Source organism: Dermacentor variabilis, chromosome 3 (assembly GCF_050947875.1).
Source record: "Dermacentor variabilis isolate Ectoservices chromosome 3, ASM5094787v1, whole genome shotgun sequence".
Lineage (NCBI taxonomy): Eukaryota > Metazoa > Arthropoda > Arachnida > Ixodida > Ixodidae > Dermacentor > Dermacentor variabilis.
In genome coordinates this window covers 176625042-176697130 of record NC_134570.1, presented here as the reverse complement: position 1 = coordinate 176697130, position 72089 = coordinate 176625042, and the positions used below count along the sequence as shown (strand labels likewise).

Sequence of the window (72089 nt, the reverse complement as noted above, 5' to 3'; positions counted from 1 at the left end):
AGCTCGCTGCGTCGTCCTCAATTTAAGTAGAGCCCTTTTCATAAGCTTCCAGGTTTCTGCCCCGTACGTGAGTACTGCTAAGACACAGCTGTTATATGCTTTTCTCTTGAGGAATAATGGCAACCTGCTGTTCATGATCTCAGAATGCCTGCCAAACACCCCCCCCCCCACAGCCCATTCTTATTATTCTGATTATTTCAGTCTCATGATTCGGATCTGCGGTCACTACCTGCCCTAAGTAGATGTATTCCCTTACCACTTCCAGTGCCTCGCTAACTATCATAAACTGCTGTTCTCTTTCGAGACTGTTAAACATTAGTTAATTTTTTTTGCAGATAAATTTTTACACCCACCCTTCTGCTTTGTCTCCCCAGGTCAGTGAGCATACATTGCAATGGGTCCCCTGCGTTACTAAGCATGGGCGTATCATCAGCGAATCGGAAGGTATTAAGGTATTCTCCATTAACTCTTATCTTCAATTCTTTCCAATAAAGGTCTCTAAATATATCCTGTAAACAGGCTGTGAATAGCATTGGAGAGATCGTATCTCCCTGCCTGACACATTTCTTGATTGCGATTTTGTTGCTTTCTTTATGGAGGACTACGGTGGCTGTGGAGCCGATATATATCTTTCAGTAATTTTACATACGGCTCGTCTACGCCCTCATTCCGTAATGTCTGCATGACGGCTGAGGTTTCGACTCAATCAAACGCTTTCTCGTAATCAATGAAAGCTATATATAAGGGTTGGCTATATTCCGCCCATTTCACTATCACCTGAGTGATAGTGTGAATACGGTCTATTGTTGAGTAGCCTTTACGAAATCCTGCCTGGTCTTTGGTTGACAAAAGTCTAAGGTGTTCCTGATTCTACTTGCGACTACCTTAGTAAATATTTTGTAGACAACGGACAGTAAGCTGATCGGTCTATAATTTTTTAAGTCTGGCGTCCCCTTTCTTATAGATTGTGTTAGCATTCTTCCAAGATTCAAGTACGCTCGAAGTGATGAGGCATTGCGTATACAGGGTGGCCAGTTTTTCTAGGACAATCTAACCCCCATCCTTCAACAAATCTGCTGTTACCTGATCCTCCCCAGCTGCCTTACCCCTTTGCAAAGCTTCCAAGGCTTTCTTTAATTCTTCCGGCGTTACTAGTGGGATTTCAAGTTCATCTAGACCATTATCGTCGTGGGTGCCCCTGGTACTGTATCAAATCAATCTCTATAGAGCTCCTCAGCCACTTGAACTATCTCATTCGTATTAGTGATGATAATGCCGGTTTTGTCTCTTAACACATAGATCTGATTCTTGACTATTCCTAGTCTCTCCTTTACTGCTTTTAGGCTTCCTCCATTCCTGAGACCATGTTCAATTCTATCAATATTATACTTCCTTATGTTAGCTGTCTTACGCTTTTTGATTAACTTCGAAAGTTCTGCCGGTTCTATTCTAGCTGTAGGGTTAGAGGCTTTCATACATTGGCGTTTCTTGATCAGATCTTTCATCTGCTGCGATAGCTTACTGCTATCTTGTCTAAAGGAGTTACCACCGACTTCTGTTGCCCAATCCTTAATGATGCCCATAAAATTGCCGTTCATTGCTTCAAAACTGGGGTCCTCTTCCTGAGTTAGAGCCGAGTACCTGTTCTGTAGCTTGATCCGGAATTCCTCTATTTTCCCTCTTACCGCTAACTCATTGATCGGCTTCTTATGTAATAGTTCCTTCCGTTCCCTCCTCGAGTCTAGGCTACTTCCAGTTCTTACCACTATGGTCGCTGCAGCGCACCTTGCCGAGTACGTTCACATCTTGTATGATGCCAGGGTTAGCGCAGAGTATAAAGTCTATTTCATTTCTAGTCTCGCCAATCGGGCTCCTCCGCGTCCACTTTCGGCTATCCCGCTTGCGGAAGAAGGTATTCATTATCCGCATAATATTCTGTTCTGCAAAGTCTACTAATAACTCTCCCCTGCTATTCCTCCAGACTATGCCATATTCCCCCACTGACTTGTCTCCAGCCTGCTTCTTTCCTACCGTGGCATTGAAGTCGCCCATCAGTATAGTGTATTTTGTTTTGACTTTACCCATCGCCGATTCCTCGTCTTCGTAGAAGCTTTCGACTTCCTGGTCATCATGACTGGATGTAGTGTGTACACCTGTACGACCTTAAATTTGTGTCTCTTATTAAGTTTCACAACAAGACCGGGCACCCTCTCGTTAATGCTATAGAATCCCTGTATGTTACCAGCTATTTCCTTATTAATCAGGAATCCGACTCCTAGTTCTCGTCTCTCCGCTAAGCCCCGCTAGCACAGGACGTGCCCGCTTTTTAGCACTGTATATGCTTCTTTTGTCCTCCTAGCTTTACTGAGCGCTATTATATCCCATTTGCTGCCCTCTAATTCCTCCAATAGGAATGCTAGACTTTCCTCACTAGATAAGGTTTTAGCGTTAAAGGTTGGCAGAATCAGATTCCAATGGCGGCCTGTCCGGAAAAAATTGTTTATCACTCGGAAAAAATTACTACGCATTTAGTACGTCACTGAAACTACCGCAGTTAGATGTCCCTTGGCTATGCCTACAAATGCCTCATCTACAGTTTGACCATTGCGGTAGTACGTCTCGAGTTCATGACAATTACCTATAATTACATCTCAGTAACGAAAAAACTACTGGCAACTACTCCACTGTAATGGACACAATAGCACTAGGTTTTATTCGAGTAACGCATTGTTTTTTTAATCTTTATGTATGATAGCTAATTAGGACACCCTGTATAGATTGATGACCTCTGTATGCAAGTGACGATGCTTCCATCCCTAATAAATGTTGTATCTTATTAGAAGGGCTCATTAATGAGTCGTTCACTTTGCTTACTGGAAAGAGAAGTGATACTGAGACAGATATCATTCACGTGCATTTTACACGCCGTTGATAAATACTCTGCCGAAGAGGTCACTTAAATCTACAGGTTTTTTTTTTTTCGGGGTCAAAAAAGCACGCACAGCATTTTGAAGCAAGGTGAATATGCAGCAACATATTCATTATCTAGGCATAAGCTACCCATACCTTTAAAATAATTGTTAATTGGCTACCTTTTTCTCTGAAAATATTATAAACTTTGTCTTGAGTATATATTTAAATATATTGTATATGTGCGCGGTGTTTACAGAGGAAATTTAAAACAATGTTGAAGGGAGAAAATATGGATGAGGCAGCCGCCGCTGGTACTTGTAATGTGCTTGTTCTCCTACTGGTCAGGATTCGCAGAAATGAAACAAAGAATGAATTAAAATCTGTGCACGTCCTCGCCAATAATGGTGCAATAAGCTATTATCCACATTAAAATTGTAAGTGAAAAGGTCGAGGCAAGTTAAAAGAAACCTCCAATCATGTGGGTGATAAAACTCTGACAATGAAACGTTAAGTGCGGGCATGGGGGGGGGGGAGGAGGTGTAGGCTTCGGCATCGCCGGGGGTGGGGGGGCTCAGCCACCAACCCCCAAAGAAAACCCCGGTGAGGGCTTGGGCCCCGGAGCCCCCCCGCCTAAGTTATGGTGCCTACGAAGCACTAAACGCGGGCGTCTCCATCGAGCCGCAGTACTCTCAGCCAGTGGACTTGTCGCGGCATCCCGCGGCGGCCGCGGTGTCTACGCTGCGTGTCAGACCGCATGAAGCTACATGCGACTGTAGGGCACAAGCACAGCGTTTGCTTTGTGCACGACAGGGCTAGAGTGCGAGCTAGCGCTCATATGCTCCAGTCTCGCCACGGCTACGTCAGCTGGTACACCCCTAAGGTAAACGGGAATTGCGTCACGAACGCCAGTTTTCCTCCTGGTGCTTGTAGCGGAAAGTAGGCTTCAGCGGAAAATAAAATTTGAATATTTAAGCCTGCTACTGAGGCAAAGGTTTTGTTGATGCACGAGGGCGAGACGGCTTTCCCGCTTGTCGTCTGCAATGCGTTCGACGAGTGCGTGGTTTCTCTCGGCAGACGCAAGAGGAACCTAGCACGAGTTGCGTTTGCTGTGACAGTCTGCTTTGTTCTGACCGTCGTCATTTTCATCGTCTTTTTTTCTTTTTGTAATGCAAATTTCATTTCGCCGGAGTGGTTTTTATGTACCGAATAAATTCCAGGGGCGCAACTGTCTTTTGTAAAATTTTGCTCCATTCCGTTGTCATATATGAGCCACAATGCCATATCGCCTGGCTATTGCGTTTCGGCAAGACAACAGGCAGAGAAATGTTCTTTATTTCCCAATTTAATTAGCGACTACTGTGGAGCAAGCGATGCATTACAGAAAAGAATGTTGCAGACCAGAGTATCTCGTGTCTTCAGTACAAACTTCATATTGACACGTGTGCTTGTCTTAACCGGGCGACAGGTTTCACCGCCTAACAAATGTTATCGTACAGCGCACGACGCGCCTGCATGTATCGGAAATTTCTGGAATGTTATCGATGCTTCCATCCGCTGTCTGTGACCGAGCCTTGTGTAATCTGATCGCATGCGCGCGCGACGCGAATAATGTAGAACTTTGTAGAAGGCACGCGGGTCCCAGCGATTACTCTGGAACATTCGACGACTGATGTATAAAAGCGGACGCGCTTGACCCGCTGATCAGATTTTCGACGATCGCCGACCGTGTTCGCCGCTATCGTTGTGCTATAAGTGTAGCCTGTTTTTGTGGGCACAGGTTCGCCCAATAAAAGTTAGTTTTGTCCTTCACAGTATTGCTACTGTTTTCTTCAACGTCACCACCACGTGACAATATTCTGTAGGCGCATATTCATATCAAAGCTTCTTGCAATCTCTGAATAGCAAAAAATTATGGATTCTTGCTTTGCATGTGACACTCCTACCAGCGAAAATAGTTAGTCATCTGGTCTCGCTTATTTATCACTAAGCGAGACCAGTTGAAAGGCTGAAGACCGCACATTTCGCATACCCATACACAGACGATACAGACATTCTGGGGTGGTGGAGTTGTCCGTGCTAGGGCTGTCGTCTGAAAGAAAGTGGAGTTAATAAATTATACGCTTAAGCACAACTCAACTGCTGGAGAAAATATCAGCACTGTGTCCACAGGGCAGAGGTTTCTTTTCAAATTGTTCAACTCTGATATTTTGTTGTGAGATTTATGATGAAAATATGCCACATAAATTTGACAATCCAAATTGGTATTTTACCTGCTACTATCTTTAAGCAACAGGTTAGGTAATGCTGCTTTCTCAACAGCTATGTAAAATATTGATCAGTTTCTCACAGCTAAATTATCTTGATCCATGAATTCATTATTCACTTGTCAATAAGGCACTGACGGATTCGTTTGTTCAATCTTTTTGTTTACGCTCTATCTTCCTCGTTCGGCAGAATCAATATTCAAAAAGTTAGAAGCCGTTGGTCAACTGCCTATGAGCCTTTCCTACTAAAAACTTATTTCCAACACGGGGAACATAACACTGCGGGGACACCAGAGTGCGTGACTCACTATAAGCAGTGACGTAACCACCCCTTCGTACGCATTGCGCGGCAGCGCGACTTGGCACGAAGTTAAATTCGCTCGTTTTGGGCGAAATCTTCTCGTCTGCTTAATTCACAATTAATAATATCGAACATCGCAAACTTCAGATGCATATCCGATGAGAAAGAACAGATAAGCAGGCGTTTCCTTTTTCTTCTTTTGCGACACAAAACAGTTCGCTACGTAACCTAAAATCCGCCCGGCGCCGTAGCAGCCAATGCGAATAAAAGAGCGCTTGCGGCGTTTTTTGCACCAGCGCGGGGCTCCTTCAATTAGTTTCCGCGCCTTGTGAAGCTGTAGGCGACTTGCAATGTCTAATCAAGAACAAGCAAGGCTAAATGCTTCCATACCACCTCGCCCACTCTTCACTTTCGAAGAACAGGCAAGAACAACGCTCTCTAACCTCGTCTTTTGCAGTAAGCATTCAAACATCTTCAGCAAAATTTAATTATGAATTTCTTTTTATTCTCCCATGATGTAAACAGCAGTCGCCGAGATAAAACGAAACGCAGTTTCCTTCAGCGGGCCACCTAGCACTCATTCGGCTCAGAAGCTGCTGTCGATGGGTTGCTTCAATGGAATTGCACGCGAGAGACAAATGTACCGCGTACGGATGACCCTTCCTTTCGTCTTCTAGCCGTTTCGATAAGGTTAGTGGCCATTCTCTACGCAACAAGTACATTATAAACGTGTCTTTCATTCTCTTGGAAGGGGAAAAACGTGGCCCTGCTGTCCCTCCCCGTGTTGGACCACCATATTGCCGCGTGGAAGGTCTTGTGGCCTTTCTTCCATTTTTCATACATTACCGGAACTACTGGACGATACAGAAACGAAATATCGCAGGACACAGTCGAAGGCAAACGCGTGAACGTGTACAGAGAGCGCCAGGAGCAGACGAACAGAATGGCAGCCGAAGCGATGACCGCGACAGCACCGCCTGTCGGCGCAACGAGTGAAACGATCAAATGAAGAAACCACGCCACAAAGAGAACCTAGAAGGAAACACTTTTTTTTCTACACAAAATGCCGTAATTTTACTTCAACTATTCGTAAATTCCAAGGATAGAGGCAAGTATGAAAAATATATGTTAGTTTTCCGTTGGCCACCAAAACATGGCGATGCTAATTGCCATCTACGGAAACTAGCCCAGCTGTCCACCCAATGGTCCAGGCCGTGCTACCTGGTATGGACCGGCTTGGTCCTGCACCAGCTTGAGCAACGTATAGTAGCCACATCCAGTATGTGCATTTTGAAGCGCTATCAATAGCTCAATGCGAAGTGATGTCGGCCAAGGCGTCCAACCTGGAGCGGCCTAGAGGGAGCACATGCTGGAAAGCATGCGTGTGGTCTATCCTTAAGTTTCGCGTAGTTGTCGGCTTGTTAAGTGTTCAAAACTAGTATAAATTAGCAAGACGTGGCAGCTAAGACACCGATAGGTAGGATAGCCAAGTTTAATTCGTACGCTGGTGGTCGCGGCCAAACGTGAACGGACGACAGTCGGCTGCTACCGGAAGTACTTCATTATTATCGAAAGTCGAAAACAGATTTTACTTCAGCCTATTTATTAAATTGGGTCAATAAACATTCACACTAACAGCCGGAAAAAAGTGCACTGATCCAAACATCATTCTTGATTGATTTCCGCTATTCGCTAATAGCAACCTCGTATGCAGTCCGCTTTATTACGAAAAAGAGCATCCCGAAAAGAGTGATGAGCAGGCTTCCACTGAAAAGAAATCCGCCTCCATTCCAAACTAGCCGAGGAAGCCGCTTTGAGACACTGACTCGGAACTCCGTCCGGGGCGGGTTCCCAGACTCACTAAAAGGACGTCGGACTCGAATGTGTTGATTTGGGATAAACTTTGCGTTCTTCTTCCATTACACCCTGTGGAAGCAGATGTACAGCGAAGCTGTTGGCGACGTTAGACGACGTTAGCCAAGCACCACCATCACAAGCAGCGTACACGCTCAGTCCTCTAGGCTAAGCGCCAAGTGCTTTGTTCAAGTAATACAATTTTTTTAAGTAAATTGCGACAGTGAAATCGCAAAGTACGACTTAGACACAAGGCGCGAACATGATGATTTCGGATTCGAATCCAAATAGATGAGACATGAGAAAACGCATTTCTTTAAGGGCAACCTGAAAGACAAAAGCATTTTCCAGCTGCCGTTTGAGGTATGTCTGAGTTGCCGCGACAGCTAGGTGTAGGTACGGTTTTTGGACAGTGTTTGCCAAAATGTCGATTACGGTCGCAGCACACGCTGTGCGACAGATGCAATGGGCAGAGTGCCCACTCATCAAGGACAAATGCGTTGTGTGCCCACGTAGCTCACGCGCGCACGCGCGGAAGCGCAGCCCACATCCTTATTCTCCTAGCCCCACCACCAAGCGGGAATGCTTTATTGAACTGAATTTCTCAACATAAGTTGTGTCACAAAATTCGCAAAGTGCGACTACACCCAAGCTGCGCGCATGATAGCCTCGAATTTTAATTCGAATATACGAGAATAACGCATTCGTCGCATGACGATTTCACCTGACCGCGTAATCTGATGACGTCATGACGTCACACGTGACGTCACGTGATGACGCTTTCGTCAGGTAATGATGTCACCTGAAGACGTCATGTAGTGCCTCCTGGAGACGGAGCATACTGTGCGCTTCTTTGCACTGTCTCCGGGATCGGCCTCCATTTTTGTGTGAGCAGCGCGCGCGCACGCTCGAGAAATCGCGACCAACTAGAGGCTATAACAGCTTCGCTGTAAAAGAGCGCTTGCGAAAAAAGTGACTTCGCGCTCCGCTTGAGGGCTCCACGCGCCGCGAATGACTGCAGAATTCGGCTCAGATGTTCGCAGTAGCGTATGCTATGTGCGGGTTGTGCTTTTCCACCCAGCCCGAGGGGTAGGTAGTTCAGGACCCCTTTAAACGCTGTAATCGCTGTTCACGGCAATAACTTGTGTCGCTGTTCTGTCGGGCTACGTGCTGTTGCACAAGTGTCTCGCTTTTGCTTTCTTCGGTATCTCCCTTTACCCGTATCAGTTCTTTATCAGCAGGATTTCTCTTTTTGAGACATGGTGAATGGCCTCAAAAGAGGGCGATATTGTGTACTCGATGGTCAGGGGCGACCGAGATAACATGGTGTTACGTGTGCTGTGACATTTCTAAGCAAGCATTGTGCTGAATTTAGTCCCAGACTGAAAGGATACCATCACATCAGAATTCTTTCCACACACGGTTTTTCTTAGGGAAAGAAGAAGTTAAAAATAAATGTGGGTGCGTTTAATTTAGCTGCATAAAATTTGTAATTCGTTGATATCAGTTGGCAGTTAGGGGCAGAAACGCACCATATATTCAATTACCAGGGATTCTAACACATTAAAAAAACTATCAGGCGCAGGTTCCTCATTGTCTATACGCAAGAAGAAATATTAAGCAAGGGTTAGCAAACAAGCGCCATTTCTGTTTCCTGGCCTATAGCAATGTACCTTCTGTCACGAAATATCACCTTATACGTACAAAACAAGCGCTAAACATCCACAGATGCAAACGGCGCGTGCTCGTACATTGGAACTTTGGGCATTGTTTACATCATTCCCGGTCCAGGAATGTTGGGCACTGAGTAATTATGACACTTGTGTGACTGCAGATTACTTGGCGTTCTTTTCCAATATTGACTGAAGCTTTCTGAAAATCTTTATAGTACCAGTTTTTTCCATAGGACGGCGAGTCGTTCTTCTACTGCCACAATGAGACCGACAATCTCAGTCAGGGTTCCGCCAGAAGCTTCGGTCTTCTCAGTCGTGTCAGTCAAGGCTGTGAAGTGAGCGCACAGATACGCCAAGCTTCTCTCCATGGCGCTTCGCCCACTACAGTGTGAGCCTTTCTCCCAGCTGCTCTTTCGCCTGCTGCAAAACCATTGATTACCGCCGTCACGCGCACGAAATGCCTGTGATAATATTCCACTGCACTTAGCCACGCCTTCAAGCATTTGATTACTGGCTCAGGTGGAAGAGGCACTCCCACTCACTGTTCCATGAGGGCACGAGCACGACGAAGCGCCTTTCGAAGCCCAGCTTTTCCAGCGGCGATGAGCTCGTTCACATTATTGAAGGTGTTTTAACTTTCCTCGAAAACACGATACAGAGGGAGAGCGAGAGAAAACATTTATTTCTTATCAGGTAAATGTTTTCTCTCTCTCGCTTAATGCATCGTGTTTGCACGATGCAGCCCATAAAACTGGCATGGTATGTGCAGAATTCGTAGATAGGAAACTTTAGAAAGTAAATGGAAAACTAGAAAGGAGGGGTGCTAATACAGTGCTGGACTGACGTACAATAGCTAAACCTTTTCGTCGTCAATTTCAGATCGAGAAAGCAACTCAAACAAAGAGCTGACAAACTGGCGCATCGACTCACTATACCTAGTTAGCTCACTAAAACAGTTGTTATTCTTTCGCCATAAAACCTTAAAACTCCGGAAAAGACATTTTCATGCGCTTCAAACAAAAATAGGCGCTAATAGGTGAAACTTAACCACGCTTAAGGAGTTTCTAGTGAACTAATTCGGGGTTATATATCGAATAGGCGCGATCGAAGCATCTTCCGAAAATAGGCAATTTGCCAGAAAGGTCTCTAGTGTTGAACCGACATCTCATGATAAAGTTCTATAAAATAATTTGTTAACTTTATTACAGAACAGAGGTGTGCCTTGTCGCACAGTTTATCCGTTAGCCTATAAGGGTTTCAAAAAATTCGACGGAGCCCATCTCACGACGACTGTCGACAGTAATAAGTTCACATTGAATCAATATAGCGACACCGTGTATTGCCACCACCGAAAATAGTTGCGCATAAGGCGTGTACTGCAGTGTGATTCCTGTGCACGGAATCGCGACGCCATTGAAACTCGATTCCATGTAGCCCTGCCTCCGCGAAGCCTGTGCATGGCTTCCGAAATGCACTGCGCGCGTGAGAGCGCAGAGAAACGCGTGAAGCCTGTTTCATATTATGCAATTTTCGTCGCACCGGAATTGCGATTTCCATCGCATGCAACAAAAATCGCAGTCGCAGTGCCGGCCCCCCCGCCCCCCAATTTTTCGGCTGCGACTAACCAGTTGGTCGCAGCGATCGCTGCGATTTCCCGTCGAAATTGCGCCAGATTTAACTGAGAAATATTATGCGGTTTGTTTTAGGAAATAGCTTCTCGCTGAACAAGTGGAATGCGCGGAGACGTGGACTGTCGCATCTGGTACGTGCCTGAAGGTAGAATAAAAACCTTCTACCACAGATTCTATTCTCCCATTTCTCTGCGTTCGTTGACACGCTACGTGGCAAATGAAGTGCATTTTCATGTTTCCGAGTTGTCAAAACTACGGGGTGCTCAACCCCCAAGAGACGGGGCCTTTTGGGATCGTCACAATTTTCTTTTGTTGAGTAGCATAGAAAAATTGTGCGTACGAAACAGTTTAAATAATTGCAAGCTCGGCAAGGCCAAATCACAAGACATCAAAGTACTCAAAGTTTCAATGTCGCGCTGATCAAGGGTACCGTATAGTTGCATTCTTTTCTTGTCGGTTTTCACGCGTACATTTCTGGATGCATGTTGAAAGGTTGTCTTACCTCACGTAATTATTAAATTTGACATGCCAAACGTACATGCTATACAAATTTTCTACCATAGAAATAACTCTGTGTCTTGAATAAAAAGCGTCGTCAATTTGTTTTCCAATGATTCATAATCTTTCAGTTCTATCTCCTCTCTGATAGAGAATCTTTCTTTTTTTTTCTTTCGCAGAGACCAATAAATCTTGAACATGTTGCGGACTTTGTATTGTTACGGCACCTGTATTAATCCTCGCTTTGAATGGCAATTAACTATACAACTACATAACATTATTGGCTTGCTATAGTGCCGTCGTACAAAACTTAAGCAAAAATGGGAAAAGTTGGCAAACAGCCAGTTCTTATGTGGATTAAACAGTAGAAGAGGACAAAAATAAATCAAAACTGTGCAGTTAAGTCAGCTACGTGCATCCCTTCCTGTGAATATTTGAATCCTTTAAGTATAAACGGTTCTCGCACGGCCAAACCTAATCAAGTGTGCAGAAACATCTATGCCTTACATGTTTCTAGTAACAGTTTCTATTAAGTTTGTGACCACATTTATTACTTTGAGAACCCATATAACAACATCCTCTGTGATTGCTACCTTTATAAGAAATCAAGCGCCATGCTACTTGCAAGAATAATTCACCCTGGGGTTTTAAAAAAAACTTCTGCATTTCAACTATAGAAAATGTGTGGTTTATTGAATAAAATGCCAAAAACTACTTTTTTGCAATGACAAAATAACTTATTGCATTTCTTACCTAAACATAGCCAAGAAAAAGCACAAATAACCCGCCATGGTTGTTTAGTGGCTATGATGTTGGGCTGCTAAGCACGAGGTCGCGGGATCGAATCCCGGCCACGGCGGCCACATTTCGATGGGCACGAAATGCGAAAACATCCGTCTAGTTAGATTTCGGCGCACGTTAAGGAAGCCCAGGTTATACAAACTTACGCAGGCCTCCACTACGGCGTGCCTCATAATCAGATGGTGGTTTTGGCACGTAAAACTTTATAATTTTATTTTAATAAAACACAGATATGTTGACAATAAAATTGTCCTTCAATTCATTCACCAGTTGCTGTCGCTATGGCATTGTGCTGCTAACACAAGGTGAGGGGTTGAATTGCCAGCCGTGCCAGTCGCATCAATAAGTTAAGGAAAATTTTTTGCACTGACATTTAGTTCATCATTTATTGAACCCTTGAACTTCCTATGGCTATTTCATAAGAAGGGCATGCATAGGCAAAATCTAACAAGCAATACTAACACCAATCGAAAGCAAAGGGCATAATTTTAAAACAGGGATCTTTCCTGATACTTCGAATGGGGTGAGTGAGTGAGTGAGTGAAACAACTTTATTTGGTCCACTATAGACGTAAGCAAAGTCAACGTCACCTGGCTAGGCCTACTCGGGGACCATCAGGTGAAACCTGATGGCCCTCTCGCGAGCCCTCTGGACTGCCAGGATTTTGGAGGTCTGATCCTGGGCCCTAATTAGCTTCATCATTTTATCGTGGGTGAACGGGAGACCGGCAGAGGCGCGGCCCCACAGGACATGTTCGAAGTCCACTTAATCACCACACAAAGGGCAGTTCGGGCTTGGAAACCTTTCGGGGTGCATTGTGTGCAGCGCCGCGGGGCTCGGGTAAGTGCTTCGAGTGGGGAAAACATTCATTGCCTCAATGTGTATTGTTCAACAGTAATGCACAAATAAAATTATCAAGCATAGCAAGTACTCTATCAGGCAACTGGTCCTACATATGAGGTAATAGTTCTGCGGAATCCTGCAAGGTGGAGAGAAGTAATTAATAAAGGGAAAATGAGACATCCACCCAAAAATAGCAAATTGATACAAGGGATACCCATACGGGTTCCTTGAAAGAATAGTCTCGCAGTTCAAGAAAAATTCGTCTTGGTCCGAGACTCAAACCCGAGACGACCGCCTTTCCGGGACAACCGCTATACCATCTGAGCTGACCAGGCGGCTAGCAGATGGCAGGGCGAAGTCGAATTTGTCATCAAGTGGAAGCAAAGGCAAGAGTTTGCCGTAATAGTTCTGGGGAAGCCCACAAGGTGGAGAGAAGTAATAAATAAAGGGAAAATGAGACATCCACCCAAGCATAGCATATATGCCAACGTCCTACATATACATATGTCAAAATACATGAATGTTTGTAATACATTATGCACACAGAAGAAAGAGAACCTTTTTCAAGAGTTGTCCCTTTGGCATATATGAGGGGGCCATAAGCAGCAGAAACTATTAGATGACATTGTGTAATATTGCTTATGAAAGAATGAAGAGTGCGAAGAGGCTTTTAAAACAGTACCTCATGCTACACTAATAGGAAGAACGATCAGCAAGAAAATTCGTGGTAGAGCATTTAAGTTCAACCGTAACTTTTTGACAAACAGAAAGTTCCAGGTGATAGTTTGAGTTACAATTGGGAGTTCGAGGCCCACCCACACCAATAACTATCACTTCGGTTTGATGGGGGAACAAACCTCTTGTAATAAGACTTCCATTAAGGATAACAGCAGTTGTGATGGATAGTCACATGCCTTAAGCCTGTGGACTCGTTTGGTGAAGCTGGTTGACATCAAGTGGGGCAAAGGCAAACTACATCATTTCTGAGAGCCTCTAGCACTATGGAGCCTTTCACCACTTTTGAATGATTGCAAGTGTTTCATGGAACGTAGGGCCTACATCCAACAGGTGTGCTTCTTCTGGAGGTGCATGGCAAGGTCAGAGAAGAGGATTTCGTCTTTTTCAGGCAATTTCATTGTGAAAGTCAACATGAATGCTCTTGAATTTTTCATAAACATGACCGAACAGAGATGTGGCTCCATTTGGGCGCACGGAAGGATCATAAAAATATTGTCAACGTGACGAAACACATTCAAAGAATCTGCTGCGCTGAGGTGATCTTGGAGATACTATCGTTGTGCGCCAACAATAAAGTACTCATTATGGGCGCAATGCAAAAACCATACATATCTCGTTTTTATGCACGTATAACTCTTCACTGGGCAAGGCAGCGGTAGATCGTAGGTAGACCTGCAGCAGATCCGAGAAATTGGTGACGTTGGTGCCAACTGCGTTCTGAAACGGGACCTCGCTTATCGCCGGAACGCCCTCTTGTACAACGGCGAAGAGGCGATCTTTAGGTAGGGAACAAAAAAATCCTTGATGTCTACCGAGAAAGCCTGTGCTCTTTTGAAGCTTGACTCCTTCAGGAACCGGACTACCTTTGTGGACTTGCACCCAGAGAACGGGACCGTGATCGGCAGCTGCCTCAGACCTTTGAGGAGGTAGGACCCTAGGGACTTCTGCCAAGAGCGCAGTTCAGAGACAATTAGCCTGAAGGGGTCGCCCATCTTGCGAATTTTAACGGTAAAAACTCGGAAAGGCACATTTTCTTGGAGCGCTTCATCGCACAAGAAAACTTCTCTAGACCGGCTTTCTCAAACTTTCCTACAGCCAACTTCTTATCTTAGATGGGTTGAACTCATTAGGATCGATAGATGGATGAAAAACTTTATTAGGGTCCTTTAGGGCGCGCCCTAGCGCGCAGCGGGCCGCTCCCACGTCGGGACAGAGAGGCAGAGCCTCTCCGCTGCGTCGCGGGCGCGTTGGACAGCCCATAACTTTTCTTCGAGGTTGGGGCTGTGTAGGACAGCATCCCAGCGTGAAGAAGTGTTACTTTCATCGCCGCGTAACGCGGGGCATCGCCAGAGCATGTGAGGTAAGTTCGCTAAGTCATTGCATAGTGCACATGCATTTGTCGTCTGAATTTCGGGGTGCATCTTGTGAAGAAGTAGGGGGTTTGGGTATGCCCCCGTCTGTAGAAGCCTTAGTGTCAAAGCCTGAGGTCTATTGAACTTGCAATGTGGGAGGGGGTAGATCCTCCGAGCCAAGTAAAAGTGCTTAGTAATTTCGGTGTACGAGGAGGGAGAGTCCCGATTGTCAGTGCCCCCGGCGTCACGCTGCCCGGTAGCTACGCGGTTGATGATCCCTCGCGCAGCTCCGTGTGATTAGGAGCCTTAAAATTTTCTTTGAATGCGCAATCTGCCGAAAGGTGAAATTGTCAGGAGCGGTATACAAAAAAGATGCCCTTTTTCTCTGACACAAACAACTTGAAGTCGCTACTCTGCAGCGATTCGACCATGCTTGATACCTTGGGTCGACAGAGACCAGGGGTTCCCACTGTAGGTTCTTCAACACATTCAAGAACCACTCGTTCGCAGTCAGGAATGCAGCTCTACTGCCAGCGGTTATGACAAGGGACAACGCCTTGACTTTGTCAACCGCGGGGAAAACGCAGAACTTAGATTTCAACCTGAAAACTTTAACTACTTCGTGCGGTATAAATACGTCTCCCAGTTTGGCAACTGACTTGCATGGTTGAGGCCCACGTGGCTCACCGGAAACTCTGGCACGATTGGGACGCCCAAGAGCCTCAGTTAGAAGACTCCACCTTCAACTGGTGGCAGAAGTCTTGAGCGAGCCTGCTAGGAGACGACTTCCTTGAACAATCCAGCAGAAGCAGGTCCTTTGGCAGCCGGATCTGCCTCTAGGTCTCCAACCTTAAGAGGCGGCACAACCTGACCATTGAGTCCTTGGCGGATAGGAATGGGGCCACCAACGACTTACTGAGGCAGAAATGAGCGTTTCAAGCCGAACGTAAGAAGGCGGGCATTGCAGAAGTCCTGCACAAGAACAGCTTAACAAACTGATGGCTCAGAGAAAACACAAAACAGGAACACTGCTCGCAGACGATAAATAATGACTTAGAAAGGTTTAGGCGCGTGCTAGTTGGTACGGCCCATTCGTTTTAAACAGCGCCAAAAACACACGAACAAAGAGCAGCACAGGACGAGCGCTGACTGCCAACAACATCTTATTGAAACTTACGGAAATATATGCTTTTCGCAACGGGCTCAAAACAGAAAGCAAGAGAGGGACGGCCAGTCGTCCTCAATCAATTACTACTGCGCATGTGTAACTAATGTATTATAGTCATTTTGTACACAATCGAAACTGATTAACTGCTAAGGAACTTAAGTTACTTATCGCAGAGAGCTGTAAAGGGGTGCTTATGGAAGCCACCTATTGAAAAGGCCTCAAAGTTCTTCCTGGCCACATGATCGCTGTACCTTCTCAGCATACGTTTATCTTCTAGGCGGGTTGAGCAGCCAAACCTTGCACAATGAACAGCTAGAAAGCTACCAGTATTAATCTTGACACTGTGCGCATGTTCACGTAAACGTTCATTAGGGCAGTGTCGCGTTTGCCCTATGTAAGTGCAGGCATAACAGCTGGGAATGGCATAAACTATATTGGTTTTGCAATCTGCAGGCTTCGCGGTATGTCGCTTACTACACCTTCCTGGCGTTTGCCGATTATAGTTGGCTTTATTGCACAACCTTCTTTTTCCGCCTTCTAAAGCGTCACATACGCACTGCATCTGTGGCACAACCTTCTTGTGCAACGGGTTGCTGTCCTTGAGGAACCCTTGTGACGTGGATTCCATAAAGACAGAGAGAGAATGAAACCTTTATTTGAAGGAGTGACTTGTTAGTCGAGGTGGGAGGATCCCTAATTCTAGGAACCCTCTGGCTTGGATCGCCCTCCGGGCCTGGGCGGCGAGTTCGCGCTGGTCGACTAGGTCCGGCTTGGGGATCGCAGCCTCCCACGTTTCAACGAGGAGCTTTGGGTCAGCGTCAGCGTCTGCGTCTACTGCTACTAGTTGTGCCGTTATGATGGTTTCTCGGGCTTCCTTGCATTGCAGTAGGAAGTGCACCAGGCTGTCTGGCACGTTGCAGTGTGGACAGGTCTAGCTGTATAGCGTCGAGTGGAAATGATGCAGTAATTTTCCATGGGTAAAGGCATTGCTCTGGAGTCGCCTGCAGTCGGTGCCTTCGTTTCTCGTCAGTTTTGAACGTGGTGGAGGGCATAGCCTGAGCCCAAGCCGATAGTATTGCAGTAGTGCCTGATAAGTTAGCGGTATTGTTTCCGTTTCCTCCGCTGATTTGGGTGGGTGGGACATGCCTCGAATCTCGTGCGAGGAGGCCCTGTTGACGCTTGCGCGGGCCGCGGTGTGTGCCGCTTCATTCCCCTCGAGTACCTCGTGTCCGAAACCACATGATGCAGGTGTAGGAGGGAGGAGTGTCCTTGAGGAACCCCTGTGACGTGGGTTCGATTCCACACAGAAACAGGAAGAATTTAAGCGTTCTTTTTGGTCCTTCTAGAGCGGCACATACCCAGTGCATTTGTGGCGCAGCCTGCTTATGCGACGGGTTGCTGTCCTATAGGAACCCTCTGACGTGGTTCGATTCTACTAAGCAAAACGAAAAATTTAAGGACTCTTTTTTGTCCTTCCAGATCGGCGCAAACCCTTTGCATATGTGGCGCAGCCTGCTTATTTGAAAGTTTGCTTTCCTTGAGGAACCCTTGTGACGTGGGTTCAATGGACCATTTCGGAAATCGCAGCGCCGCGAGAAAACATAGCGGGCGCGCGACGCATTATTGGAAAAGTGAGCGAGCGCCGACCAACCGCCCGTCTTGGCTGCCTCCTGCGTTCGCATAGCTGTGGTGTGTGTGTGTACGCGTGCTTCGTTTGGTTTGAGATTTCGTGCACTTTTTGGTGGTGGGCGGTTGCAGGTGCGTTATATTAACTGTTACGTGCCTCTGGGTTACTTAGTGACCTCAGCCACTACTGCCCGCGATGTCGTCGAAGTGCCGAGGCGGCGGCAAGACTTGTTGTGTGCCTGGTTGCGACAACAATACGCTGAAACACAAGAATGTTTCATTTCACGCGTTCCCTGCAAATGAAAAAGAAAAAAAAGGAGTGGGTGAGAAGAATCAACCGCCAAGGAAGTGCTGGTCGCTTCTCTTTGTGGCAAAATTCTAAGCACCACCGAATATGCGGAGCTCACTTCAACGCAAGTGGACGCCGTGGTTATCTCGACCGGCTGCCAACAATTTCTCCCATAAAGTCATCAATCAACTTTCTCCTTCCTTTAATACCGGTAAGTATATATATTCAGATGGTTATTGCATGTTGTCATACCTTCCAATTCTTTTCCAGTCGCGAAACGCAAGAAGACGAGCTCCCAAACTGCCTCTGCCAGCCCGGTGCTCCTTCTGAACGAGTTGGATATCGGCGGCGTAGTTGACGTGCCCCACTGCGATCAACGTAAGAGACGCTTTAACTGTGTCATCTTTTTTTCTGAGGCTTCGGCTTTGTGTGTACGCATTTTCACGAAAGTGTATTGTACGCAGAAAGCGACGTTGTTTCCCAGGAGCCCACCCAGCTGACCTTCGGTGCACCGGCTTCGCCTCGCACGGAAACGGAAGGTTAGTGAGAATTCAAAATTCTCGCTTTCTCCATTCCACTATGAAAACTTATTTTGTGCATTTAACGGACCTCTATCGCGGCCCCGGCTGCCAGGGTCCACGGGTGCTGTGGCAACCGATATATTAATAGCGAGCGACTTCCTTATCCAGTGAAAACTGACGAAACTTTCTCCCGCGAAGCCAGTTTTTCGCAAGCTTTTGCAGCTAGCCATGGAAGTCTGCATGTTAGGAGTGGCAGAACCTCATGTGTTCTGTGACATAAATGTCATCAGTGATTTGCACCGTCCATGTGTTATTACTTCAGCGAGTTTTCTGATAAACGTGGAACCTCTTCCACCAGAACACGCATTGTGAAACTTACCCATTTGATTTCTTTCACCTCGATATTATTCCTTTTACCCCAGCTTGGAAAAATGACTCAAAAGTCAGGCTATCCAAATGTAGTGCAAATTTGGCGGAACAATACACTGGTAGCACAAGCTGCAATGTCGTCGAACTGCATGCTCAGGAGGGGCACAGACAGCTCATGAGGTTTACGAGTATAACTGGATAGTATTAATCTGGGCTTGCTTGTTGGTAAGCTGCTTGCACTGGTGGATCAGTGGAGTGAAAGATTGTTGGGCTCTATGGCTTTGGCATCCTGGTTCTTTGTTGCCTGTATATCAATGCAAACCGAGAGCAAAGGTTCAGAACACACATTGTGAGCTGAAGTGACTATTTCAAACCCTGAAATCTGCATTAAAGCAGGGCCTAACCGTTCGCAAATCAATAAGCAGTTCATGTTTTTTTTAGGTGCCGACCACTCGTACTCCATGGGGCCTCCAGACGCAGCCATCTGCTGCCACACTAAGAAAAGTCAACCGCCTTCTCGAAGTCTGTGGAAAACTCTAGCATGAAAATAGCTTGCTCCGCAAAGACAAATATGTGCTCCAGAAAGAGGTCGAGGATCTGAAGGCTCAGTTGCACGATGTGAAAGTTGGGGCGCTCAAAGAGAAACTGAAACTGAAAGATCCTGCCTCCAAAGTTGAAGATTTTGTTTCAGATGAGAAACGACTCGTGTTTTATACGGGATTTAACTCCTTCAAAAAATTTGATGCGTTTGTGGAACATGTTCAAGGCATGTACGAGGCCCTGAAAACGGGTGCTGGCAGGCCACCAGCACTGACAATGAAAGAACAGCTCATTGCAGTGCTTTGCAGGCTCAGGGTTGGGTTACTGGAATAGGATTTGCCATGTCGCCTGAAAGTGTCTGTGTCGACCGTGAGTGCTATGTACACATTTTGGGTTAATTTTTTGTTTGAAATGCTAACCCAGAAACCAATGTGTCCATCCCGTAATACAGTGGACCTGTTCATGCCAGACAAATTTTAAAGAATTGTACCCATCTACACGCATTGTACTGGACTGCACAAAAATTTTTATCGAGAACCCGTTTGACTACAATACACAAAGCGACACTTTCAGCTCGTATAAAGGACACAACACCGCAAAAGGGCTCATTGGCATCACTCCGAACTGCTTCGTTTCTTTCGTGTTTAATCTTGCTCCTGGAAGACTTTTTGATCGAGAAATCACAAGACACAGTGGCCTGTATGAGTTGCTCGAGGAAGGGGTCAGTGTAATGGCGGATAGAGGATTCCTCATTGAAGATGACCTCCATCAGCTTGGAGTCGAATTAAACGTGCCACCTATGTTGAATGGCCGCTCGCAGTTGTCACTGGCAGAGGAGTTAGCAACACGGCAGATAGCCAGTTTGCGAATCCATGTTGAGCGTGTCATCAGGGAAGTTAAAAACTTTAGAATACTCCGTGCTGTTTTTCCTAATGTTGTGGCAGAGAAGCTAAACAAGATATGGAAAATTTGTTGCTATCTCAATAATTTCATGCATGAGCCCATTCTAAACCAATGAGCGATGGTGGTGCTTTTAATGTTTTGTACGTTGTGCATGATCAACTGTAATGCAGGGGTGCTCAAAATTTTTAGCCCCTTTCAGTTGAAGATAGAGCATTCTTATTTGGCTAAAATAGAGTCGGCTCCTAACATGTTTCATTTCTGTTTTGGCCAGCTTCGGTCATGGAGCCTGGATTGAAAATATTTGTTTTATGGGGGTTTAACGTCCCAAAGCGACTTACGCTATGAGGGACGCCGCAGTGAGGGGCCCCGGAGATTTCGACCACCTGGGGTTCTTTAACGTGCACTGACATCGCACAGTACACGGGCCTCTAGAATTTTGCCTCCATAGAAATTCAACCGCTGCGACCGAGACTTGAAAAGGTGTTGGCCGGCATATGTAAAAGGGGTACGCAAGCTGCACAGCACCTGAACAAATACTTAAATTCAGTTATGACTGGCTGTATAGTGATGAAGCAGTAAGCAGCTAGAGCATTAGTCCCAAAATAACTGGCTAAGGCGGATGAAGAAATGCACGAACATAGGTGCTTGGCGATTCTAGGAAGTGTTCCAAGAAACCCAAGAGTTCCACAAAACGCAGTTTGAGAATCCCTGCTGCAGTGCAAGGCATTGAACTTGCGTTAAAGTACACTACTTCATGTACAGCAGACTAGAGCAGCATTTCTTGATCTGCTGAAGTAAGCCTGAAGTCATTGTACAGGCTATATAGCGCTGCAATGCCTTATTTCTGTGTCGGTGTTGTGCAAATGATTGGAGCATAGAATGTGGCAGTACTATATCTGAGTCATGACTAAAAACCAAATCACCAGTCTCATTGCTGAGCTACACAGACAAGATTGAAAGTTGGTGTTTGCAGCCACTGTCTTTTCTACCACAGATTTTCTTTCCTAACTTTTTGGAGTGAAATCTGTAAAGTGAATTTCACTTTGTCATTTTTACGTGTGTTAGTGACGTGCTCATTTTCTTTAAAATTGTGATATGTATATGTATTGTATATTTGTGTACTGTATATGTAAAAAAATTTGTATATGTATGCGAGTATTTCATGGCAATGAAATTTGGTACCTTTATTACAAGCTCTCATGTAATGTCCTGCATGGAATCCTTGAGGAAGAACTTATATAAATACCGGCTATCGCACTCAGTATCAGTATGCAATACTGGAGATGCGGCAGGTTCGAGCTTGGTCGTCAAAGCAGTGCGAGCCCACTGCTCGAAACTTGTGCATTAGCCCCTAAGAGCAGAGATGAAGTATGCTGAATGTGCACCTTGGGCACTCTCTATGACGGCACATTGATTTACTGTAAAGCATAAACCTTCGTTGGTTCACTCCACGTATGTTACAAGCCGTACCGAGTGCAGGAGTACCTACACTACGGAGAACACACTTGTCACTTCGAAAAGATTTTGCTTGCAACTTTCAATGCAGTTTCCTTACAGAGACCAATGTGAAGTCACTATCATCATCAAGTCGAGGAAATGTTGAAGTATGTAGCTGCCCAGATTCCTGGGTCTAAGAGTGCATTATGTATGTGTTCAATGACAAGGCAGCAAGACGTGTGGTGCTTGGCATTTACTTTTTACACACCGATTAGTTGCACACACATTTAAATAGGTGGTGGCAGCACATACGCGTGGCCATAACGATATTACACAGAAAAACACTTTCATTTCTTCATGGAGAGTAATGCAATACAATATATTTAAAAACCAAACATATGCAAGTATGAACACATGCCAAAGCATGTTATGAGTCCGAGAACCTTTGTCCTGCAGACCAACGTGACTTAAACAAGTCGTTGAAATTCACACACAAGCACAGTGCTCTTGGTAGTTCTTGAAACATTCCAGAAGCCGTGGCAGCATTTGGGAAATCCAAAGCGAGCTGTCAAAAGTGATCCTCTGAAGAGTGCAGTTTGTGCCACTATCAACCACAAAGTCACACCAGGAGAGTCCAGTCAAAGCCATTTGCCCCTGGACCTGGTAAAAGTACTTGTGGGTCGGTTTAAGAACTCCATTCTTCAGGTAGGATGCCGTATTCACAGCATTTTCCAATTCATCACCCCGTTCCTTGGCAGCTGCGAGGGTCTTAACTTCAAGGAGACCAAAATCTCCTCCCTCCTCTACAACGCGGTCTGGCGTTGCACCAAGAACAGGGACACCAGGGTTGACGCACAACCCACAACAGTAAATCCTAACTGGGACCTCTCTCTTCTCTATGTAACGCTGCACGGCTGCAGCTTCATTCCTTAAACTATCAGCCATGTGTTTGGTCTGCATCTGGCTAGACCCAAACAGCCTCTTGAAAAACTTTTTGTCAGCTGGCTTCTTCCGTGACACCACATCTCCGAAGTGTGAAGCAGTCAGGCGCTTGCATCTCTCGAAGCTCCATGTTGTAGAGCCGCTCTGCATCCTAGTCCTTTGCTCAAGGGCCCATGAGTCTTCTAAAGTAAGCTCACAGGAGCCGAACTTGTACCCAGCTGGCACATGCTCAACCCACAGGGCTTGCACCAGTAACCTGATTGGCATCTGACTAAGAGCATCCTCGTGAAGTGCTCTTTTCACTGGTACTGGCAGAAAGTGGTTGTCCTCCAGCGTCTAGCATAGCATGGCGTTTGAAATATTTTTCTGTGTCTGATACATTCTCTTAATATGGTCTTCTGTCACTGTCAGAGAAACTGTGGTTTCTTGAGTCAGATGCCTGCCAGCTTTCATTGGCATATGTTTCACAAAACGTAGTTGTGAGAACTCGCGTGAGTGCATGTTGGCCTTCTTAGCCCCAGTACCCCATGCTCTGGGTTTTTCTGTGCACGACTGTGTGTCTCGCACGTAGGCTGCCCCAGAGCGCTTCAGGTCTAGTACAAACCATAGTAAGGTAACTACATATTTACAAACACCTGCAGCTCCAGCCCGGCAGTTGCAGGTTCTTTCAACCACAGTTCCATTTGACGAGAGCACAACAGCAGTGTTATATAATTTTGCCAAAGAGAACGATGCCTCCACGGTTGCTTTAAGAAAAGTGGAACTGTTAGCCTTGCAAATAAGAACATTGTGAACCTCATCTGCTTTAAACATCCTGTATCCGCTTACAGTATGCTTCTGAGCACCATGCGCATTCTGATGTGCCAAGATTTCTTGCTCTGAGAAACCATCCGGCATGTCTTTTAACTGCTTTGTCCATGGTCCTTTCGGTAACCTTGCTTGAAGAGGATGTGCATTTTGAATGGCTCGTAGTGGTACCTGCAACATGGGTATAAGCAAGCGTCAAAATGTTTTCTTCGGCACTCCACACATAAACAGAGCATGGAAGCATACACAGCTGATCATGGGATTATCAATGCGATCTTGAAATAAAAAGAGTATTCATTCATTGTGTCTTGGTCACTTGTCGCAAGCATGCTTGAAAAGCAACGCTGAACCTGTTTCGTTCACTACGCGCGGTCGTGGAGAATGTTGCACAAGGACGGGCTCCGTAAGCCGCTAGCTAACTTAAAACTCTGAGGCCGCCCTTGTACAAGGTACTGGCGCGTTCAATACTTTTCAGGTTAGCCAAAACATCCGCCGCAGTTTTTTTAGACCACGTTCGCGTTACTTGTAGCCACCGAGGCACGTTCATATTTTGGGTGCTCTATCTGCACTCCACGGTAGTAAGTAATGTACACCGCGACCGAGATAGTACGAGCTGTCAAACAAACAGCAACTGCTATCTGTACCGCAATGCTATGCCCAGATATATACACAGAATGTAACAGTGCTAATACAAGAGCTTGTTGGTTCTGCTTCGTACTTGCTGCGTACTATTCAAACAACACTATAGGCAAGAAAATACGCTAGCACAAGCTAAGCGCCAACTCAGCTACTTATTTCTTGCAAGATGTACATTATTGAACGTATGCGCTGTCCTTTCCTTTCGACGATATACTTGCTTGTCCGTAGATTAAATAGCACGCTGTAACCAAAAGACTGAATGGGCAGTGCTCTATAACGAGGTATTTGGCTGAAATACAGCGCATACATTCTCACAAGAGGGTGTCGCACTGTTGCAACAAACATGAATGTACTGTACGCTACGTACTACGCCTGCCGCCGGAACAGCCGCACAAACTTCGAAGGTTTGCGACGGGTGACTAGTAAATAAATGCACTGTTAGCGCGTGCTCACCAGCAAAACACGCCTGCTAGCCGTAGGATCGCGCTCGTGCCTTCAGTAGCATAGCTATAAAACGCTGACAAAGGTGTTGCTATGCAACGCAAGCTCCGAGCGCGAGACACTGGCACATGTGCGCGCTTCACGTGCGAAAATACTCGCTTCGCGCTCGTAGCGTCGGCTGCATGACCACAAGAAAGTTGTACGGCAATGTAAAGATCACTTGCGCGGCGCAAACATGCAACAAAAGTATTACTAGCACTCAAAAAACAAAGTTTTTTTTTACCTGCTGTTGCACGACGTCCATCAAGTACCGCTCCTCCGCCGGATCCTGCCCGCCAAAATCGCTCACAATTCCCAGCCTGCTTTGCGGCGGTCGCGTAGGGGGCGCGCGCAACTTTCTGAAATGGTCCATTCCACTCAGCAATTCAAACAATTTAAGGTTTCTTTTTGGTCCTTCTAGAGAGGCACATACCCAGTGCAGTGGTGGCGCAGCCTGCTTTTGCGACGGGTTGCTGTCCTCGAGGAACCCTTGAGACGTGGTTTCGATTCCAGACACCAACAGCAAAAATTTACGGGCTCTTTCTAGTCCTTCTAGAGCGGCGCCAACCCGGTCTACCTGTGGCGCAGCCTGTTTATGCGACGGGTTGCTGTGCTTGAGAAGCCCTAGTGACGTGGGCTCAATTTCACTTAGCCACGGGGTAAGTTTAAGGCTTCTTTTTGGTCCTTCTAGAGCGGCACATACCCAGTGCAGTGGTGGCGCAGCCTGCTTATGCGACGGGTTCCTGTCCTATACGAACCCTTGTGACGTGGTTTCGATTCCAGACACCAACAGCAAAAATTGAGGGGCTCTTTCTAGTCCTTCTAGAGCGGCGCTAACCCAGTCTACCTGTGGCGCAGCCTGTTTATGCGACGGGTTGCTGTGCTTGAGAAGCCCTAGTGACGTGGGTTCAATTTCACTTAGCAACGGGGTAAATTTAATGGTTCTTTTCCACCCTTCTAGATGCACATACGCAGTCCATCTGTGGCGCAGCCTGCTTATGCGACGGGTTCCTGTCCTATACGAACCCTTGTGACGTGGATTCGATTCCTCTGAGCAATGGGAAATCTTTAAGTTCTCTTTCTCATCCTTCTAGAGCGGCCCACACCCAGTGTATCTGTGGCACAGCCTCCTTATGCGACGGATTTCTATGCTTGAGGAGCCCTTGTGGCGTGGGTTCAATCGCGCTCAGCAGCTGAAAAAATTTAAGGGTTCTTTTCCATCCTTCTAGATGCACATACCCAGACCGTCTGTGGCGCAGCCTGCTTATGCGACGGGTACGTTCCTTTCCTATAGAAACCCTTGTGACGTGGATTCGATTCTAGTCAACAATGGTTTTAGGGCCTCTTTTTCATCCTTCTAGAGCGGTACATACCCAGTGTATCTGGAGCACAGCCTGCTTATGCGACCGGTTGCTGTGCTTGAGGAGCCCTTGTGACGTGGGTTCAATGGCACTTAGCAACGGGGGAAATTTAAGCCTTCTATTTCATCCTTCTAGATGTACATACCCAGAGCATCTGAGGGGCAGCCTGCTTATGCGACGGGATGTCCTTGAGGAACGCTTATGACGTGGGTTCAATTCCAACCAGCAACGAGGAAAATGTAAGGGTTCTTTTCCATCCTTCCAGACGCACATACCTAGTCCATCTGTAGCGTAACCTGCTTATGTGAAAGGTTGCTTTCCTTGATGAACCCTTGTGACGTGGGTTGAATTGCACTTAGCAACGGTAAAAATTTAAGGGTTCTTTTGCGTCATTCTAGATGCACATAACTAGTTCATCTGTTTTGCAGCCTGTTAATGCGACGGGTTGCCCTTGAGGAACCCCTATTACGGGGGTTCGATTCCAACCAGCAACGAGAAAAATGTAAGGGTTCTTTTCCATCCTTCCAGACGCACATACCTAGTCCATCTGTAGCGTAACCTGCTTATGTGAAAGGTTGCTTTCCTTGATGAACCCTTGTGACGCGGGTTGAATTGCACTTAGCAACGGTAAAAATTTAAGGGTTCTTTTGCGTCATTCTAGATGCACATAACTAGTTCATCTGTTTTGCAGCCTGTTAATGCGACGGGTTGCCCTTGAGGAACCCCTATTACGGGGGTTCGATTCCACTGAGCAACGAGACAAATTTAAGGGTTCTTTTTTATCCTTCTAGATGCACATACCCAATGCATCTGTAGCGCAGCCTGCTTATCGGACGGGTTGCTGTCCCTGAGGTACCCTTGTGACATGAGTTCGATTCCACTCAGCAAGGGGAAAAATTTAACGGTTCTTTTTCATCCTAGGTTACACATACCCAGTGCATCTTTGACGCATCCTGCTTATCCAACGGGTCGCTGTCGTTGCGGAACCTTTGTGGCATGGGTGCAATTCCACTCAGCAACGGAAAAAATTTGAGGGTTCTTTTTCATTCTTCGAGATGCACATAACCAGTGCATCTGTTTTGCAGCCTGCTTATGCGAAGGGTTGCTGTCCTTGAAGAGCCCTTGTTACGTGGGCTCGGTTCAACTCAGGAAGGGGAAAAATTTAAGGGTTCTTTTTCGTCTTTCTAGATTCATATAATCAGTGCATCTGTGGCACAGCCTGCTTATGCGACGGGTTGCTGTCCTTGAAGATCCCTAAATACGTGGGCTCGACTCCGCTCAGGAACGGCAAAAATTTAAGGGTTCGTTTTCGTCCTTTTAGAACTGCACGCACCCAGCGCATCTGTGACGCAGCTTGCTTATTCGGCGAGTTGCTGTCCTTCAGAAACCCTTATGATGTGAGTTCGATTCCACTCATCAACAGGAAAAATTAAGGGATCTATTCCGCACTTCCAGAGCAGCAAATTCCAGTGCCACATGCGTAGTTATTGAAGTTGGCGTTGAAGAGCGGCACAGAAAGGTTCGCTGAAGGCAACCACAGACCGAGTGCCCCATAATGAGTGCTGCCACGTCGGCGTCAAAGAGTTTCTTCGAATGGTGGTACTTACGTAGTCCCGCACATACAGTGACTCGTGCTGACGTGAAACAGGATCGTTCGAAAGCAGCACGTACGTGGAGACAGCCACATACTGACACAAGTTGGTCCGATACTGGCTTTCCATCCCTGTTGCCTTTGCACTGCAGCCCAACGGGCTACCATTTGGCCACGCACTAGCCAGTGACACAGGTAGACTGGAAATTGACAACATACAAATATACATAGATACAAACAGATAGTTGGCCGCCGGACAGTGCGCGAAGTACCCTAAGAATACTGATGCATTAATACTCCTTTGCCGGCACTAGCATTCGGCGCACATATTAACTTCGTTTATAAACTCTTAGCGTCGTGTAGCTAGAGCAGCAGCCAACCACGGCAGCTTCCACTATTCCTGCTCCAAAGGAGACACCTTATTGGGCCAAAACTGACACTCGGAAGATCCCAAGATGTTCGCTGGTCTCCACGGCGACAATGTTGACGACTGCTCGTAAAATAACAACCACGTGAGTGCATTTAACCATTTGTACAATTCCGCTGAGCCATGTAGCCTTCTGTCTAAACCACGTCGCGAAGGCATGGTTTCTTAACCATGAACGTGACTTTGTATACTGGACCTATTTTAAGCCGCTGCGGTGACGTATTTTTGTCATCCACAATGTTCGCTCATATGTAGCGGAAGAGAAACTCCCCGAATGTGTTCAAACATTTCTTGGTCATATACTTCATACGCAGAAGATGTACTCGCCCTTCCCCGCCGTGTCAACAGCTCCATGGGGGAGAATGACAATGTGCGCTCTTTGCTCAAAGGCATTGGGACCATTCCGTTTAATGCCCTTGTAGTGAAGAACCCCACTACCGTAGCTGACGTTATTGCTAAGTGCCACCGCCTCGATAAACTTCATTCGATGCGCTTGCAGCCTGACGTACCCGAGAAGAGGGCAACGAACTGCAACAAGCTGCATGCACTGATCTGTGCCATTATCCACGAGGGATTCCATGCACAAGCTTCATCGCGCGCTGTCGACGTCCATACAACGTCTCCTAGATGCGGCTTAGGTAGCATAGTGAGGGAAGAACTAGCGTCAGTGGCATGTGCTTAAGGTTCAAGCCCTCTCTCCTACCAACCTCCACTTACGCTCACATTCATGCTGTGGCATCACCCTTCCCGCAGCCCCCGTCACTTCTTGCCGCTGCAACACATGGGTCCCTCACTTATCTCAGCAAATGTACCGCCTCAGCCTTATGACAACAAGTGGCGCCCATCCAGACCACCCTGCTATTACTGCGAATTTCATTTCACGTCCACTCATACCTTCTCGGTCACACTTCCGTCGCAGTCCATCACATTGAAACCGATGGCAGCTTCATTGTAAGCCGCAGACCATACCACGTGTAGCTCGCGGATCGGAAATTCATCGAGACAAACGTCACCAACATGGCCAAAAGCGAGATTATGTGGCCGTCATCAAGCTCTTGATCGTCGCCTATTTTCCTATTTCGGAAGGGCGGTTCTGTACGATTTTGCGTTGAATATAGACTTAATAAGTTCATGCGCAAGGACGTCTACCTGATGCCACAAATCGTTGGTGCCCTTCACTCCTTCGAGAGCGTTGGATTTATCTCTAATCTCAGTTTGTGATCGTTTACTCGAACGTAGCTATTCAAGGACAAAACGGCCTTTGCAACACCACAGAGACTAAAAATTTAACGGAGTGCCCTTCGCGTAGTGTAACGCTCCTGCAGCCTTTCAACGTACGCTAGACACAGTTTTGCGTAGCCTGAAGTGGACAACCTGCTTGTGATAGCTTGACGACGACGTTATTTTTTTCTTCCGCTTTTGGTCAGCACCTTCAGCGCTTGGACGAAGCTTGGACCGGCATTTCTAACGCTCATCTTCAGCTCAGCACTAAAAGTACCGACTTGCCAGCAAGACAACCAGGTGTTGGGCCACCATGTAAGCAAGAATGGCGTCCGGACGGACACTGACAATATCGCTGTCGTCTTTCGCTTTCCTCGCGCACATGAGAAACACTTCCGAAGTTTTCTTTTGTCTTGCGTCCTATTGCGGGCGCTTTATTTGCCACTTCGCAAACATACCGTCGGCACTCCAAAGGGCTTGCGTTCAAAGCATGTAGTCGGACAATTTTAATAATGTTTATTTAGTTGTTTATAACGCAGTACTTTCTTGAAGCTGATTACTTTGCAACGTTGCGAGGACATTTAAAGCTAGGAGGACAAAGTTTAGGCAAATCCATGTACAACCCATCATTCCCGAGCTAGCTGAGCTGCCTTTCTTGCAGACCCCGCTGACAATAGAGCCACCGTGCCCTCTAGTAATTGTACAAAACTTTATGGTTGGCCGTTCCGGCAGACAGTAGCCAGCAACCAGATCGAATCCGGGAGGGTTGTCAAAGAAAGATACCCTTTAATATATTTCCCCGAGTGAATGACCTCGGATCAATGAATATCACTCTCGTCTATGCCCCTGAAAGCTGCAATAACCTTCTTGAATCGGCGATGGCGATAGTACGCTGGCTTACGTAGTATAGGCAAGCGTAACTTATGTGCGATCTTTCTGAGACTCAGTGGTTAGCCAGAACGACTTCTCGAAGTTTTGAAATTTACGCAGCCTTTGTCCTACGGCACCCCGCAGTGGATTTACTTAGCTGCCAGCCACGTTTTCAACATACGAGCTTCTACGCAAGCTTTGCCATCTATAGCGTTCGCGTGTCGCCGAAGCTGTAATGTTTTTCTCAGTTTTTCCACAGAGGTAGAGATACCAAAGCTTCTCCGAGACTGTGTGATAATACTTTATTGTTTTTCATTGAGTGTGAATTACCGCATCCCAATCGCCTTTCAGATGCACACTGATATTTCGAAACGTAAGTCAATCACTGTTCAAGACATCTCCTCTTAGCATGAATTCGCAGACCGCGAACAGTTGAGCGAAATTTGGCGCCAAAATTTGCGACACTATATATTCCCCTCGCACATAGGGCTTCCTTGTAAGCTTGAACAATGCGTTGTGCGATAATAATTTGCGAACTGATATCGAAGTTTCATCGTCTACTTAATGGAGTATTCGGCCTCTACATTAAGTGTACCCCCCCTCGTTAGGATAACTTTCCTCAAAAAAGAACAGAACCATCACTTCGGTTATCGTACATATCGATTTTCTTCTCCCTCGATTCTAGGGTTTTCTTATCATCCACTGTTCCAGACGGGCTGCCTCAACTGATAATGCAAGCTTTTGATATGTATGTATGCTCTATTGTGTGACATGTTACTTCACCGTAAAGGAATGTGCGGGTGACAATGCCTCATTCAGCCAGTCAATGTTCTTCCTTTAGCCTGGCCATCCAAGACCTTCACTCTGTCTGAATCAATGCTCAATAATTTGTTGAAAGTAACATTGGCGGGGCGTAATTCCCAGCTCTGACCAAGTGTGAAAGCACTGGTGTGAAAGCTCTAGCGAAAGCACTTGAGTAGATCCATTATATTATCCCAACCCTTTGTGGACTCGTCGACATGTCAGACATGTCAGTACAAGCCCAGAAAAGTGCTGAGGGGTCCGAAAGCAATCGCGACCGAAAAAAAAAAAACGAAAGGCGCAGAAGCGGCGCTGCGATAACAGCGGCGCCGCAATGCACGTGACGCGTCTATCTAACCGTCCCCCTAACTTAAAACACGGGCGAACGGGTCGATTTCTCCATTGTGCTGTGCTCATCATACTAGACCGGCCACAATCGAGCAAGATGATACGAAGGCTGCCAACTCTGGCTCTCTGCGCCGTGCTTTTAGGAGCCGCTTCGGCATTGATAAGGTGAGATGTTGCCGGTTGCGTAAATGCGGTCCCCTTGACGAAGACGTGGAATTTGCCACTGTGGTTTAAGTTAACCGAAAATTATTATGCAGGGTTATTTTCTCACTTTTCAGCCAGCTCCGCGTGATATAAAGGAATAGGTAGATATTAGTGATGCTTCCGTGTCTGAATATATTTACCGCGACCGCAGAAGGTTCTCACAGCGAACACCAACTTTTTCCTAATTACAAGATACGCAACCTCGTCTTCATTACTTACATGGTATTTCTTGTAGTGTCCTCCGAGACGCACTCACAGTGACCACCACTCTACGGGCCTTAGTGAGACGTTGCGACCGTAATCCGAGGGAAGGTGACAGATGCGAAACTGCTTAAAACTTGACAAGCGCCAAACCGGCGCGACAGCCCTCTGCATAGTCCGTCGAAATTCCGACTGCACGTAGCCGCAGGGGCATGAGCTCGAATTGCTGTGGCAGTGGTGGTCAGCTTTGTATTGTTTTTTCTATGGCGAGTGCCGAAGCTGAATAAGACGAGAGGACATGAGGACCACAGGCTTATGACGACGGCTGCTGGCGTAACAGAAAGGACTAACGGACTAATGGGCGGACGTCGAATTCCAGTTTCGAGCTTTCAATTGTCGCGGTACAAACGCTGCACCGGTGAGAAGGAATTTTGTGCAGAGAATCGGTGAATCTGTCAAAAAGCTAGGCAAGTACTAAACCTGCACCATAAATAACAATACCTTAAGCACTTAATAAAGTCGCACTCGTTGCTGCGCAGAGAAGCAAGAAACGCGAGGCAAACTTGTAATAGAAGCAGGCGAGAGTGAATAAGTGTCGCATGTTTCAAGTGCAGCGAAAAAAAAAAGGCACCGGAGTCAGCGTTATTTGACAATGGTCGCTTAGGCACATCATGGTCTAATGATATATGTCATTCGCACGCCATAACTTAACCCATGCAGCCGTGATTCAGTTGTCATTGGCGTGTTGTGCTGCCAATATTTTCTTGCCACATACTTGTCAAAGTAAGCTCATAAGCTGTTCGACAAGAATCCACAGTACAAAAACACGCCTGAACGGCTTAGTCCTTACACATCAAAGCCTGCAGTGCTAAATTAAATGTGGCTGTTGATTGGACAGCGTCAGAAATTAGAGACGTCTTTGAAACTGTGAGACGTCGTGTGTAGATTCAATAAAGGTAACTTTCTCTAAAGCGCGATGATATGAATGCCATGAACAGTCGGAACTCAGATTTCGCGCGTTACAGTGAGAGGAAGGAGTGAATATTTAAACCATTTGAGTGCTTTCTTCCATTTGTGTTTGCTAGCTTGTTTTTTTTACATGCGTATGTGGCGCCAAGTACAAGAGGCGCCATACGAGTAAAACTTATTAAAATATTCGTTTTTTGTTTAAACAGTGTCTAGCGTCGAATACGCATTAGGGCTACCGCCGCGGACCACGTCCGCGATATTGTATGGCAATTTCTTTCTCTACTGCTATCGTGTACGCTCTTCACCCCGGGAATGCTCCTGTACCGTGCAATGAACGCGCCTGCTCAAACTCAATACGGCGTCTTCCATTGTTAGTGTTTGCGTTGTTTCGGACAAAATAAGTCAATGAATAAAACTCCCCTTCCATCAATCCACTACAACTGTGCGTTCTCTCCTCTCGTGACATAATGGAAGACAAATACGATCCTTGAAATAACGTAAGTTTGCGTATCTTGGTGTTTCAATACGGCATCTAGCGCACAAGACAAAACAAGGACAGAGTGAGAACCGAAGAAGACCGGCGCCAACTTCCAACAGATTCGTTGTTGCTTTCCTTGCTACTTAGTTGCTAGGTGTGTCACGAAATTCACAAGTAAGATAATAGAAACGCGAACATTGCTAAATTGGGTGACACGTGTGTGAGCGCACCATGGCTTGATCTAACAAAAAAAGAAATAAATTATTTTAGCCTGAAGCCGTGAACAACTGAACTAAAAGGGCAACTCAACCATCTCATAATCTTGTAGGCTTTACTCTGTTTATTTTATTTTGTTTCTTTTTTGCGCTGACTATGTTTCTGACGTCTAAATGTTACAAATGTGCTTGGACAGGCTATTACTAAAACCTCATGTATATGGGCGTGACGCGTTTGAAAACAAATCTGTTTAAGTTAGTGCCTCTCTTCGTACGTTTTCACTCTGTCTTTGCTTTGAGTTGTGCACTAGATGGAGTAAATACGATCCGCTGCGATCATCTGCTGATACCAGTGAACGCTGGTATAGTAGTTTCATTTTCAGTACAGCTTCAGTTTATTGTTCATTCATGGTACAATTCATTAAACAACAGTCCCGAATAAGGAAATTGCATTAGAACAGACCTTATCGATCATTAGCAACATAACATCATGTTATCTGTGGCCCTGAGTTGGCCATAGCAGAAATCTCTATTCTGGTTGTTGTATTTTCTCAGTTAAGTGAATTGCAGTTAGTATAGCGAACCTTGCGAAATCGGAGAGTCGTGGTTTCACCTAAGAATAGCACGCGGTGCATAAAGGTTATGAAAATTGAAATGCCGTACAGTCTAAATTATGAAGCAGATACTTTTTGATACGTGTGCGTGACTGAATTGTCCTGAAGGTGATATTCACGGAGTGAAAGCTACAGAATAAGCATTGACTCCCCGCTTATTTTCATTGTGTGCTTGTGCGTTTCGTACTAGTGTTGCAGCGTTACGAACCGAAAGCCAGCTAAGCTCTCTTGTGCTAAATTATGTTACAGCATTAGAAGCAAATTAGTTGCTTACGTGCCAGGAGACGTCTCTCGATAATTCGATTGCGACAAATGTATTTCCTTTGTGCTATACAAACGCTACTTTCCTCGCCCTTCTTCTGACCAGGGTGCCACTGCATAAGATGAAAAGCATCCGGGAGCAGTACCGAGAACTCGGCTGGCCACTCAACGTTAGTCGCGATTGGTCCATCAATGACGCGAACGGACCCATTCCGGAGCCCCTGAAGAACTATCTCGACGTGAGTGCCGCGGTGCCGTTTCACCTTATATCATAGTTCCCGTGGATAGCGCATGACAATCCGAAGTACTGGCTAGAAAATAATAAGACTTCAAATGAAAGTGCCTAATGGTTCATCGCACCCCTTTACCACACACTTTCTCTCAACCCTTCTTTCTAACTTCTGCAAATTAGGTAGACTGCACAATGAACGGCTATCTTTCGCCGTGTTCCCGCAAGCATGCTATATAATTATGTACGAGTGGGTGCACCTTCGAAATTTTCTGCGGAAGATAACGTCCAGAGTTTGGGCCAATTACTTACGTCAGCAGGTGAAGCAAATGGCAAGAAAGTCAATTTGTAATATTACGCCTCATCAAAACTCATAGATATGTGCAAGATATCGCAAAATGCTCGCATTTCGCCGTAGCCTAAAAGCGAACATGGCCGAAAACCCTATAATTTCTTTATTGCCGGCGTTTGGTTTGTTCAAGCTTTAAAATTTCAATCTAAGAAGAATATCGACACCATGCGGCTTATCTTGCCTGAAACAATAATCATTATCTATCACGCGCTCCTTTTTTTTTACCGCTGCGCGCCAGTACATCCAGATTTACAGGTTATGTTTAAAACCACGGTTGCAGCGCTGACCGGTTAGATTCACAGCGCGAGCCCCATTCGTTCTTCCTCCTCTTTTCTGGAGTGATGGCGCCCACACGCCTCGTTCAAACAAACATATACCACACGCGTGTAGCAATATAACAGGACTTGTCTTCATTTAGGTGTATGTGTAATAGTTGATACATTACATTTAAGTCAGCGAATTTCACCCGGTTTTTATGGTTGGAAATGCAGCCTTCTTAAGCAGTTCTGTTAACAAATCTGTTCGGTTAAATTTGTTGAAAATGACCCTAACCGCTTTTTTTAACTCGTTCGAGCATGTTGGTTAGTTTTTCTGAGTACAGAAACCAAGCAGTGTTTGCGTATTCTAGGATGGCTCTGATAAGTGTATTATAGGCCAATAACTTTGTGTCTGCTGGTGCTAGCTGTAATCGTCTTGTTATAAAAGCAGTCATTTTAGTGCAGATGATGGGATGTGCTGAATATGAGAATCCCATCGTAGAACGTGTGACAATATGACACCTCTGTATTTATGGTCCCTAACTTTAGACATCTTAGTTGAATTAATGGTATAATTAAACTTGGATAAATGCTTTCTTCTAGTTATGGATAACAGAGCGGAGTATTTTTTCGTAGATATGTATTTTCCACTTACTGCACCGCACTTAAACTGCCTCTCAAGCCATATTCAAGGGGATGGGGTCATCAACAGAATTGCTTTCATTGTACAGGATGCAGTCGTCTGCAAACAACCTGCGTCCGACATTAGCAGATGAAAGCAGATCGTTCACAAAAAGTAAGAACAACACCGGCGCCAAAACACTACCCTGCGGTACACCAGAGGTCGCTGGTACAACTAAGAATTTCACATGATTGAGCTCTACGAATTGCGATCTGTCTGGGAGGCAGTTAGTGATCCAGTCAAGAATTGGTCCCTTGCCCAAGGTAACTTGAAGTTTCAGAATAAGTTTGTTATGCGACGCCCGGTCAAAAGCTTTAGGAAAATTCTGCAAAATCAGATCACTTCGTATTTGATGATGGATGCTTGAGGAGACAATGGACCAATTCGATAAGTTCGGTTACCGCGGGTGTATTCTAGCGGAAACCGTGTTGAAAAGGAGATAAAAATTTGTGTTCTTCGAAGTTTTTCGTTATGCGGCATTGATTCAATGCTTAGGCATTACCGTCGACAGTCCTCGTGAGATGAGGTCTGCCGCATTTTTTTTTTCTTCGTTCCGCGGTGCTCTTATGTTTATCCTGTCCAGGTCGCCCTCCGAACGCCGCAAACTTACAAGGAAGGGGTGACAGCTCGGGCAGTTCGCATTAAGAGCCGGCGCTTAACCGCTTCCTAGATATGAAAGACTGTGCATGCGCGCGCAAGCATTACTCGTGGACAACCACCGTATGAGTCACGTCTGTCGGTCAACGCGCCCGCTCTGATGTCCTCGATGAGGCGCATAGGGTGGGAGAAGTCTAGCGCACGAAAAGCCGGGAGAAAGATTGAGCGACCTATTGCGACATTGTAGGTTATTTGCTATCTGCAGTGCAGTATTATTCGGCTCCAAGATTGGCGGAAAGATTGCCTAAAGAGCGAAAACGTTTTCTCGTGTTTGAATAGTGTCGCAGCGTCGCTCAATATATGAAGCATATGTGATAAATATGAAGCTCTAAATATGGGAAGTACATTCGAACAGGCACAGTCCCATACGATATTAGTGTCGCCCAGTGTAGGCTCGCATAAATCGTTTTCGCATATGATTTACGCCCACTTAATTGCTTGCAGACAGCCCAGAATATTGGTCGCTGAAATTACCCGCAGAAGAAAGCTCGTGTTCATAGCTTGTGACATGGGCACTAAAGTTGGCCACAGAACTCCACACAAAGCATCGAAACTTGGCTGAAGGCTATGAAGGACTCAAGTGGCATTACCGTCGCGTCTATTTGTTAATAAGTCTGTTTAAAGTGTCACGATTATAATTTCTTCAGAGCATATCAGAAGGGCCCGACTTATGTACGACCGCGCGTAAGCACAGAATGTGCAAAAATCAAGGCTTAAGAGGAAGCTTTAAGGACACCTTGATTTCGGCGAGTTTGTTCATTTTGACGGAGTTCAAAAAAAAAGAACTCGCAGTCTCACCCGAAAGGCGAAGCATTGATTGCAATAGCAAACTAGTACACAGCTGCACGAAGTAAGGATAGTAGTTTTATCGGCCGTATAAACTTGAAAACGTTCGCTTAGTAATTGAATTAACAAGCATGGTGTCAGTGCGCACAAGCAAACATGCCCACATACGCTGGAAAACGCTTGATGCTGTTGTGAGCAAAGTGACCTTTGTGCGGTCTACCGCTTCAATGCAGGAGCGGCGAGAGCGCACCGCACGCAAAGGTATCAGCCATCTGCAGATCCTTTTCAAGATACTGCACGCGCGACCGCGCGCGGACGTGCAAAGTACATGCATGTTGGCGGAGTGGAAGCCGCCTCCCCACCCTCCCATGCTGCCTCCCCACGCTGCTACGCATATAGACCTTTGCACCGGAAGCCTCGAACCAGAGAGTCGGAAACGGATATCAGGGCCCCGGTAGCGAGAGTGGCTAGCGTCTCATAGTTGCCCTCACTTACTGGACTGTCATGCGCGCAGTTCCCGCATTGACTGCACGACGTTTTCGCGATTTTAAGGTTATCCGCGCAGGATATGCGAACGTCCGGCCAGCACTGCGCTGTGTGTGGTTGTTCTAACAACCAGAAGCGCAATGCAGCAAGAAAACTGCAGTGCAGCACGCATAATGTTCTGAAAGAGGACTGCGGCTGCAACATGTAACTGTTGTATCGGTTTCCTGCCGACGCGGTACTGAAGCATCGCTGGATTAGCGTTGTAAATCGTAACCGATTCGTCCCTACGGAGTCATCGCGCGTCTGTTTGACTCATTTTATCGACATGAAGTGGAAATTTGAGAAGCCAGAGCGGATGCTTCATCTCGGATACGCGAGGAAGGTAAGATGCGCTGTGTGTGTCTCCATCGTCAGTCCCTAATGTTTAGATGGGCTATAAATATTCAAATATGAGCCAACAAGGTCAAGTTTCGGCAAGCGTGATGACAGTGGTCGTTTTTGTATTAATAGTAGGTCGTGAAGGGGCAGCGGCGCATCACGAAATACGACATCCAAGTGCCGAAGACGGTAGGCTCACACGTTGTGTTGGCGATAGCATCGGTAATAAACACTCCCCTTTCATTTCCAGAAGGCTAAAGAAAACCTTGTGCCACAGGCAGCCCCATCTCCTCTGACGTCCTCCTCTGACGAATGTATGCACGACTGTCAGACTGATTGTTCGAAACGCGCAGAAGCGCGTTTAATATCTCTTTATGTTCATCTTCAAGTCGACGTTATTCCGCAATCGCACGGTCTCATTCGCAGACGGGCGCTCAAAACAGGAAAGTTCTCGCCCTAATGAGTAAAGCGACACCTCTCAACACTGTTGATACTTGCACTAAAGGTCCAAAACGACGCTGAGGAGACTTAATACACGGATAATCATAGGCGAAAGCAGCTGTAGCGCTGAGCTGACGCTTTCCGGCGCCATCCGGCAGTCGCGCGCAGTCGTACGGCTGGTGCCAGCAGGAAAGTTTCCGTCTCGATGTGTAGCCGATGCCTCTCGATACTGGTGAGAATAGCGCGAAAGTGGCAAGACGACTCTGTGAAGGCCGAAGATACGGAGATACACAGATGTAGATAGCAACCAACGTTTTTAATCTGTTTGTTGATAGCAACAGCAGCGCTGAGCCGGCTGACGCTGAGCAACGACAGTCCAGTATGGCATCGCCGCCAAGGAGACACTAGGCGGCGCCGGTAGTCGAAATATGGCGGCGCCCGTGGAAGCCTCAGTGCAAAGGTCTATAGCACGTGAGATTGAGCCGCGATCGTCAGTTTCCCTTGTGGCCGGTCACATTTTTACAATTGTAGTAGGTACAGCGGGGCGTGGGGTTTCTCGTGGCGCTCAACGTTTCTGCGCAGGCGGAAATAAAAATGCGTGCGAGAGAGAAAATCTGGGATCTTTTGCTCCTTCAATAAGTGACTCTGCCTAGGCACTCCGGAGGAGGTTTCCTAGCGTGTTGTATGCGTTTGTCCCCTAGACATGCCGGCATTTCGGAGTGCGGTCCAGTTTGTTTACGCTCCGCCGCTCGCTGCCCGTGCGGTGAGGCAATGTGCACGGACGCCACATCTTCTGATCGCTGTATCTGAAGGGACAAGGTTCTGACTGGTGTTGTATAAGTTGGGAGGTGCTTTTTTCGTCGCGACAATAGATTGCATTTTTTACGAGCACTAATCCAGAAGGGGACATGTAACTGGCAAACAGAGACCTCAGGAGAGCACACGAAGTTATAATAGAGCAGGCGGCGCAGGATCTTCGGGGCGCCCAAATGGTAGCGGGGGGATCAAAGCTGGAAGCAGGGCCAGTCTGGGTTCTAGCTTTGGTGCCCCCGTTCCCGCTTTGGTTTCCTGGAGGCGCCGTCAATAGTGCGAAATATTGATACGTTGTTTTAATTAGTAAAAAACATGATTGAATAAATATAATTACGTCCAGCTGAAAACTTCCGGCGCTAAGTTCAGCACTACCGCGCCCCGCGCCTTCTGCTTGCACGCCTAGGGACAACCGCATATAACACGCGCTAAGAATCTCCTCCGTCGAGTTCTTACCATCCTATGGTCCCTGCAGCGCACCTTGACCAGCACGTCCACATCTTGTATGATGCCAGGGTTAGCGCAGAGTATGAAGCCTATTTCATTTCTAGTCTCGCCATTCGGGGTCCTCCACGTTGACTTTCGGCTATACCGCTTGCAGAAGAAGGTATTCATTATCTGCATATTATTCTGTTCTGCAAACTGTACTAATAACTGTCCCCTGCTATTCCTAGAACCTATGCAATATTCCCTCACTGACTTGTCTATAGCCTGCTTCTTGCCTACCCTGGCATTGACGTCACCCATCAATTTAATGTATTTTGTTTTGACTTTACCCATCGCCGATTCCTCGTCTTCATAGAAGCTTTCGACTTCCTGGTCATCATGACTGGATGTAGGGGCGTAGACCTGTACGACCTTCAATTTGTACCTCTTATTAAGTTTCCCAAGACCTTCCACGCTCTCGTTAATGCTATAGAATTCCTGTATGTTACCAGCTATATCCTTATTAATAAGGAATCCGACTCCTAGTTCTCGTCTCTCCGCTAAGCCCCGGTAGCGCAGGACGTGCCCGCTTTTTAGCACTGTATATGCTTCTTTTGTCCTCCTAACTTCACTGAGCCCTATTATATCCCATTTACTGCCCTATAATTTCTCCAATAACACTGCTAGACTTGCCTCAGACTTGCTAGACTTGCCGCCAGAAGTAAAGAAAGCCTTGGGAGATATGCAAAGGCGGAAGGTAGCTGGGAAGGAACAGGTAACAGCAGATTTGTTGAAGGATGGTGGGCAGATTGTTCTAGAAAAACTGGCCGCCCCGTATACGCAATGCCTCATGAATTCGAGCGTACCGGAATCTTGGAAGAACGCTAACATAATCCTAATCCATAAGAAAGGGGCGCCAAAGATTTGAAAATTTATAGACCGATCAGCTTACTGTCCGTTGACTACAAAGTATTTACTAAGGTAATCGCAAATAGAACCAGGAACACCTTAGACTTCTGTCAACCAGAGGACCAGGCAGGATTCCATAAAGACTACTCAACAATAGACCATTTTCACACTATCAATCAGGTCATCGAAAAATGTACGGAATTTAACCAACCCTTATATATAGCTTTCATTGATTACGAGAAAGCGTTTGATTCAGTCGAAACCTCAGCAGTCATGGAGGCATTACGGAATCAGGGTGTAGACGAGCAGTATGTAAAAATACTGAAAGATATCTATAGCGGCTCCACCAGCCACCATAGTCCTACATTAAGAAATCAACAAAATCCCAATAAAGAAAGGCGTCAGGCATGGAGATACGATCTCTCCTATGCTATTCAAAGCGTGTTTAGGGGAGGTATTGAGAGATGTGGATTGGGAAGAATTGGGGATAAAAGTTAATGGAGAATACCTTAGTAACTTGCGATTCACTGATGATATTGCCTTGCTTAGTAACTCAGGGAACCAACTGCAATGCATGCTCACTGACCTGGAGAGCAAAGCAGAACGATGGGTCTAAAAATTAATCTGCCGAAAACTAAGGTAATGTTTAACAGTCTCGGAAGAGAACAGCAATTTACGATGGGTAGCGAGGCACTGGAAGTGGTAAGGGAATACGTCTACTTAGGGCAGGTAGTGACCGCGGATCCGGATCATGAGACTGTAATAATCAGAAGAATAAGAATCGGCTGCGATGCGTTCGGCAGGCATTCTGAGATTATGAACAGCAGGTTGCCAATATCCCTCAAGAGAAAAGCATATAACAGCTGTGTCTTACCAGTGCTCATGTACGGGGCAGAAACCTGGAGGCGTACGAAAAAGTTGCTACTTAATTTGAGGACGACGCAACGAGCTATGGAAAGAAGAATGATGGGTGTAATGTTAAGGGGTAAGAAAACAGCAGATTGGTTTAGGGAACAAACGCGAGGTAATGACATCTTAGTTGAAATCAAGAAAAACAAATGGGCATCGGCAGGACATGTACTGAGGAGGGAAGATAAGCGATCGTCATTAAGGGTTATGGACTGGATTCCAAGGGAAGGGAAGCGTAGCAGGGGGAGGCAGAAAGTTAGGTGGGCGGATGAGATTAAGAAGTTTGCAGGGACAAGATGGCCACAATTAGTACATGACCGGAGTAGTTGCAGAAGTAGGGAGATGTATTTGCCCTGCAGTGGGCGTAACCAGGCTGATGATGATGGCTATGATGAAACACTTCCGTGGTGCCTAGGCTGACTCTTATATTCAAGGAGCAAAAGGCCCCACATTTCCTCTCTCGCACCCGCTCTTACTCCGGCGTCTCCACAAGTGCCACGCCCCGCTGTACCTACTAGCAATTTGTAAGTACACTGCCCAGTCACGAAATGCGCAGTGGCTGCCAGCGCAGAACGCCAACCCCCTCCCATCCATCCACCGCCTTTCGCTCGACGGAAGACGGCCCATTTGCTTTCCGCGTTCTCCTTCGAGCGCGCCAGGTTGAGCCGCGAACGCCGGCTTCCTCGTGTGCTTTCACTCGCGCATTCAGCATATGACGCGCGGCGATGGCATTTTCACTTTTCGATGTTATAGACATGATCACAGCGACGTCAAACATGCCCTAGGATTGCCATATAACTGCTGGCTCAATAAAACGGGCTAAAGACAAAGACGAAAGGAGCGCAGCCCGTGCTGCCGAATGTGTCCATTTTGTCTTTGCTTTAGCGCGTTTCTCTGAACTGTCAGGAAACTTTAGCTCAGGCTCAGCTCCGATGTCGCCTATACAAATGCATGTTAAGCGCAGAAATCTTGTTCTGAGACCACTGTCCCGATTTCAATGAAATTTGCTGCATTTGGGAGGGAAAGTTAGGTTCTAGTGGCTGTTGCAAGCGAAATAGTTATTTAAGGTTTGCATCTTTTAAAAGCACTTTTCAAACATTTATAATCTTGAAAGAAAACAGAAGCACGAAGTTTTCAAGTTAAGAAATCTGCACGAAGGACAGATGTCGGAGTTGCGTAAACTGCATTCGTTAGGGCATTCAAAGCGGGAAGGTTTGATATATCAATTGTATCTTACATAAATTTGTTACGTTCTTTACAAGGGCATTGCAATAAAGTCTTACTCAAATATTAGTGGCAAATTTAAGGGCCCTGTATATTACATAAGTTATGAGCTCTTATCATGCTCTATTACATGCAATTTACAGAATTGTGATATCTTTTTAATACTCAACCACAGAGCTGGAAACTTGATAGTTTTGTTTTCTGTGAAAGTGTGATTTCCGACAATCTTTATTGAAAAATTTACGACGTCAATTAAAAATTTTCTACCAGTAGTCCCGAGATTCTTTATCTTGATACGCAATAAATCTCATCAGATTTGGTGCACTGGTTGCCGAGCAAAACAATTTTTCCTATCCCACATATTCAGATAAAAGCCCCCGAGCTAAAGCTTTCTCTTCAGGATAGAAAAAAAGTTGGGCGTTGTTCTCGCTTTGAACTCGTCGTTATAGAGCACTCTAAGAGCTCCGACAACTCTGCTCTTTACGTTGGTCGCGTAGTGGTGCTATGTGCATGTGATAAGGATAACCTGCTCTCAAAAAGAGAACGGAACAAATACGAAATATGATTTAGAGAGGTATGCTTGCGCAGCATTTTATCACAAGGCCGCCATGTAGCCCGAAGTAGTTGTGCAAGTTCTATGTTTGTCGCCCATAGTGTTCGCGGTTGATAAGGAGGCTGTCTCACACTGACATGCGAGTGCAGGCAACGCCTTCTAAAGATAAAAGCTATAGACATGTGCTCTGTCTGGAACGTAATATATACATAGGCAGGGGGACGCACCCTTTGCAATATGCGAGGTATGCAATAAACAAATAGAAAAAAAATTGTCTCCCCTAATTTATGTTTAGAACCACAGCGCTCAAACTGGACAACAGCAAGAACTACTGGACGAAGGCCTAACAATTGTGCGATTTGTTGTGTGAGAAACCACCTGGCGGCTATGAGCACGTCTGCTGAAAGGCATATATCGATCAGGACCAATACATATAGACTTATCTTTGTGCGAAATAATGCAGTTGCCCGTATTTTGACGTCAGTGTCAATAAGTCGCATTGGAAATTAAAGCCAGGTAGCATCAGAATAAAGCACATTACACAGAATACACTGCTACAGTCCAAAGCTACGGATAGGCTACGGTAACTGTGAGGTTCGCAACAGAACTGCATCGTCACAGGCGATGAAACCGCTCTCATGGCCTTCGATATTAAGAGAACGGCAACACGACGTTACGCTTGTGTTGTATCTTACTAGCGAAAGGCTACCCGAGACTATGTTCCCACTAAAGCCGACATGGGGACCGCAGACGGCCGGTCGGATTGTTTTCTACGCAGTTACATATAGAGCTGCTCGATGAAAAAGTGATTTCGCCCGGTGAGGTTCAGCTTCAAAACAGTTTCAAAAGTGTTGGGTTGCGAAACATACGTAGCTACTACTGCAAAGCAATTCATCTGATGTGCCCAAATACTAGGACACTTTTATGCAGGTCATACGCACATACGGCGAAGAAATGAGACGTGTCACTACTCGCGTGCTTCGCGGAGGAGCACGATCAGGCGTCGAACGCGGAACAGCACACGCGACGTGCAAGTTGCACATCCGTCGTGGATGACTACACAGTAAGGTGTCGCAAGCAGTCAAACGCCATGCGAGATGGTGTAGCAGCACATAAAATGTAGCGGTGTGTACTTTTAAACATTCAGGATATCTTATAAACAAGTTTACTTTTATAATTTACTGTCAAATTGAGAATTGGTTATAAAGAACACAATAACTTTAAACCTCCGGAAGCGTTCAGATACGTTTCTATGAACAACTAGTGCCTGTCGGGGGAAGGAACAGGCACATGCCTGTGAATTGCTGTGAAAATGATATACGAACGTTTGTAAATGTTACTAGAAAAATAAAATGCAAACATGTGGTTTTATTTAGCTTTGATAAGAGAAGTGTGCCATGGTCATCAGCCGCATGGATATCGTTCGTCTCTTACCTACTAATTAGCGATTGGCAATGGACAGGCCGCCATTGGAATCTGAACCTGGCAACGTTTAACGTTAGAACGTTATCTAGTGAGGCGAGTCTCGCAGTGTTATTGGAGGAATTAGAGGGTAGTAAATGGGATATAATAGGGCTCAGTGAGGTTAGGAGGACAAAAGACGCATATACAGTGCTCAAAAGCGGGCACGAACTGTGCTACCGGGGCTTAGCAGAGAGACGAGAACTAGGAGTCGGATTCCTGATTAATAAGGAAATAGCTGGTAACATACAGGAATTCTATAGCATTAACGAGAGGGTGGCAGGTCTTGTTGTGAAACTTAATAAGAGGTACAAATTGAAGGTGGTACAAGTCTATGCCCCTACATGCAGTCATGATGACCAGGAAGTCGAAAGCTTTTATGAAGACGTGGAATCGGCGATGGGTAAAGTCAAAACAAAATACACTTTACTGATGTGCGACTTCAATGCCAGGGTAGGCAAGAAGCAGGCTGGAGACAAGTCAGTGGGGGAATATGGCATAGGCTCTAGGAATAGCAGAGGAGAGTTATTAGTAGAGTTTGCAGAACAGAATAATATGCGGATAATGAATACCTCTTTCCGCGAGCGGGTTAGCCGAAAGTGGACATGGAGGAGCCCGAATGGTGAGACTAGAAATGAAATCGACTTCATACTCTGCGCGAACCCTGGCATCATGCAAGATGTAGACGTGCTCGGCAAGGTACGCTGCAGCGACCATAGGATGGTAAGAACTCGAATTAGCCTAGACTTGAGGAGGGAACGGAAGAAACTGGTACACAAGAAGCCAATCAATGAGTTAGAGGTAAGAGGGAAACTAGAGGAATTCCGGATCAAGCTACAGAACAGGTATTCGGCTTTAACTCAGGAAGAGGACCTTAGTGTTGAAGCAATGAACGACAATCTCATGGGCATCATTAAGGAGTGCGCAATAGAAGTCGGTGATAACGCCGTTAGACAGGAAACGAGTAAGCTATCGCAGGAGACGAAAGATCTGATCAAGAAACGCCAATGTATGAAAGCCTCTAACCCTACAGCTAGAATAGAACTAGCAGAACTTTCTAAGCTAATCAACAAGCGTAAGACTGCGGACATCAGGAACTATAATATGGATAGAATTGAACAGGCTCTCCGGAATGAAGGAAGCCTAAAAACAGTGAAGAAGAAACTAGGAATAGGCAAGAATCAGATGTGTGCGTTAAGAGACAAAGCCGGCAATATCCTTACTAATATGGATGAGATAGTTCAAGTGGCTGAGGAGTTCTATAGAAATTTATACAGTACCAGTGGCACCCACGACGATAGTGGAGGAGAGAATAGCCTAGAGGAATTCGAAATCCCACAGGTAACGCCAGAAGAAGTAAAGAAAGCCTTAGGAGCTATGCAAAGAGGGAAGGTAGCTGGGGAGGATCAGGTAACAGCAGATTTGTTGAAGGATGGTGGTCAGATTGTTTTAGAGAAACTGGCCACCCTGTATACGCAATGCCTCATAACCTCGAGCGTACCGGAATCTTTGAAGAACGCTAACATAATCCTAATCCATAAGAAAGGGGACGCCAAAGACTTGAAAACTTATAGACCGATCAGCTTTCCGTCCGTTGCCTACAAAGTATTTACTAAGGTTATCGCAAATAGAATCAGGAACACCTTAGACTTCTGTCAACCAAAGGACCAGGCAGGATTCCGTAAAGGCTACTCAACAATAGACCATATTCACACGATCAATCAAGTGATAGAGAAATGTGCAGAATATAACCAACCCTTATATATAGCTTTCATTGATTACGAGAAAGCGTTTGATTCAGTCGAAACCTCAGCAGTCATGGAGGCATTGCGGAATCAGGTTGTAGATGAGCCATATGTAAAAATACTGGAAGATATCTATAGCGGCTCCACAGCCACCGTAGTCCTCCACAAAGAAAGCAACAAAATCCCAATAAAGAAAGGCGTCAGACAGGGAGATACGATATCTCCAATGCTATTCACAGCATGTTTACAGGAGGTATTCAGAGACCTGGAGTGGGAAGAACTGAGGATAAAAGTTGATGGAGAACACCTTAGCAACTTGCGATTCGCTGATGATATTGCCTTGCTTAGTAACTCAGGAGACCAATTGCAATGCATGCTCACTGACCTGGAGAGGCAGAGCAGAAGGGTGGGTCTGAAAATTAATCTGCAGAAAACTAAAGTAATGTTTAACAGTCTCGGAAGACAACAGCAGTTTACGATAGGTAGCGAGGCACTGGAAGTGGTAAGGGAATACATCTACTTAGGGCAGGTAGTGACCACGGATCCGGATCATGAGACTGAAATAACCAGAAGAATAAGAATGGGCTGAGGTGCGTTTGGCAGGCATTCTCAAATCATGAACAGCAGGTTGCCACTATCCCTCGAAAGGAAAGTGTATAACAGCTGTGTGTTACCAGTACTCACATATGGGGCAGAAACCTGGAGGCTTACGAAAAGAGTTCTGCTGAAATTGAGGACGACGCAACGAGCTATGGAAAGAAGAATGATGGGTGTAACGTTAAGGGATAAGAAAAGAGCAGATTGGGTGAGGCAACAAACGCGGGTAAATGACATCTTAGTAGAAATCAAGAAAAAGAAATGTGCATGGGCCGGACATGTAATGAGGAGGAAAGATAACCGATGGTCATCAAGGGTTACGGACTGGATTCCAAGGGAAGGGAAGCGTAGCAGGGGGCGGCAGAAAGTTAGGTGGGCGGATGACGTTAAGATGTTTGCAGGGACAATATGGCCACAATTAGTACATGACCGGGGTAGTTGGAGAAGTATGGGAGAAGCCTTTGCCCTGCAGTGGGCGTAACTAGGCTGATGATGATGATGACGATGATGATGATGATGATGATGATGATGATGATGATGATGATGATGATGACCAAGAAAGCTTTCGTTAAAACGCGTTCAATATGGCTCCTTGTCAAATCTTGCGCAGGTCCAGTACTACGGCAACATCACACTTGGCAGCCCTCCTCAAGTCTTCGCGGTCCTCTTCGACACAGGCTCGTCAAACCTCTGGGTGCCCTCCAGCAAGTGCCCAGCGAGCACTGCTGCTTGTCGTGAGTAAACTACAGAACACGATACAACGCAACGCAAGACAATATCATATTTTGTTTCTTTACATTACATATGCACTATACACAGAGCAAGAAGAAAAGGCGATTCCTTACGGTCGGTGGAAGCGTACGAATAAATTTGCAAGTATGCCCCTCTTCAACTTTAAGATGATTTTCATGAATGCGCATTGTTCGAGCACGCTATGTTGGTTCGTTCCCATGCCGCCACGATGGCGGCGAACAACTTTCAGTATTTGCGTTTCTCGGAAAGTGTATTCTTGAACGCGCTGGCAGAGAAGGCAGTTGAATTGCTGGTTTGCTGGCGGAACTCATGGTAAACCTCTAGGTTCGTTAGTTGTAAGTTTAGTTAGAATAAGTAGGAAAGATCTGACGTATGGAAGAGATCGCAATACACGTGAGGGAAGAAAGAAACAAACTTGGTGTGCCCATCGGCCTCCTTTTTCTTTTTCATCAGCATTTATGGTGTCAGAATGTCAAACATTTCAGCAAATAGGCGAAAATACATATAATCTTTCGGAAGTCAACGTCACTGCCTTTCTACAATAAGTTATCTCTTCTGTCTGCAATTTGTCTGATCTACTTGATGTCTTGAATCATGTCTCTCGTGACCACCTGATATGCGCCTATCTAAAGCTGGCGAACATGTGCAGTTAGCAGCTACTGTCGAAGCGACAGGAATTCACATGGAGCAAGTACAGCCTCGTAAATCGTTTACCCGCCGTGGTGGCTTAGCGGCTGTGGTGTTGCACTGCTAAGCACGAGGTCGCGGGATCAAATTCCGGCCGCGGCGGCCGCATTTCGATAGGCGCGGAATGCAAGTACGCCCATGTCCCGTGCATTGGTGGCACGTTAAAAATCTCCAGGTGGTCCAAATTAATCCGAAATCACCACAATGACGTGCCTTATAATCATATCGTGCTTTTGACACGTAGAACCCCACAATTGAATTATTTAATTAAACCGTTTAATCTGCACAACCGGGCTGTCAAGAGCCAATCAGCATTGCGGGCCTTTACTTCGATAACACCTTCAAGCACGTATCTGCATGTATGCTCTGAAGACCTGACCCCATGTCAGTCTATGTAAGTGTGGCTGTTTTCAATGCCTAAGCATGTCTATGCCTACGAAATGGGACATTTGTCCGTCACGCAAGACATTGATCGGCTCATACCTCGTTAAGCAATGGCCCATACCCCCGTAAGGAAGCGAAAAAATGCAATGGCTCATAGCCACTTAAAGCAGAGGCAGCAGGCACTCAGCAAAGTGAAGCGAACAGTGCATACATTTATTGAAATCACCCATACAACACACAGAACATCATACGTTTCAATAATCAAAAAGCTGGAAACTAGCATCTGAGTCATGAATAAAGCATTTCATATCCCCTCAACAATTGTATTTGTGGCTTCGCAACAGCTTCGATAAATTAGCCCTAATTAATTTCATTAACACCAAAGCTCGAATATTCGAGTACCCTAATTAAATGTGTCCGAAGTAATTGCGGCCAAATACCTTCACCTTAATTAACATTAATGGTCGTGGTCGAGCGCCGTGATGAGCGCTATCTTAATTAAATCTCCTTATCACGAACGTTATCGAACAGATAAGGGAATGACCGATGAGGGTTGAGTAGGTTTTATAGTGGTTCGATCAAGTTTCATAACATTGATAATGATACCGGGCTGCGCGCAGATGATCAAGTGGCACAATTAATGCTCACGCATACTTGGACAACTATCAAAGGAGTTTGTGCGTGAACTTTTTTTGGCTACACAGCGCAGTCGAAGATGTTCCTCTTTTGTCCTTGCCTTGCAGTTTTCATCGCTTCTTGCTATTTATAGCAACACTACTTACTAATACTATATATGTCTCTTAAATGACATAGCAGCTTTGTTCATGTATACATAGTTTCACACATTCACTTACTCATTTCTGCAATTTACACGTGGCATTGAACAATATTACACATTAATTGCTTCGCTGCATATCACTCCCATCAAACTCGTTTGAAAACAGGCAGATGATTCTCCAAAAAATAGTTCTTATCGCACAACTGACCTTCTTTGTTTTCATAGGAAATTTTCTAAAATACTGGTCTTTCCTCACTTAGACTGACATATATTAAGCACGGCCATGTATCTTTCGCAGTGTCACGATTTAGGACGCTCCGTTGTGTTACTGATGGTGCTGTTCCCTCTGCCAACTATTAAATGCAGCAAAGCTGTAGGCCGCATGAGCTGTAGTAAAACTATTAAATTGAAACCGGTGAAAGCTCAGTAAAAAGCCGGGACTAAAACCTTATATAGAAGGCGCTTCAACGAACACTTTCAAAATGTTTTAATGTTGTCTGCGGCACATAGCGCAATTCTAGTTGATGAGCTGGTCTACTCGAAGAGGAACACATTACTTGCAAAAAAATTGAAATGTATAATAGACTAATTAACAAAAATTAGTGATGAAGTTCTTAACTAATTACCTTATGGACCATATTGCAACTTACAAATTCTAGCCGGGGAGTTCGCAAGGGGGACCCACTTTGAAAGAATCCTGAGGATGACACAAGTTATGAGATATGGATTCCCGAGCTTTGCGAAGAAATGCATTGGTGTTCCCGTTATTCGTGTGCATCAATGCACAAAACGACGTTTTCATAAGAAAGTAAATTGAACGCCAATGCATTTCTCCGCAAAGTTCGGGAATTAGTATCCCGATACTGGTGTCATCCTGAGAATTCGTTCCAACTGCCTTGTGAACTCCATGGCTGGAACTTATAAATTACAATACGGGCCATAAGTAAATAAGTTAAGAACTGAATTAGTATTTTTTGTTAATTAGTCGATTATGCGTTTCAATCTTTTGTCATGTAATGTCGGCTTCTTCGAGTAGACCAGCTCTTGAACTAGAATTGTGCTACCTGGCACAGGCAACGTTTAAAACAAATTTCAAAGTGTTCGCTTAAACACACGGCATGAGCAGCTCAACATATTAAACATAAATAAAAGCCATTGAAAGTAATTCGCGGATGTGCTAAACTTTACGAACACTTCAACGTTCGAGTCAGAGCCCTTGATATATATATATATATATATATTTACGAGGGACTAAACCACATAGTGCGCGGCGAATTAGAAAGCGCAGCTGTTGCGCAGCAACTGAACCTCTTAGCTAAACTTTTAGGGAAGACCCGCAAGAGGGCCACAAATACAAGTTCATTCAACGAATCCAAACGTAGTCCGAACAAAGAAAATGTGTGACTGTGAACAGCAATGAGAGTCAACTACAAGAGTAATTGACAGCCCATAAGAAGTCGCTGGTGGCCTCCTAACTGTGCCCCTTCAACTTCTCTGCAAAACCAACCACACCTTTGATCCTTGCTCAAGAACTAATCATAGTGGCTCAGTGGTCTGATTTCGATGCCCTGCGACTTGCTTCGTTCCTGTCTTCATGTACCCAGGTGTGCACCACAAGTATTACAGCAATGAGTCGAGCACATACGTCAAGAACGGAACCCACTTCGAGATCGAGTACGGGAGCGGTAGCGTGAAGGGCGAATTGAGCTCGGACACCTTCAGCTTGGGCAAAGTTGGCGTCAAGGGCCAGACGTTCGCCGAAATTACAGACGAGGACAGCGAAAGCTTCGTCGTTGCAAAGTTCGACGGCGTCTTGGGCCTGGGCTACCCACAGGCCGCAGTTCTCGGTGTACAGCCCGTATTCGACAGCATGCTGGAGCAAGGCGTAGCCGAGAAGCCCGTGTTTGCCTTCTATCTGGACCGCAACGTCGCAGACCCCAATGGAGGTGAAGTAGTGTTCGGAGGTATTGACGAGGCGCACTACAAGGGAGACATCACCTATCTACCAGTGACGAAGAAGGGTTACTGGCAGTTCAACATGGACGGGTGAGCCAATGGCTTCCTAAGTTTCGATGATGCGTAGCCTAAGTTACGACCGTAAAGCGTAGGGGAGAACACACTGCGGAGTTAAATTCATACCAGGTAGCGAGTCCTCCCATGGTGAAGTGATTCGAAGTGATGAAGTGAATCGAAGTGATTTCTCCATGTGCCTATGCACAACGCTTAGCGATAGCCTATACTCCCGCTTATCATCGCTTTACGGGCAATTTGCACCTTTGGGTGTATAGTGACACCGTAGGCAACATGTAAAAAAAGACTGGTGCAAGAAACGCGAATCTGAATATCTCATTGAATACTGGCGTTTTGGCGCCAGCCACCGCATTTATTATATATTACGCCAGCAGTTTATCAGCTCATACCTTAAAAACTAGGGGGTTGATTAACACTGGCGCCATCTATTTGTTTTGTTTCTTACTTCTGGAGGAACAAAAAAGTGTGAAGTAACATACACGTAAAATTGGTTTATATCAGTGATCAGATATGGGCAAATTCGTGTTTCGTTATAACCGAAGACGCTCACTTTGTAGCAGATTGATTTCATTAGAAAAACAAATAGATTATAAATATTTATAGGTCGCAAGATGTTTTCCTCGCTCCTCTTACCTTTCGTGCGGTGAACGATAAATAAAAAAGTAGCTGTAATAACCATTTTGTTAACTGAAATCGGTTAATTAACCATTACTCGCTAGGTTCTTGGAACCATGTTTATTGAGTACTGAAGAAACCCGCTGCGGCAGGCTAAGTAACATGGACGATTTAATAAGCTTAATCTGTTGTTGACATTTAATCATTGATATACGTCTACCTTATCGCACTATGATTCCGGAAATGTTGACACGAAGAGCGCCGGAATCACTAGTCGCGCAACGTTATCTGCACCGTACATTGGCCTTTATGCAACGAGTTTACTGCCTATACGAGCCCCTTGCCTCGCAAAGCAGATCTGTTGGTGACAGGCCGCGGCTTAAGACAGAAGTGCGCAGCAGCTGATCGAATACCTCAGCATGCCGTCGCAGTGAGCTGGTTCACGTCGTAGCTGGGTCGAGAATCACGTGCAGATCACGTCCAGCCTACTTGGTGTCCGCCAAGTTTCGGAATCGGGGCCAACAATGCATAGAGCTTTTAAGCTTGCATGTATCAACGGAGTGGACGGTCCACTCGCCAATCCATGCGTCTGCCACACGAGAGGAGTCGAGAAGGTAGCATTACGGCAGTGGTGAAAGAGGTTTCTAAACACTTGTCCCTCTAGATAAACACGCGACACTATGGGTAATGTACTTTGACCACTGTCTGATCCCACCCTTGGCAGATGTTATACTGGGCGCATTCTAGCAAAAACGACAAGTAATTGACTACTTGTTAGGGAATATGTAATGGTCTGGTAATCACTATTTGAAGAGTTTGTTCTCGAAAAATAACATTGCGCAAAGGGCTGCACCTCTTCAGTTGTAACACTCAGCAGTATCCTTCCTCTTCAGTGTAGTGTCAAACATCAGCGGGACTACGCTTCTTTTTTTTCTTCAATATTCAAACGGAAGCAGCAGTTCGCGTCCAGAATAAAAGATTTGGATTTAGTTCTGTCTGTAGTCGCGTACGAATGAAATTACTACAAGCCAATGAGAAGATACATAATTTAACGCAGAAATCTTGGTTTGTAATAACGCTCAGCAGCTGGACTTCCGGTTAAATTACAGTTGAACTTCTTGCTCATTTTACTCGAGAAATTACGCCACTCCACTCTCTTATTTACAGCTGGCAGTATGCCTTCCTTTCCTATTTATATGCTATCCCCTTCAGACACGAATATGATGCGCTGTTGGTACTTGTGTGAGACACAGATAATTTTACGCCAGGGTCCTTGCTACTCCACTTTTCTACCTTTTTTCTACCTTTTTTTTTCGAGGTAGAATGACTCGTTGTGCATTTTATCATTACAGAGTAAATAAATATCTTAATATTGTGAGGTCAGTCATGCTACGTTTCTTCATGGAAAGGGTTGAATCACCCGCTGTAATTTCATGCACAAGTTATTTATTGGCGGCAAGCATTTCAAAAAATAAAAAAACAAATATTTCGAGGTTGCTACCGACATGAACAACGTCACACATCACGTAAAACACGGTAGTGCCTTCACCAAAGCGGTGGTCTGTAACAATACATACACCCAGAAGTAACTTGGCAGTAATTTTGGTTGGGAGAATGTTCAATTTACCCTAACCTAAATGTTTGTGCTCTATTCCTTGTTACCACTGCACAGAAAGGGCGAAAACTGGTCGCGTCCACAAATGTGGCCACCGTGACTGAAGGGGCAATACCTGAATTAGCTGAAATAATTAATAAAATGGGTAACGTAGTAAGTAACAAAAGCAAAATAGATGAAATTTTCATTTATTTCTGAATTATTATTGATGTCCTTCTCCATGCGGACCTAATAATTATACTGTCAGTGGTACGAGAGCTCCGTCTCATGGATAAACAATTACCTCGACAACGGAAAGCAGCACTTAGTTTGAACGACTGTATGTCTCATTACGTTAACGTTCTTTTTTTGATGGTGTACCGCAGGGCTCAGTGCTGGCGCTTCTTCTGTTCCTAGTCTACGCCAATGATATTCATGTCTCCCGTCATCCGTGTGTTCAAATACGCTAATTCGCCAATGATTGCGTTGTGTACTCAACAATAAGTACCAGAGTGGATCAAGTGGAGGTAAACGATCGATTAGCTTCTACACAAAATTTGAGCCAATGATCGAGTATGAAACTGAATGCAGGAAAAATTTCCTGCTGAAACTCAAAAATTAGATCCGTCAGATAGGTCATCAGCAAAGTTTGCAATCGCTCATACATACATACATATATATATATATATATATATATAGTAATACCCATAAATCTCAGTAGCCATACGTAGTCATACGGCATTCTCATGTGTACCCCAGTAGGACCCCATGTATACCTATGGCGTGCATCGTGTCACGAGTTACAGACAGACGTCCGAGGGAAGTAACTAGAATGCTTACTCATTTAAACCAACGGCATCTAATTCCCTCTCAAGAAAGATCCGTTTCAGTGTGCGCACACCGTAGACGATTTTCCGCTGAGAAAGTGCGCTGAATTCACACATATCGGGGGCGCCGTCAAAGAGAAACTAAAGTGGGAACCCCATATGAATATTTTCTCTGACAAGGACCGAGGGAAACTGCATTTCCTGAGAAGACGACTTCGAAACACACCCCTCAGTGTTAAATTGAATGCGCACAGAACACTCATAAGACCTGTTCTAGAGCGCGCTAAGCGCGCATTAGAGTGTGCTAGAGTGCGATGTAGAAGCTAGCATTGATATTCATATATTTTGAATATTCGCGTCAAACAAACGTTACGAGGCACCGCATCAAAACGGATATTCAAGCACTGGTTCAACGTATAATATTTTCTAGACTAAAGTTATTACGTGTAATTAATCATGGCTCCTATAAAATACCGCCGACAAATTACACTCATGAGCCATTCAGACATCGAAACCGAACGAGTCACGAAAAAAACAATACGCCAACATCCCGGTGATGATAACACTCACAAATGCTTCTTCTTTCTACACTCCATTTTCCCTTGGAACATGCTGCCTCCCGATGTTGTAGACTGCCTCTGTCGATATAGTCATTACCAGCATTTAATATTACTAATTTAAATGCTAAAGAGGCTGCACGTCTTTTTTCGTATTGTACTATACAAGGCTTCATGCACATTGTAACCCTTTATCATTTTCTGTTGTACAAACGCTTCCCTTCTCCAGAGTAAGCTGTGTCGCGAGCATATGTTCTTTGTTTTCAGGTAAACATATCTTTTCAATTTATTTTTCTGGGTGGTATATCATTCAATGCTGTATGCACTCCTGCATTGACCCGAGGAGAACCTGCAGCAATTTAAAATACATAAATATATTTATAAGAATCTATCTAAACTTTCTTAACCCGCTCATAAATCTACGATTCCGAACTAACGCGCTTATGGAAGCCAATGTGCAATGTTTGAGCTTGGGAACACTTTGAGGGATTTATTTGATCGTGGCACATGACGTCAGACAAAATATTAGCATAGGTTACTGAATTATAGTATGCTGTTTCAAAGGCGGGTAGCGAGGTATTCGAAAACTTACGTCATATTATTTCACCTTGGCCTTACCTTACAACACATCAAATGCTTTACTTAAGTCGAAGTATAGAGTGTCTAACTGGTCCCTACTATGTACCAGGCTGGAAGCATGGATCATAAGTTTGACCAAGTTCGTTTCTCTCAACCACCCTGATATAGGGCCATGCTGCTCATTTATAAAAATGCTCTTAGCGCTAACAGAAAGCAAGGAATGCAATACAAACACTTTCGACGCCGCGCGGAGGATATACAGGTTGTCCCGCATGACTTCAGCCAAAATTTTAAACATGAAAGGCACTCCGAACGCGAGTTGAACCAAATGCATAATGTTCGTACCGGCCTAGAGTTACACAGGCTATTTTTGATTTTCCCCTTATCTAACTCATTAGTTATGTTTAATTATTGAACTTTTAAAGTATTGGCTGCAGATCCCAAGTGTGATACGCAAAGTTGAAGAGCACCTTCAGAAACCTCTGAATAAGTGTTTCCAACACGAGATATCTCACGTGATCCTTTCTTCCGTGTTCTAAAGAAAGCCTGCGAAATATGAAAAAAATAGCACGTGACACTGTTATTGTGCTGCTCTCAAGCATGCGATGGATGATCAAGGTCGGCTGCAGCGAGGCTAGCCCTCGACAGGGCCTTATGCCTGGTGTAGTTGTCTGAGTATGCGGCTTTATCGCATGACGGTGCAAATGCATGCTGCTGGCCGATCATTGCCGACCTTGTCCTCTAGCTGGCGCTCGCCTCCGCCGCATCGCAGCCCACGAAAGAGGCCGCGTTTCTACGAGAAACCCCGCCACCATCCATTGCGTTCGCGGCCAGCGTTTCCCGTTAAACATTACTGTTACATCCGCTCCAATTGTCGGGAAGCGTGAAAAGCAGCCAGGGATCTTTGAGTGCTATCGCGTTCCACTCTTAAAGGCGAATCTTAAGCGTCCTCCAAATTTGTTTGTCCGGTAGTCTGATATTATAGCTACAGAGATTAACGTATGCAGCTTACTAAACTACAAATTATATTATGCTTTTTAAATAGTTGATTTCTCTTTCTTCTCCCCAGAGTGAGTGTGGCTGACAAGGCCACCTTCTGCGAGGGGGGCTGCCAAGCAGTCGCCGACACTGGCACATCAATGCTCGTCGCTCCCTCGGAAGACGTCAAGAAGATTAACAAACTCCTAGGGGCTAAGGAAGCCTCACCAGGACAGGTGACCGTTTTAAATCCAAGCTTTCTTTGTCTCATGTTTCTACTTATCAACTGCTGCTGCTGATGCTGTCTGGCGCGCCTCATTGTGGCGCGGTTTACAGCATGTACATTGTATGTACACGGCAGGGGCGCGGGAGAGGGCTCTACGACGCATGTACAACAAGAGTTCCTTGGGCGTCACCAAAGCCCCCACAATGACCTCTGGAACTCCCTGGCGGTCGACAAAATGGCCTCTTTACGGCAGTAATTGCGCGTGAGCCCTTCGCAACAGCATTGAAAAAGGTGCCAGCGCTGAACTTTGTACTCGCACGAAACAGCCCAGCGACCGTACCACAAAGCCTCTGTGACAACGATGGCGTGCCGACAACAGCATGACGAGAGTCGGATGACGTAGGTGGAATGACAACGATGGCACACTACCACGGCATGACGACGATTTTATGGCAACAAATCCATGATAACGGCTATAGACGGCGACTCAATGACGACAATGGCATAGAACGGACGCATATTCCTGGTTAAATGACGATAGCATAATTATGATAGAATGACAAAAGATTAGCGTCCATGGAACGACGAAGGTAAAACGTCAGTGCTAAGACGACGGCATGACGACAATCATATGGCAACGGCTGCGTGGCGAAGACAGCACCACGATAGTTGGGTGAGAAAGTTGAAATGACGACAATGAAACGGCCGCGAAGCAATTAAAGCAATGATATGACAACGAATGCATGACGAAGACTATGACGATCGCACAATGACGGTGATGGCTGGACAGCGCTATGAGGACAACAGGATGACGATGAGTGTATGCTGACAATGGCGGGACAACCAGTGTATTAGGAAGCCTGCTTAACGACGATGGCGAGAATACGGCGACATGACGAGAGTCGGATGACGAAGCTGGAGTGACGACTATGAAACGACCACGATGGCATCACGACGGCGGTCTGACGAATGCGTAACTACGGTATCACGCGCATGGCGTGACGACGATGGAATAATGAGAGTAGGATGGCAAAACCGGAATGACGACAATGCAACGACCTCGATGGCATCACCTCCACCAACACATACCTAAGCAATTAGACTTCTCTATCATTGGGTCAGCGTAGAAGGCGTGTCGACGACGGCCTGACGAGACAAAGGTCACGAAGCTAGAATGACGACGACGGAACGACGATGGTCGCATCAAGACCATGAGTACATAACCAGTGGCCTATGCTGGGAGACAACTTGGGACACTATACCAGCATAAGAGGATGGATGGATGGATGGATGGATGGATGAATGGATGGATGGATGGATGGATGGATGGATGGATAGATAGATAGATAGATAGATAGATAGATAGATAGATAGATAGATAGATAGATAGATAGATAGATAGATAGATAGATAGATAGATAGATAGATAGATAGATAGATAGATAGATAGATAGATAGATAGATAGATAGATAGATAGATAGATAGATAGATAGATATGAAACAGACGATACAGGGAATTGATAGAAGCAAAGCCGTCACTAAAAGGGCGAATGGCCACATTACCCCTCTTCGCTCATAGCAGTTTGTATACATGGGAGGAACACGAGAGAAGAAAAGCACGGTCAGAAAGCACAGCAAGTTCGAGGTCCTATTACCACTTCTAAACATGAGTGAAATAAATTATGTTCAAAGTATAATACGCCTCACTCCGGCTATTTCTCAAAAATAAACACCATGCAAGTTTGCCTATACGGACAACTGGCGTAGGATGTGCAGACGCAAGGCCGCATTATAACACCGCAGTGTCCAGATGACAATATGCAAGCGGCCATCCATAAAGCCAACATTTCAGCTACGATTCGATGCGCCGTGCTAGCTTCCTCACCAATAATGGTGCTCAGCAACGCCTTGAACAAACACGTATTGCTCACACAGCGTACACAGAACGCGCTGTGTGTTCTGTGTACTACGCAGACAAACACAAGTGGTGTAGTCAAGGTAACATATAATATAAACTCACGGCGGTCGCATGCCGTCACTATCACCGCAAAAGGTCAGAAATAAACGCAAAGAGCGCAGATCACTTATCTTACATCGATTCTCACCATGCCTCCGATCTATATATTTTTTTTTCTAATAAGCCCCTTTCGAAGGGATGCAACTTCGAAAACTTCCACTGTCTTTGGCATACGCTATGGGGTGATGCAGAAGAAGCTTCACTCAGAGGGCAAGAAATAACAAAAGAAAAATAACTTTGACCCATAACAGAGTAGTTGCTGAAGGTAAACTTTGTAGTTGACTTCTCGTGCGTAGGGCACTTTCTTGTGTGCGAACTCAGATACACATTGTAACGCAATGATATTAATGTAACCAGAGCAGCGCGCACGTTTACCATGCGGAACATCCGCATTCCAGTGAGGCCAGAATACACAAACGCTGGGTTACATAGATTTAACTGGACGTCAAGAAATCGCCAATAATTAAAATTCAACAGCATTACTGCATTACAGTTTCCCGCTCCTTTTTTGTGACCAAGATCCACATGGTCATTCGAACAAGATGACGGTTGAAAAAAAAAGCCACCTGTAGCGCGCGACTACGTGCCACAGCGATCCGACCAAAAATACGACGACGACACGCCCAACACGCTGATTGTGCGCGAGCAGTGGAATCGCCGGTTACAAGAACGAAGGGCAGCGGTGCTTCGTCCTGTTCACGCCTGTTTCAGCGGGCACAGTTGAAGTATCATTCATGGGCACCAGGTACAAACGTCTGTCTGGTTTTTACTCGCCCACAAATTGGGGACTCCAAACTTCCAGCCATCGCTTTCAGCTCCTGCCCTTCCCTTGCCTCAGCCGCTTCGCTGGGCCTACCACCGTGAGGAGCTCCAGCCCCGCTGTCTTCGCCATCCGCCTTCTATCCAGTAACCCAGAGCCTCGGATTCCTCCAGCCAAGTGCCGCCATGAGTGCCACCAACCTGCGAGCCTGAGGTATCCGCTCTGAAGCTCTGCGAGTTCTTGTCGTCGGACTTGGAACTTTGGTTCATTACAATCGAATGCTTGTTCCGTCGTCACCGCTTCAGTTCGCATGCATGTTGAACATGTTCGACCATGTCTTTGGAGTGCTTCTGCCTAATGCTGCGGCGCTTGTTCGCGATGTTCAACGCTCCCTACAAAATCAGACAGGTCGCCTACACTTCTGAATATGGCAGCGATATTTGTCACGTCAGCGGATAACCAAACGCCGTTGCCGATGCACTTTCTCGGCCGCCATTTATCCTAACGAGTTTCAGACGACCAGTCATCGACTTCACGACCATGGGTGCGGCCCAAGGTATGGATTTCGAGCTCCAGCTGCTTCGCAGAAGCGGCACCTCTCTGGTGTTTGGAGATGTCTTGCTCCCTGAATGCGAAGTGCCCCTCGTTTGTGATACGTAGACTGGACGTCCTTTCGCTCACCCTCGCATTCGCGCAACACAGCGACTCGTCACTTCGTGTTATATCTGGCCTAGTATCAACGTCGACGTTCATCACTGGTGACGCGCGTGCCTAAAGTGCATTGCCGCACTGCGACCCCTCTTGGCACATTCCCAGCCATCTGCACGTTAATATTGCCGGCCCCCTTCCTGTCTGCGGGAACCATCGCTACCCATTAACCTGCATTGACAGGTTCGCCAGATGGCCTGAAGCGATGCCCCTCCTGGACATAACGGCAATGCCGATAGCTCGAGCACTCGCCACACTCGGGATTGGCCACTACGGTGTGCCTTCCACCGTTACGACTAACTGTGGTCGTCAATTTGATTCAACTTTGTTCGCCAATCTATCTAGGCTCCTCGGGCTCAATCACATCAAGACAGCCGCTTATCACCCGATATCAAATGAAAGGGATCATCGAACATTTTATCGCCAACTGAAGGCTTCACTCATGGCTTCGACTTTTCCTTCATCGTGAATCGACTACCTTCCTTTCGTTATGCTTAGCATCCGCACCGCTCTTCGCATTGACTCTTCCTCCAGCGCCGCCGAGCTTACGTTTGGCACCACTCCTCGAGTCCCCGGCGAATTCTTGGACGACTCCCCCACCGTACCTGTTGTGCTGCCGTTTCCGACAATGCCTACCTTATGTGCAACGCTATGCGTACTGTCGTTACTCTCCCTTCCCGTTCTTCCCGTCATGTATACGTCAATCCTGACATTCAGAACAGCACGCACGTCTTTGCGGGCCACGATGCTGTACGTCCTGGCTTATGGCCCCCGTATGATGGTCCGTTCAACGTACTCAAGCGTGCACCTAAATGCTTTCACTTGCTCATCAACGGCCGAGAACATACGGTTTCCGTCGACCGTCTGTAGCTTGTCTACTTTGGCTCTGACGGTCTAGCATCTTCTGCTGTCACATTCCCTACCGACCGGGCCAGTCCTACTAGCCACGTGCCTTTCGCACCACCACCATCCGCTCTTCGCCATTCGTCCCGCACTCACGGCTTCTTCGCTAGAAGGGGGGCACTAAGCGCGCCACTTGGTGCCACAGTGATCCGACCAAAAAGATGACGACGACACGCCTAGCACGATGACTGTGAACGAGCAGGGCAATCGGCGGTTGCAAAAATGTAAGGCCAGTTGCGCTTGGTCCCGCCCCCGTCTTACTGAGCGGTTTGTCCAAGTAATATTTGTGGACACCAGGTACCAGCATCTGTATGGTTTTTCCTCCAGGCAGATGTTGACAGAGACAGACAGATTCTTTGGCTCTTGGAAACCTAAATTTTGGCAAATATAATGTGTACTTTTCGACGAACAAATATCATTGTGGGACTATTGCGGCTGTAGTTTTCACGCATCGTTGCCTTTATTTCCAGTTTCATTTCGTGTCTGCTCTGAATAACCAACAGCATTTGGTTGATAAGTGGGCTTCTACTATCACTGGTTACCTATGGAACTGAGTGGAAATGACGACATATTATTGCCAGTCCAATTCTATAACGCTCTTCCTGCTTTCTTTCCTGTCATTCATGCATTCCCGTGAATTAATCACCTTAGAACGACAGAAAGTTGAGCTAGTTGGTAAGGATTCATTATTAAAAAAAGGTGAGGTGTGCAGACAGGACACGAGAGTAGAGAACTGGACAACACGAACGCCCTTCGTGTTGTCCACTTCTCTACTCTTGTATCCTGTCTGCGCGCCTCACCTCTTTTCTTGCATAATGAATTAATCACCATTTTACATGTAACAGGCCTCAAATATGCGCTTTCATGAGACAATTTTTGTTGTTGTTTACAGTATCTCGTGGACTGCCAATCTCTCCCTTCGTTACCCAAGATAACATTTCACCTAAACAAGCGAGAGTTTGTGCTCAGCCCGGACGACTATGTTTTGAAGGTAAGAACTTTGGAATAATGCTTTCTTTTCATTCCTTAAAATGCCGTTTCCATAATATGGCACATAAATCGAAGGTAAAATAACACATTAATTTAGTTTACAGCGGTGCTTTGTAAGCTGAATACTACTCCTAGATGCGTTTCTGGCCTGTGTTCACAGCGCCAAGGGAAATCCAGCGCTCTCACCCTCAGGGTGATGCAAATCAGCATGCACTCAACGTGAACCAATATTTTATGCTTCTTGCACAATTGCCATTTTTATTCTTTGGTCCTTGACTGACGAGTGCCCCCCATTTCAGCTATCGCCAGAATTGGTCTCCCTGCGATGGCGTAATGAGAAATCTCTAAAATCGAAGGGGGCGAATTCCAGCGATATACTGCTCTTTCATGTTTAATTATAGTTCTCGAAGCTTTTTTTCATTCCATCATTGCCCTATCGTCATTGCTAGTCTCATTCAACCAACCATCTCTCCGGTTCGATGGTCTTCAGAGCGTTACGAAAAAACTGTGTCAAGCGAAATGGTGTCATAGGGCTACTGTGAGACGTGCGAAGCATCCTGTAGGTGTGGCGACACGCATGCTCGGAAATGTCTTGTGATGTCTCTAAGCTGTCATCCCCGGTGTACTTTGAATTAGCAGCGAGAGTAAAGGACCTGGGGCAGGATTCACAAAGCTTGTTGTTCGCAAGTGATCTCCGCATTTAATCAGTCATCTTAGCTTATATGTACCGCGTTGTAATTGGTAGGCATTTGCTCTTACGAGCAATTCTAGCGTAAGGACGTTTTCTGAATACGGACGCTGACTGAAGAAACTCGCAGTTAGCATGCAATACGCTTGAGCCGAAAGAAACAATAAAGCTCTTAGCGTAGTTTTTCCCCGAATCCAAGCCTAAGCATAGAGGATTCGCTGTTGACAATTACTTGGCTTGCGGCAAACAATCTCAAAAAAATTCTCCACTGAACGCTCCTCTGTCGTTAACTGGGTGTCTAGGTGCTCTTGCGCGGCATTCAGTGTAATACCACCTGTGACTCTCACGATGCCCTTACACTTGCATTTGAACTGCAAGTGCTGTTTTACTCAAAAAATGGGGCCTGACCCCGAAGCCAGGGCTTTCTAAAAAGAAAAGAAATGAAGTGAAATAACGGTCAAGTAAAGGAGTGTATTTAGGAGTAAACCTCACGGTAAAATAATGCGCCCCGAAGACATTGTCTGTGTTCGATGTCGACGACCGCTGAGTGGCCTTTTTGTCTTACTGTGAAATTTTATGCTCCGAAACGCACAAACACGTCCTGCCTCATGAACAGCGCAACAGTTTACAACATATCGCGACGTCCGAATTGACCGCCGATGTTTCGCCGAAGACTCGTATACCTGTCCGCTACATACTGCACAAGGGGCACCTTGGCTGCACGCGTTTGACCCCCGTGACAACCTATGTCAACCAGTCGCCCTATTTGCAGGACGAGGTTCGAGCTCTGCAAAGGGGGCCAAGCAGGAGAGTTTGCGGTGGTTTGCGAGTGTTTTAGATATAGAAAATTGTTCCGTTCTGGGCTGATGGTTTCAGATCAGTATTCTTTGTGGGTGCCCAAAGAACACGGTCGCACATTCCGCAACAGCAACCCCCGTTTACCTGATTAGTGCGCAATAACGCTTTGAATGCACTGTGAAGGACCGCATCTGTTTCTTTCTGACCGTAGTAGAAGGAGAGCGTGTTCATTGAGTATAATTTAGAAAAAAGAGCACGTCGACAACGAAATGTCAAGAGGAATGTGACAGCCACCAGATAAACACAATGTAGCCACTTTTACAGCGTTAGGCATTTATTAGCTCGGTATACCGGTATTAAATGTTAGGGCCGTCCGAGCAAGCAACACTCCTTTTCCTCTTTTTCACCCTTTTCAGCCCTTAACGCGTCACAGAACGCTGGTAAAAATTATGACATTCTCTATTATCATCGTCATTACCAGCATACGTTTATGTCCACTGCAGGACATAAAATTCTTGTTTATTTTATTATACCTTACGATACCCTAGCACAGATTAAACAATGAAGTGCCCGCCTCGTCTTCGTCCATTCATTCATCCCTCGCAGAAGATCAAGGAACACCTGGTTCAGCGAGACATAATAAGAAAAGCGCACCACGCATGTAATTGTGTTCATAATTATGTTATACCTCGAAATTTGTCAAGGCAATGCTAAATATTATTCTTCGCTTTTACCTTCCAATCAATGCATCGACTAAATTCATGGGTGTGATACCGTATTGCATTACGCGCAAGAAAAATGCGGGCAGTTGCGTTGTAGCTTTGTAGTACGATATCTCATTATGAGTATATGAAATGAATTTTCTGATTGATGTTATTTATTTGAAGAAAGTAAACTAATTTCTGGTATTCAAGTGGAAAGCGTAGAGAACTCTTAGCCACGGCTTTCGAGGTTTACGGCACCGCTATCTTGCGTGCCTCGATGCTCGCCTGCGGGCTCCCAAGTTCCTGAGGCGTAGACACACCCTGTGCCTCCGGTTCAAGCACAAAATCCCACGACTGTCTTATTCCCTCCTGTGCGTTCGGTTGTTAAAATGGACATCTTCTGAACTGTTGTTCCGTACTCGGCATCTGACGGAGTGGATAACTACATATAGGGAGGCGTCACAGATAGCCCAAATTGCAGTGCGCACAAGCATGGCAGGAACACAGTTTTGATAGCCTATTGTACTAACGCAGGTGACGCAAGAAGGAACCACCTTTTGCCTGAGCGGCTTCATTCCCATGGACTTTCCACCGGAGATGGGGCCACTGTGGATACTGGGAGACATGTTCATAGGCCGCTACTACACCATCTTCGACAGGGGCAACGACCGAGTTGGCTTCGCCGAGGCCCGCTAGTCAGCATCTATGCAGCGGAGAAAGCATGGCTTTGCCGTTCTTCATACAAAGGCTCCTAAGGCCCACCTTCTAAATCAGGCTGTTTCTCACGCGGCCACACCTTAGACGTTATCATAGACCAGCATCATCATTCAACCTGTGAATGTTCCATCGTAGTCCATCCCTTGTCTCGTTCGCGAAGTGTGCCGTATGAGCAGTTCCAAATAAATGCCGTCATCATATCCCTGCTTAAATGACTGTATCATTCGTTCATGAATGAATCGGCAACCGGCGACGGCGAATGTTTGATACAACTAAAATGGGCAATATTCACCGACTATAACAAAGGCTTTCCTGGCTTCCTACCCAATAGGAGTGAATGAGGTCGTTACGATCTTATTCGAGTTATGCAGAGATCTAACACTTCCTGTTAACCACGTCAGTTCACGCGGGATGTGTGAAGACGAACATAAGTTATTTTTCTATGTAGTCTTCCCCGTAAATGCCCGCAAGCCAGTGTTACCACCAAGATTGTAAAGTTACGCAATCATTTCAGTATAGTATTTAGTGGACCCTGCACATCGCCAAACTAATAAACGATTGCTGGGCGGTTCGCTCTTGATTTTCTACGACGGTGCTAGTGACTATGCATTGAGTTTTTCAGCGGACGGAACTACCATGGTGAGTCATTGCTGTTTAGGGCAAGGAAATGTTTCCGTATATACCGAACTTCATCGGAAACATTCTGTTCCTGAGAGCTCATTGCACAATACCAATTGATCACGAGATTTAGAGATCTCGTAAGCAAGTAGTATTGCGGACGCGCTGCTGTCTCTTAGATTTAGCGCGGAGCTCCATTTTCTCTGTGCTTGTAATGCTTCCAGCCAGGAATCTGGGATCTCGTCGGAAATCAAATGCACGGCTACGCAGGAACGTTATGCGATAGCTGCGTTTTTCGTGAAACCAGTTTCAGACCCGCCAGCGAGACGTCAAGATGCATTTATGTTCACCATCAGGTTGTGTAACAATACCAGCATAGAAATCTGCTTCACTTGTTCGGTGTCAACGATGTACTATCGAAAAAGAAAGTTTGTGGAGACAGTGTGCTCTGAGGCAAGAGATACCACCTTGCCACCTGCTTCAAAGCCAGATCCGTATTTTTGATCGCCCAGTTGCCACGATATCGTTATAGTTTATAGGAGCGGGTGGGATGATATTGTTACGGAGTTAAAAACCGTCAGACGTATATTTACAGCATATTTACAATGATTGTAGCAGCTGACAAGATGGTAGACAGCGCGCGAAACCCAGAGCGTCGTCTTCTTCCGACCAAGCTGAAATCAACTTCGTCGTCAGCGTGTCGCAAGACCCCCAGCAGCTGTAGCACGAGCTCGGTGTTAGTTAGAAGGCGGGCGAGTGATACGGCTTAAGACGCCCGACGCGGACCACGTCGGAGCGATGCTGCGCCACGGTTGTCTCAAGAGGGGCGATTTCGTATGCGACATCAGTTACTTGACGCAAGACACTGTAAGGGCCAGAGTAGCGTGAAAGGAACTTCTCCGAGAGGCCAACACGTCGTGACGGCGACCAAAGGAGAACCAGGGCGCCCGGTGTGTAATGAACGTCACGATGGCGGGTGTCATATAAGCGCCGCTGATTGTCCTGCGACTCCACAAGTGGACGTCGGGCAATATGGCGTGCTTCTTGTGCTTTGAGTTTGGCTTCACGGGCGTACACGGATGTGGAATTCAGAGTAGCAGGCAGAACGGTGTCGAAAGGTAGCGTAGGGTCGCGGCCAAACAAGGGGAAAAGTGGAGAGAAGCCTGCGGTATCATGGCGAGACAAAGTATAGGCGAAAGTAACGAACGGCAGCGCAACGTCCCAGTCGCGGTGGTCAGCGGAGACATACATGGACAGCATGTCAGTAAGGGTGAGGTTAGGACGTTCGGCTAGACCATTCGTTTGTGAATGGTAAGCAGTAGCAAGTTCGTGTTTAGTCGCACAGAAGTGTAGAATGTCATTGACAATTTTAGAAAGAAAGTAGCAGTTTCGGTCGGTGAGGAACTATTGAGGGGCGCCGTGGTGAAGGATTACGTTCTCTAGGAGGAAGTCGGCGACATTGGTTGCACGGGTTGTCGGAAGAGCCCGTGTGATTGCATATCGGGTGGCGTAGTCTGTTGCTACAGCAATCCACTTGTTTCCCGAAGCAGACGTAGGAAAAGGGCCTAAAAGATCAACGCCTACATGGCAGAATGGTTCTGACGGTACGTCAAGGGGTTGTAGACGACCAGCAGGGAGTGTGGTCGGTTATTTGCATCGTTGAAAAAGGTCATAACGGCAAACGTCACGGTATAGACCAGGCCAAAAGAAACGCCGACGAACGCGGTCATAAGTCCGTGAAACGCCAAGGTGACCGCCAGTCGGTACATCATGAAGCTGGGCAAGAACAGTCTGACGCAGACGCTCAAGCACAACGAAGAGTCGGGCGGGGCCGTCCGGGCGCATGTTAGAGCGGTACAATATATCATCTTGGAGTCCAAACATGCGAAGCGAAGGATCGAGCGTCGTTGAAGTGAGCCGTTCAATAGGGTCTTGCAAGGAGGCGTCCCGACGTTGTTCGGCTCCAATATTGCGAAAAGCAGCCAGAGAGAGAACGGTGACAGGTATGCCGGCCGCAGAAACGTCAGAAGGATCGACAGAATGGCGCGACAAGCAGTCCGAATCTTGATGTAACCGGCCGGTCTTGTATACAACTGAATAGTTGTATTCTTGAAGGCGCAAAGCCCAGCGGCAAAGGCGCCCTGAAGGATCTTTGAGGGACGAAAGCCAACACAGAGCGTGATGATCAGTGATGACTGTGAATTTGCGGCCGTACAAATAGGGGCGGAATTTACTATAGTTTACTAATTAATAATTGGGCTCAGCAGATGAAAGAACGCGGCTGGCGTAGGCAATAACACGTTCTCGCCCTTCTTGTTTCTGTGCCAAGATAGCTCCAATACCGTGGCCACTGGCATCGATACGGACTTTTGTTGGAGCTGACGCATCAAAGGGAGCGAGAATGGTCCGGGACGTAAGCAGCCCAATCAGCTAGGTGAAAGCACCAGCTTGCTCAGGGCCCCAAATGAATGCAGCGTCTTTCCTGAGGGCCTGATTGAGAGGAAGCGCAACGTGCGCAATATTTCGGACAAACCGACGGAAGTATGAGCAAAGGCCTAAGAAGCGGCGAAAATGCTTGGCACATGTTGGCACGGGAAAGTCTTTCACTGCCCATATTTTATCGTGATCAGGGCGTACACCAGAAGAATCGACGAGATGCCCGAGCACAGAAATGTCACGACGACCAAAGTGGCACTTAAATGAATTCAGTTGTAGCCCCACCTGACGGAAAACAGATAGGATCGTCGATAGGCGTTCGAGGTGTGTGGTAAAAGTCGGAGAAAAAACGATCATGTTGTCCAGATAACAGAGGCAGATGGACCACTTGGAACCGTGTAGGAGGGCGTCCATCATTCGTTCAAATGCGGCGGGGGCATTACATAAACCAAAAGGCATCACTTTGAACTGATAAACGCCATCGGGAGTAATATAAGCTGTCTTCTCGCGGTCGATGTCATCGACGGCAATTTGCCAGTAGCCGGAGCGAAGGTCGATGGACGAAAAATGCTGTGCTCCATGTAGCCAATCCAGGGCCTCGTCAATGCGTGGTGGCGGATAGACGCCCCTCTTTGTTACCTTGTTCAGGTGCCAATGATCCTTCGCAAAATCACCAACTGTTGTTCCTCTTTTTAACTAGTACAACAGGGGATGCCCATGGGCTGCAAGAAGGTTCGATGATGTCTCGAGAAAGTATCGTGTCAACTTCGTGTTGTATTATGTGTCACTCAGTAGGCGAGAGGCAGTAGGGTGGCTATGGATGGGGCTCACATCACCGCTGTTTATTCGATGTTTTACGACATACGTTTGTCCTAGAGGGCGCTCTCCAAGGTCGAATATGTCCCAGAATGAGGCAAGAAGGCAACGTAGTTCTTGAGCACGCTGGGGCGAAAGATTGGGAGCAATCATTTTTGTTAGGGCATTCAAGTCGGAAGGGACAGGGGGCGAAGCAAGAGTTCAACACAAGGAGCTGTTACAAGGTAAAGCCGAAATGTGGTAGTCTCTGGCCGGCGTTATTTGCGCCAGAGATATTCCGCGCGGGAGTACTTGTGTGCAAAGCCCAAAGTTCACAAGCGGAAGGCAGGAGGCGTTGTACGAAATGCTAATGACAGTGTCAGGAAAAGCGACGTTATGCGAAAGTAGGATATCTGGATTAGCGGGTACGATGTAGTCACCGTCTGGTATAGGTGGAACGGGGGAAACACCTATGTAGGTAACGGCACGGTGAGGGAGGCGAATATGCTCTGTGGAACATAGCCGTGTCGGAGCACTATCGGGAGGGTCAATAGCAGCAGGTACGGTGAGTTGCACAACACCAGTAGAGCACTCTATCAAAGCGGATTTTGTAGACAGAAAGTCAAGGCCCAGGATAAGGTCGTGAGGGCAGTGCTCTAGAGGATAAAATAAAACAGAAGTATGAAGTCCGGCGACGCTCACGCGAGCTGGACACATGCCAATAACGGCTGGTGTTCCACCTTCGGCGACTCGGACCGCAAGCGGCGGGGAAGGAGGGAGGACTTTCTTCAGACGATTCCAAAGCTGAGCATTCATCACAGATACGTGCGCGCCAGTGTCAATCAGAGCCGTAACAAGTACACCATCCACGTTCGCTTTAATGAGGTTCCGATGTGTGGACATGGTCAGAAGAGGATTTTTGCGTCGGGTCGGTTTGGCAGCATCATCTCCAGGTGCTCAATCCGTTAGTTTTCCGGAAGGGTGCGCCGGAAGGAGCTTAGGGATGGTGATCGGCGAGATGGAGGCGATCGGGAGAAGCAGCGACGTGGCAAAGGAGAGCGGGGGGAACCGAGGAGCAGCATGAGGGCCGTGGGATGGGAGGTAGGGCCAGGGGGCCGAATTCCACGAAGACCGGCAGTGGCGTGAAATATGGCTGATACGGGCACAAGTGAAGCATATAGGCTTGTCGTCTTGAATGCGCCATTCGGCCGGGTTGCGATACCGCGTTGGGGCATTCAGGCTGCGGGTGCGTATGACAGGGGTGGACGGAGTTTAGTCAGGCCGATTAACTGAGCAGGCGTTGGTTAAGCCAACGTTGGCCAATTCTTGGCGCACGACGGACTGTATCAGTGAGACGGTCGCCTGTCAATTGTCGGAGCCATGGGTTGGGGTTGTGACAGGAGATGCGGCTTCTATTTCACGTCGGATGATATGCAGGATGTCATCAGAGCGATTGGGCGTGGGCGGACTGCGGAGGTCTTCGCAGGTGGACGTAGCAGCCGTGTTGAGAAGACGGGGAAATGGCTGGGCAATGCGGTGACTCTTGGCTTCTGCAAACCGCCTGAATTCGGTAATAATGGCCTGCATAGTTGAAGAATTCTTGAACACGAGGAGGTGGAAGGCATCATCTGTTATGCCCTTAATGAAATGTGCAACTTTATCAGGTTCGGACATGTTCGGGTCCACTTTGCGGCACAGGGCGAGCACGTCCTCGATGTACGTAAGGTAGGATTCAGTGCACGTCTGGACACGCGAAGCGAGGTCTTTTTGGGTGGCGCGCGGATGTCCAACAGGCTTGCCATACAAATCCTTGAGCTGCTGTTTACAAATGTCCCAGCTGGTGAGTTCCTCATCGTGGGTCTGAAACCAGACGCGTGCCGTGCCCGCGAAGTAAAATATGAAATTAGCGAGCATGATGGTCTGATCCAAGTGGTTGCTGGAGCTCACCCACTCATATAGTTGAAGCCAGCCTTCAACATCAGTGTCGTCGATGTCAAAAAAGCTTCCTGGGAAGCGGGGTTCTGCTAGAATGACGGTGGGCGTGGCTGCCGACGGGCCGGAAGCATCGTCGCCTTGTGTTGGCATTGTAGATGAAGCCAAGGAGCGCCCGCTGCGTAAATCCGTCTTGATAATGATCCCGCAACCTCTATCAAAAATGTTACGGGGTTAAAAACCGTCAGACATATATTTAAAGGATATTTACAATGATTGTAGCAGCTGACAAGATGGTAGACAGCGCGCGAAAACCAGAGCGTCGTCTTCTTCCGACCAAGCTGAAAACATCTTCGTCAGCGTGTCACAATATTAATCACGCTGCTCTCGTAAGCGTTATGTTGCCTTGTAACACAATCTTGGCGTACATTGAAAGGTTGCATGTTCACCGGTGTAGAGAGGCATCAAGCTGGAGGTTACGCAGCGCAAAAATTAAGCTATTCCCGAACGTTATCGACAGAGAATATGACCTCAGTAGATCCCGACAATCATCAGCAAGCGCGCATTCTGAGTCTGATTAACAGATACGCTGGTCATGGCAATATGATAATCAATGTTTAACTACGCTCCCTTATTGACGATGGATGTGTGATACCCTATTGAAGTTACATTTTGCTATGACAGCAGTAAAATTCTATCGTTATCGTCGCCCGCGGGTACTCATCATGCCACAAAATGTAGCGTAGTTGTCGTGTCCCTATTGTTAGTTCGTCATTGCCGTTGAAGTCAACGTGGCGTCATCGTCAAACTGTTGTCATCGTTATTATGCCATTTTTGGTCACACCGTCCTATTTGTCCGTCCGTCACAGACGTCCGTCACACCGTCCGTCACAGACGTCATGATTGTACTACAGTTGTCGCCATGTCGTTGTAGGCATCATTCTGCGGCCGTCTTCGCGCT

At 46.3% G+C, this 72089-nt stretch overlaps 1 protein-coding gene across 1 annotated transcript; it reads left to right on the top strand.

The window, feature by feature from the left end:
* Window positions 1-31252: 31252 nt before the first annotated feature.
* LOC142576537 (cathepsin D-like) lies at window positions 31253-65547 on the top strand. The gene is made up of 7 exons (XM_075686697.1): window positions 31253-31373; window positions 34257-34389; window positions 47663-47786; window positions 51259-51700; window positions 56927-57071; window positions 62343-62441; window positions 65165-65547. Exons 1-7 carry the CDS (start codon window positions 31306-31308, stop codon window positions 65324-65326), a joined length of 1173 nt encoding a protein of 390 aa, XP_075542812.1. The 5' UTR covers window positions 31253-31305; the 3' UTR covers window positions 65327-65547.
* Window positions 65548-72089: the final 6542 nt, after the last annotated feature.

Bases quoted from the DNA above. Each gene is read 5' to 3' on its own strand.
- LOC142576537 (XM_075686697.1), top strand. From the start codon at position 31,306: ATGATACGAAGGCTGCCAACTCTGGCTCTCTGCGCCGTGCTTTTAGGA. The intron at 47,787-51,258 runs GTGAGTAAACTA...TCATGTACCCAG, and splicing joins AGCGAGCACTGCTGCTTGTC to GTGTGCACCACAAGTATTAC. The intron at 62,442-65,164 runs GTAAGAACTTTG...GTACTAACGCAG, and splicing joins CGGACGACTATGTTTTGAAG to GTGACGCAAGAAGGAACCAC.